The sequence below is a fragment of the Anastrepha obliqua genome, chromosome 1 (genome assembly GCF_027943255.1).
Source record: "Anastrepha obliqua isolate idAnaObli1 chromosome 1, idAnaObli1_1.0, whole genome shotgun sequence".
Classification (NCBI taxonomy): Eukaryota; Metazoa; Arthropoda; class Insecta; order Diptera; family Tephritidae; genus Anastrepha; species Anastrepha obliqua.
In genome coordinates, this window is record NC_072892.1 from 97,694,589 (window position 1) to 97,757,238 (window position 62,650).

General features: G+C 34.5%; 9 protein-coding genes across 11 annotated transcripts; 5 read left to right on the top strand and 4 right to left on the bottom strand.

Moving 5' to 3' along the window:
- Positions 1-9,838: 9,838 nt before the first annotated feature.
- Positions 9,839-19,085, bottom strand: LOC129253072 (metallothionein-1-like). 2 transcript variants are annotated; one of them, XM_054891315.1, is made up of 3 exons: positions 19,004-19,085; positions 10,149-10,226; positions 9,839-10,017 (listed from the first exon to the last, which is right to left on the bottom strand). In XM_054891315.1, the coding sequence occupies exons 1-3, from the start codon at positions 19,023-19,025 to the stop codon at positions 9,947-9,949; spliced, it is 171 nt and encodes a 56-aa protein (XP_054747290.1). In that variant the 5' UTR covers positions 19,026-19,085; the 3' UTR covers positions 9,839-9,946. The 2 variants fall into 2 exon arrangements, with proteins under 2 accessions (XP_054747290.1, XP_054747289.1); XM_054891314.1 differs by lacking the exon at positions 19,004-19,085 and adding an exon at positions 10,380-10,731.
- On the top strand, positions 12,145-12,851 carry LOC129253073 (metallothionein-1-like). Its single transcript, XM_054891316.1, has 3 exons — positions 12,145-12,258; positions 12,387-12,464; positions 12,564-12,851. Exons 1-3 carry the CDS (start codon positions 12,237-12,239, stop codon positions 12,632-12,634), a joined length of 171 nt encoding a protein of 56 aa, XP_054747291.1. The 5' UTR covers positions 12,145-12,236; the 3' UTR covers positions 12,635-12,851.
- Positions 12,156-23,049, top strand: LOC129253070 (metallothionein-1-like). 2 transcript variants are annotated; one of them, XM_054891312.1, is made up of 3 exons: positions 12,156-12,258; positions 22,599-22,676; positions 22,744-23,049. In XM_054891312.1, exons 1-3 carry the CDS (start codon positions 12,237-12,239, stop codon positions 22,812-22,814), a joined length of 171 nt encoding a protein of 56 aa, XP_054747287.1. In that variant the 5' UTR covers positions 12,156-12,236; the 3' UTR covers positions 22,815-23,049. The 2 variants fall into 2 exon arrangements, with proteins under 2 accessions (XP_054747287.1, XP_054747286.1); XM_054891311.1 differs by lacking the exon at positions 12,156-12,258 and adding an exon at positions 22,315-22,478.
- On the bottom strand, positions 18,487-19,117 carry LOC129253071 (metallothionein-1-like). The gene is made up of 3 exons (XM_054891313.1): positions 19,004-19,117; positions 18,805-18,882; positions 18,487-18,681 (listed from the first exon to the last, which is right to left on the bottom strand). Exons 1-3 carry the CDS (start codon positions 19,023-19,025, stop codon positions 18,611-18,613), a joined length of 171 nt encoding a protein of 56 aa, XP_054747288.1. The 5' UTR covers positions 19,026-19,117; the 3' UTR covers positions 18,487-18,610.
- Positions 23,050-29,363: 6,314 nt separating the features above from the next.
- LOC129253074 (metallothionein-1-like) lies at positions 29,364-30,275 on the bottom strand. Its single transcript, XM_054891317.1, has 3 exons — positions 29,907-30,275; positions 29,675-29,752; positions 29,364-29,558 (listed from the first exon to the last, which is right to left on the bottom strand). Exons 1-3 carry the CDS (start codon positions 29,926-29,928, stop codon positions 29,488-29,490), a joined length of 171 nt encoding a protein of 56 aa, XP_054747292.1. The 5' UTR covers positions 29,929-30,275; the 3' UTR covers positions 29,364-29,487.
- Positions 30,276-31,874: 1,599 nt separating this feature from the next.
- LOC129253075 (metallothionein-1-like) lies at positions 31,875-32,505 on the top strand. The gene is made up of 3 exons (XM_054891319.1): positions 31,875-32,024; positions 32,149-32,226; positions 32,294-32,505. The coding sequence occupies exons 1-3, from the start codon at positions 32,003-32,005 to the stop codon at positions 32,362-32,364; spliced, it is 171 nt and encodes a 56-aa protein (XP_054747294.1). The 5' UTR covers positions 31,875-32,002; the 3' UTR covers positions 32,365-32,505.
- Positions 32,506-40,460: 7,955 nt separating this feature from the next.
- On the bottom strand, positions 40,461-41,350 carry LOC129253076 (metallothionein-1-like). The gene is made up of 3 exons (XM_054891320.1): positions 41,004-41,350; positions 40,772-40,849; positions 40,461-40,655 (listed from the first exon to the last, which is right to left on the bottom strand). The coding sequence occupies exons 1-3, from the start codon at positions 41,023-41,025 to the stop codon at positions 40,585-40,587; spliced, it is 171 nt and encodes a 56-aa protein (XP_054747295.1). The 5' UTR covers positions 41,026-41,350; the 3' UTR covers positions 40,461-40,584.
- A 12,389-nt stretch (positions 41,351-53,739) lies between these two features.
- LOC129253077 (metallothionein-1-like) lies at positions 53,740-54,524 on the top strand. Its single transcript, XM_054891321.1, has 3 exons — positions 53,740-53,962; positions 54,071-54,148; positions 54,248-54,524. Exons 1-3 carry the CDS (start codon positions 53,941-53,943, stop codon positions 54,316-54,318), a joined length of 171 nt encoding a protein of 56 aa, XP_054747296.1. The 5' UTR covers positions 53,740-53,940; the 3' UTR covers positions 54,319-54,524.
- A 4,503-nt stretch (positions 54,525-59,027) lies between these two features.
- LOC129253078 (metallothionein-1-like) lies at positions 59,028-59,645 on the top strand. The gene is made up of 2 exons (XM_054891322.1): positions 59,028-59,161; positions 59,322-59,645. Exons 1-2 carry the CDS (start codon positions 59,140-59,142, stop codon positions 59,414-59,416), a joined length of 117 nt encoding a protein of 38 aa, XP_054747297.1. The 5' UTR covers positions 59,028-59,139; the 3' UTR covers positions 59,417-59,645.
- The last annotated feature ends 3,005 nt before the right edge of the window (positions 59,646-62,650 follow it).

Here is a 62,650-nt window from a genome sequence, read left to right on the forward strand (position 1 = left end):
CGACCAAGATTGTTTTCGGATGCAGATGAACGGTGGATAGTGCAACAAATTAAGAAAAATCCAAATTTGAGCACTCCTAAGCTTGCAACAGAAGTCGCCCAACACCTTAATATTACAGTGTTGCGAAAGAATAATTATAATGGAAGAGTTGCACGAAAAAAAAAACGTTTCATCAACGAGGTTAACCGACACAAGAGAATAAAATTCGCAATGCTTTATGGGGATAAGAATTTCGAGTTCTAGGAGCACGTTTTATTTGCAGGTGAAAGCAAGTTTAACATATTGAGGTCAGATGGGCAGTCATATGTGTGGAGAAGACCTAATGAAGAGTTGCTGGAAAAAAACTTGGGGGTGAGTCCGTACTGGTATGAGGTTGTATGTCCGCTGCTGGTACTAGAAATTTGTGCTTGATTAACGGCAATATGAACCACAAACAACATGTAACAATTATGAAAGAAAATTCGGTCCAAAGTTGTGGCAAGTTGGAAATTAAGGACAATTTCCAGTACTATCAAGACAACGATCCCAAGCATAAGACACTTGCTTGGCTTATGTACAACTGTCCTAAAGTACTTGAAGCAACTCCACAATCTCCAGACATTAATGTAATTGAACATCTGTGAGCTCATTTGGAAATCAAACTGAAAAAGCATGCGAAGAAAATGCTGCTAGATCTACCATTTCGACCACTGTGATAGGTCACCAATAGCAGGTGACTGTAAATATAGTTATGCTGTGGAATACTCGAGAAACAACGATTCCCCTAAGAAAACCAAGATCCCAGACTTTGATCTCTCAAAATTAAACTGAGTTAGTCTAACGCTAACCGAACAAGCAAAATACTTAGGAGTTATGCTAGATCCCAAACTCAGCTGGAGACCCAATGTAGCATATAGGGATGAGAAAGCTAATATAGCACTTTACACGTGTTAGAGAATTTGAGTAAAAAATGGAGTCTTCAACCAAAGTTATCCAATTGGTCCTACAAAGCCACTGTAAGCGCATTTGTTAGCGGCACTAGTCTGGGTTGGTAGAATTGATGTTGAAATCTACACTGACGGTTCTAAGATGAACTGTGGTGTGGGAGCTGGCCTCTGTTCGGAGCCGCTCAACTGATCCAAATCAATTCGACTTCCTGACTATGCCAGCACGTTCCGGGCAAAACTATTAACAATCAGCGAAGCTTGCAAATCACTGAAACATTACATAGAAATTGGGGCAAGAGTAACTATCTTTTCAGACAGTCAAGCAGCTATCAAGGCCTTAGACTCCAACTCCATTTCATCCAAACTAGTTTCTCAATGTAGAGAGGAACTAGTTAGAATTACTTGGTCATTGGCTTCAAATTACTCTGATATGGGTGCGCGGACACAGGAATATAGAGGGTTAATGAGAAACCAGACGAGCTAGCAAGAAAGGGTTCGACACTAGACATAACAGAGACGGTTGCAGTCGCTACCCCATTCAATAGAATCAATTGCGCCACAATACTATGCTTTAACCGAAAGAAGGTGGAATCAATTAACTGCATGTACTACATCAAGAAAATCATTTCACGTTCTACTGCAACCCTTCCAGGTCACTGGAAGGTAGAGGATCATGCAGCCAGACTCATTATTCCTTTTAATCTCATCTGCAGAAGGTGTCAGGCGGAGGGGGTGTAAGAAATACTTTTCTATTACTTATGTGAATGTCCAGGGCTAGGTAGGGCAAGACTTAGATCGTTCGGTAAACATTTCCTACAACAAATTAATGAAACCGCAGACATAGAGATACAAAATTTGCTGTTATATCTGGATCTCACGAAATGGATTTGACTTCAAAACAAAAAATATAAAAAAAAAAATAAAAAATAAAAAAAAATAAAAAAAAAACAAAAAAAGGGCATCACAAGAGAACAGTGGTAATAAAACGACGCTAGTCGCTAACTAACTAAGATTATTTAATACAAATACCAAACAACAAAAACTACAAAATATCATTAAGGTTTCGGTTAAGCGAGCGATATATGTACTAGACCGGGTCGATTTGTGGGGAGGCAAAAAAATCGCCCATTGCTCTGTGAAAATCATATTCTAGTGATCAAAATAAGAAACTTTGCCGAAGGAACCATACCTCTAAAACGAATTCTGAAGTCCTCCAATTTGGGTCAAACTTTTTAGTTTCTTTTCTATACCTCACTTAAATTAATTTTTTCATTTACATATGTATGTTCTGACTAAATAAATTTCTTAAGAGAAAAAATAGATATTATTATAAATATATAATAAATATTATTATAAATAAATAAAAATAAAGAAAAAACATAGCCATTTAGCTGATTTTTTCATGTAAAGGTCAAAAATGGTGATATTTTGAAATTGGGGGACATCAGAATTCGTTTTAGAGGTATGGTTCCTTCGGCAAAGTTTCTTATTTGGATCCCTAGAATACAATTTTCACAGAGCAATGAGCGATTTTTTAATCGACCCGCCCTAATATGTATATATGACACTATATCCTAAATGTTAGTTTAAGGGTCCGAATTTTTTCTGTTTTTTTTTTTCTTTAGAGGGTAAATTCATTTAATAAAAATAATCTATAAAATTTGAACCAATCCCTGTCTGTAAAAATGGCTGCTTGATAAAGTTTTGAACTTGCGATTTTTCACTACTTTCGTTCACATACTTTCTCATCAACAAAAAAACTTATTTTTACAAATTATTTTAAAAACTTAAATTTCCTTTTTAAATTATTAAATTAATTAAAAAAATATCTGTTTGAAACAAAAAATTGAAAATGTAAACTTTTCAATTATAATTCGTTATCGACAGGGGCGGCCCCTGTTTCTGATTGCAATTCTCATTTCTTTCGTTTGTCTAAATTATGCCTGGTACTAAACAGGTATAGTAGTGTTTGGAATCGCTGCTTCATTATGTTGAATCAGAGAATACTAATGGATTTATCATAATCATTAACATTCTCTGGTTGGACCACCTACTCAGTCTATTCAATTATGTATATTATTGTTAGAATATTTTTCCTTTCGGATTGCTAAAAAAACATATTAGTTTTTAAAATAATTTTCATAAATGTTTAGTGATGTGAATTATACTAAATTAATCAGAAGTTACGTGAATAATAAGACAGAAAAGATCTTTTAGGTCGAAGTATCGGCCATGGGCCACACTAATTGATACAAAGTTATTACAATTATTATGCTTTTAAGTATCTAGGAAACCTTTCCGGATAATCCTCAATACATGATTTATTAAACTGTTTTGGATATCCGACTTTTTCGATATTCATTTGCTGGTGTACCTACAGCTGATACATTGTAAGAAGCGTAATTTTTAAGTGAAGTCATAAGAATTCCATTTCATAATAGACAACGCATATAAAACTCGACATCAACTACCTAAAAAAATTGCAGAATCCATCTAAATCAAAATAACAAAATAAAATACAGAATAGCACCTTTTATAATTTTTATATTATATTTCAATTCTAAAGAAAAAATCTAAATTACTTCACATTGTTTCACTCTGTATCGCGAAACTTCACTTAGAGATGGCGCCCGTGCGCATCTCATACACAAACCACTTTAATGTTGCTATAATATGTTGATAAACATTTAGATAGGGATATTCAGACAGAGAATGTTGACAATGGGCAAATGTTACTGCTGAGTATTTTTAGTGCAATTGAGTGTTGAAAGTTTCTCTAGCAGGTAGATTTTAGACTACCACATTAGGTTTTGCACTAACTATCAATGAAAACAACGCATGAAAAATAATTACCTCAGAATTTTACCACATTAAGTTTTTAATGTTTGCTTATTTTAGATGTTTAATGATGGAACATAATTCATGAAATTTCTTAACAAAATTTCTTTGATTGCATTTAAACAAAAACAGCACCGTGAATTAATGTTGAGAAATACGTAAATGCACATACCTACACATATATAAGTATACATATGTACATACACATGAGCAGCGGAGTCGGTGCTGTGAAGCAAAGTTAAATCAGAGAAACAGAACAGGTCAAATGTACATACATTACTATTTCAAAAAAAAAAAAAAAATTGTAAAAAATTAAATTGAATTGAATGTTGAGGTGAGAGATGTGTAGTGTTTTTATTTTTTGTGTGGGCTAAACTCAATTGTACTAAAAATATTTAACAGTAACATTTGCGCCTTCTCACTCCATTAACATTCTCTGTTTAAACCACCACCAATCCTGTAAAATTCACAGTTTTAACTGTACAGCTTTTAGACAAGTTTACTGTTTTTAGTAGAAAGTACAATTTTTCCGAAATTTCATAAATTAAAATATCTTAAATATTTTTCTAGTTTTTTTAATTGAAATTTAAAAAATCGTTCGGTAACTCTGATATTCGATATGCTAGTTAGCTTGTCGTTTATTTGTTTACAAATGGTTTCTGCTGTCCTGTCCATTCCAGTCGCCACAGAAAATGTGAAAAAATCAATTTGAATAAGAAAAAAATAGAATAGAAATTTGAAATTCTTGCACTCTCTGGTATTTTAAGAACAAAAAATTACTTTAAAAAAGAGGTTGTCTGTAAATTCGGTTTACTGACGATAGTTTAACGTGACAACGTCATAAGAAAATATTGATGGAATGGTTGCAATTTTCAAAACAAAATTTTAATTTTATTTGTTTGATAGATATTTTGTATGGATATAGAGGAGGAGGTAAAAGGAATTGCAATGGAATAGGTCAAGTTACATTTACACAAGCGTGAAAAATTACGAAACATTTATCAAATTCATGAAAGATATCTTCAATTTCGATTGTGCATCAGACGTTAATAAGTCAACAACACTAAGAGGCACCATCATCGATTTGCCTTTTTCAAGACACTTTACACTCGAAACACTCCCTTTCATTTCCTACTTTTTCTATCATCGTCCTATTCTCAACAGAGAAATGGTTCATTACCATGCACACAGGAAGAAGGCATATGCAAATATAAGTATGTGAATTTATATACAAATGCGCATATATATACATATATATATATGCTCACTCAAGTAGGACAGAGTCAGATGTCGAACGTTGCCGAACGCGGGGGCCGATTGTGCTCTTTATCGTTCGTTCCGCGCTCTCGCTCACAGTTCAAGCACATTAGCTTACATTTGCTTGCGTACGGAATAGATTCGTATATTTGATATGTCCATATGATTTGTATGCATCTTTACATATAGATTTGTTCTTTTTGAAAATTTCGCGAAATTGTATATGTATATGCATGTTTATATACATACATATATTAGTATAAAACATATCTTATAAGGTATGTGGTAAACATTACCATACATTTTTTCCTTCATATATAATATAATAAAAAAATTAATAATAATAACATTAAAACAACAGGTATTATTAACAAACTTGGTTTTATTTTAAATTCTTCAAGTAAATCAAATTAATAATAATCAATAAGAAGGCATATGCAAATACAAATACGTGAATTTATATATGTACATATGCGCATATACATACATATATACGCTCACTTAAATAGAAGAGAGCAAGATGTCGAACGTTGCCTTTCGTTTGCTTTGTTTGCTTTGTCGTTCGTTCCGCGCTTTCGCTTGCAGTTCATTCAAGGTAACGACAAATGAGCAAGGTAACGCTAAATGAGCAAGGTAACGACACATTTTTTCGTGCGTGCAGCCTGTTAAATCGAATTATAAGACGTTATCACGTCAAAATGCTTCAGATTGAGTTATTGAATTTTCTTAAAACCAAGTTGGATTAAAATACACCTATTTAAATAGACTATTTTTGATTCATTAAACATGTTATTATTGAGCAACATTTTATCTTCGACTGTAGTCGAAAGTACTGATCGAACGAATTTTCATTTGGTATTATGGTGCTCATTCGCTGAAGAATAGGACTATTGTGAATTTCAATCGCTCGACGAATTTACAATAGACAATGTTTTCTGAGCTAATACAACAAATCAAAATAGAAGAAAAAACGATTGTATTGAAATTCTTTGTTAACAACATTTTTAAAAGTAAAAAAAGTATTTTTTGTAAAAATGAGTACAACGGGAAGTAATAGATGTCCTGGAAAATATATTTGCCAAAGATGGATACAATTTAGTAGTACAGACAGAGGCTGATCTGCAACAAACAAAAGCACTTTTTTATAGCAAATACTGGATTCCAGGAACAATTGTCTGTGATGGCGCCCATATTAAAATTGTCGCTCCCAGGAAAGAAGTTCAGCATTTGTATTACAACAGGAAGGGATTCTACAACATTAATGCTATGATTGTAAGTAGACATTTGCATATACTTATGTAAATATGAGTCATAAATTCTAAATGCGAATAATGTAAATTTTAAGTTTGTGATCATACAATGAAAATAACTTATATAAATGCGAAAAATTTAGGAGCTACTCATTCTATGGCTTTCAACATGTCGCCATTGAAAGCGCATTTATAGGAGCAACATCTCAATGGCCGTCGCAATACTTGGCTCCTCGGTATGTAATAAACACCAATTGAAATTCCGTTTTTAATAATTTTTGTCTGTCTCAGGTGATGCTGGATACGCTCTAAAACCATATTTAGTGACGCCGTTCAGAAACTCTGAGGAAGGGTCTCCACAAAGGGCATACAACAAACAACATGCTAAAGCGAGAAATATCATTGAGAGAACAATTGGAGTCTTGAATAACCGATTTAGATGTTTGTTGCAGGCAAGAGCTCTCCACTATGCTCCAAAAAAAGCAACACAAATTATTAATGTGTGTGCAGCTTTGCACAACAGTTGTCTGCTTTACAATGTTCAACTTCCGGATGAAGAGTTATCCGATGAGACCCTCAACGATGATGCTGGAGATATTGAAGTGGAGTCAAATAACGGAAAAGCAGAAAACATAAGAAATGAAATTCTTAGAATATTATATGTAGAAAAAACTAGAAAGTATTAAATAAAAACCTTTACGCCATAGTTTCTTTTTTTATTTTTGTTATAAATTTTCTAGTTATATTCAAATATTCGTCATTCATCAGCCCCTACCTGCCAAGGGAAAGGAAAAATGTATTTCTACAAACATCATAAAAAAAAAACATTATTAACCTTAATCCATTTTGCTGCCGTTCTGACTGGTGGTCGGAAACAACTCAGCTCCGTTGCAAACTCCTCCCATTTTTTTGCTGCTTGAACTTTTGTGCAAATCCCTTTCGCGAATTGTGAACTCTCTTCCATTAATGCAAGCAGCCTTTCTAATAGCTGTTTGGTACTCACGACTTTCGACCTGCATAAAATTAACAAAATTAGTATATGTTTATTATTTGGTTACTATAAAACAATAAATAATCGCAAACAACTAACATTTTAACAAATTTTCCCACAATACGCTACACAATCGAAAGCAAAATTGCATTCGACTGTAAATTCGGTATACAACGAAAATTCCGACAGGCATGCACCGCTCCTAATACTAAATTGACATTCGATTTTCGATCTTCGACAACCAGCGAATATCGAAGATCGAATCCAACTCATAATTGAGACCAATGTTATTTTATTTCAAATTAATTGTTTTCCGTTATTGATATCTAATAAGATTCAAAAGCCTCAATTTCTTTTTTGTTTGGAGGTTATCGTTTTGAAATCGAAAATACAGTATTTTTTCTCTTTTTTTTTGCAAATTTCTAATTAAAAAAACTGCAAACAATGATCACAACCTAAAACAGACCTACTGCAAGTAAGGTACGCCCAAGTATACTAACGCAGCTACGGAGCGTGCCTTTTTTTTATTAGTTTGAATAAATAAAAAGCGGTATTTTTTCGAAAATTATAAGTAAAATAATTGTGTAAATTCTAAAAATTCATGACAGCAATCATATATATTTACATATATATTTGATTGCACAAATTATTTTCAGGCTGATTACAACAAATAAGAGCAGTGAAGTTAAATGGCTAACGGATGTCTGTCTAATGAGTATTCTCCATTGTTCACCGAAGGGTCATTGATAACATCCAATCACGAAAGCTCGCAATGCAGCTGGAACCTAACAATTAAGGGCTAGAAGATACTATATAAGATTTACCTGTTTTTCAGTTCAAATCACTTGTATTCTGGAACTTGCAAGTAGACTTTCAAGCTGAGAAATTAATTCTTCAGCCGAGTCTGAGTTTTAACCAGAATAGTTTTTGAAACTCCCATGAAACCAAATGGAAAGTATTGTCCACATCTCGGGGCGAATGTCGATCTACTGTTCCAACTGGCTCACTGCCTCCAATCCACGCGATAAATCATAGGCCAAATAATTAATAACTTTTTAATAATGTAATTTCGCCATTTTAATTAACCCCTTTAATTTTTATTTTCTCAAATTTGTTGTCGTCTAGTTTGTGATAATCGCATTGTTAACCAAAACAGCTGATTTTGTCTTATCGATTTGTATTATGAGATGGGCTTCCGAATCGTTAAAATTGTGGTAAAGTAAAGGTAATAATGCGAATATCGTTAAAATATGTTGCATTCCACTACAGGTAATAAAAACGAATGTAGACAAACGATGAAGAAAAAGAAAAAACGCCTGCTTGGGGCTGTGTGGTGAATTGATTTCATCTGCTGCACATTTTATTATTTTCTCAGTTATTAGAGAAAGTGCACCAGTAGTTCGACACTTTTCGCTTTGTAATCTAAAATAAGAAAATTGTTATGTTTAAAAGGTCTTCGAAAATACTAGTAAATTCTGTTTAAAATTAAGTCGGGCATTTACGCAGCAGGGCCCAAAATTCATGAGCGAAAACTGAATTCAAATTTACTGCTGAATTCAATCAGCGGGTAATCTGTCCGAGAACTGAAAATCAGAAAACAACGAAAGTTTTAGTATATCTTTGGGAAATTCACAACAAAACCATGAGTATGAAAAAGGTTCCGACAACTTTGCCTTTTACACGTGACTGTTTTGCAAAAACAATAGCAATAAGTGCACACTTTTTTACTAATACTCGTACATATATTCTTAATTGTTTCATTGCCTTCGTCACTGCCCACGATTTTGCGAAGATAGTGAATTTTGCAAGTAATTTCACGTAACTGGCCAATTTGGCGACGTCTCGTTTTAATTCACGAAATAATCGAATTGTCTTTATAACTGTCCGAGCGTCTAGGTCATGCAAAAACAGTTTCTCCTTTTTGACAGCTAATATTTACCCCCAATTGTCTTCAGAGCATTATCTTGTGTAAATCCAAGGCTACATAGAATATGCCCAAGTCCACTTTATATAATCGAGTGTCAAGTTTAATTACGGATGATAAAAATAAAAGAGGTACTGAATCTTTTATGTATCCCGAAGACTTGATGAAGAGCATAGAATTAGAGAATAAACATGTGAAAATGTGGTTTTCCATTAAAGAGGGAAGATGATCAGAGATAGCGGAAAAGTAGCTCCGTTTAAAGATCATAGATTAGGAAAAACTTGGCTCAAGTGATTTTTCAGAAAAAATCTAATGAAAGAAGAGAATAAAGAAACCGAGCACAAATTATTAAAACCAGACCAGTCGTAACAGAGCATGCAATATGGGAAAGGTTTTCAGTTTAGTTTTTAGAACTTGAAGAAAACTCTCAAAAACATCGGTCAAGAAGATGTTAGTTAAGACCTGGTGCGTGTAAATATTGCATGTTACAAATAAATGCCCACCTTGTAATGAATGCCATTTTTGAATGATTTGACAACTGAAACATATCACGACAACCAAATAACATAGATCACCCAACATAGCATCTGATTTACAAAAAAAATGGAGCTGAATCTAAAACTTAATAGTGACACATATCAAGAAGCAGGTATTCAGTTCTTCAGATATTCAATTGTATTTATTTATGAACTTTATTCAAAAAGCTATATACGGAAATACACACAAACGTATTTAAGTACTTATGCACAGTCAAAATGCGTTATTTGCCACATTTGCAACCACTGCCGCAACCGCAGCTGCCACTTTGAGTTTGTGAACCACATTTGCAATCTGAAACCATCAAAATAAATAAATAAATAAATAAATAAAACGATAATTAATTAAAAGAACACATTTTGATTTCAAGCTGCTGAAGTAATACGTATGTTAAGTTTTATTAAGTTTTGTCAATAGAAACTCACCGCTTCCGCAAGGACAGCATTTGCAGGACGAGCCGCAGCCACAATTACCGGTATTTGGCTGACTGCCACATTTGCAACCTAAAAGCAGTAATTTAAAGTGAAAATAATGAATTATTTATTTTCTATCCAAAACAACAATAGATATAATAACAAATCACTCGAGAAAGAGTCCTGGCAAACCATTTATGGGAAAAATTATATATGTATATTGAATATTTTTGCATTACTTACCGCTTCCACATGGGCAAGGCATTTTGTTGTTTATGTTTAAGATACTTTTATGAGGAAAATCTGTTTATTTTTTTCTCTTAAGTGTGTTTTTTAAGTTTTAACACTAAACTCGAACTCTGTAATCTCAAACGTTGACTGTTGTTGTGGTTAACGCAAGTAACGGATTTTATAGCAAAAGGAATTTTAACATTAATTATAACGCAATTTCGATTTAGAGTCCAAAGACATGTACTTTGTTGGTGTTGTGTGCAAACAAATGCGTACGTGGATAGACATCAAGAAATTTCTTTGGTGCGGTGTGCAATTCGTTTGCTACGGCTTTTTACACGGCTTGACCCTAAGAATACCCTCTTCATTGTTTATCCATGTGTAGAGTGTATGTATGGATGCATTTACAATGTTTTTAGTGTTGCTTATCGCTAGCCCCATAGGAACTATAAATGCAATTGATAAGCTAAATGAGAGTGTATGAAGTACCCTGTAGGTGGAAGAGTATTAAGGGTTTATGGTTAACGATTAGTAACATTTCATCAAGTATGAACTAATTTTGGACAGACCATACATCAAATAACAAAATTAGAATTAAGTGAATATTCAAATCACATTTGTAAATATATTTCCAATCTATTGAACGGGAAAATAGGAAAAGGCGCCCAGCGAGATACCAAATAAATCATTGTCATACTCCTTTCTTGCGCCCTTCTTTATGGGTGTGCTTTCTAACGACTTCTAGAAGATGATATATTCACCGTAACCTCTCTAGCTTCTCTATTAACTTCTTTATTTCTCTGATATACATATGGTTCGGGTTCTAGAGGATCTGAATGTGATGAGTGACTAAAGTGAAAATGATCTCAAGAGTGTTACTTATGCGTCACAAGTAAAATTTTTGTATCACAATACAACTCTGAATGGTATGTGACCAGAATAGTGCTTGAAATAGTACAGGCGCTCACATGTTTCACTTTACAACTGCTCTAATAACATAGAATATTATAAATAGAACAAATATCAAAAAATTGGAAATATATAAAAAAATATTAATTTAATAAAACTTGTGAGCTCCCTAGGAATAAAATTCAATAAAATTCTTCCCTTGCCTGTATGGGCAAGTGATTTCATAATTTATGTATATATATTTTTAAGTATACCTTACGTATAAAAAGTTTATTTTTGATATATTTTTATTTACTTGTCAATTTTGTTTTTATGTTGATATTTACTTATATCATTTCAAAGCCAACTCACTTGCAGTAGCGACTCGCAATGTATATTGTATTAGTTACAAATGTATAGAATTTATGTGAACAGCAAAATCTCCTTCTTCATTTAATCATAATGCATACATATATTTCTATATACATCAAATTTCTAATTATTTTACTCAGCTTGAATAAGTTAATGTTAAGAAGCTTTCCCACTTTCGAAATGTCGATTTAATCTAAAAGCATACATTTAATTTTCCTACTGGGTTTTTAGTATGATGTTTAACTGATACAATTATTCTCCCACTTATGCCCATCACCCGGCATACAACCCATAAGCATACCAACAAACATGCTCGCATACTTACATACATACATTCGTATGTTTATGACCTAACTGTAAGTACACATATTGCACACCGCACTTCAGCTACCGACTTCGGGCCAGCTTTTGCACACTGCACCACACAACTTCAACTAACGAAACCCGATTCAAGTGTTTTGATGTGTATAAAACCGAGAGGAGCAGCAACGAAGAGATCAGTGTAACAACATTTGGCGTTTACAAAGATAAACTTGAGTGATCGAAAAACGATTTCTAGCGGATTTTTTCAAGTGTAAATAAAATAAGTAAACTTATTAAAAGAACAAAATGCCTTGCCCATGTGGAAGCGGTAAGTTAACATTAAAATTAGAGAGAAAATTTTACATTAGCAAAATGTCTCCCATTTTTAAAGCTTAAAGCCTTTTTTATTTAATTATTTTATTTAATTTTTATTTTTATTGTTCGTATGTACCTTAGGTTGCAAATGCGGTTCGGAACCTAAGACTAGTAATTGCGATTGCGGTTCGGCGTGCAAATGTTGTCCCTGTGGAAGTGGTAGGTGACCTATTGAAATTCATTAAAGCATTAGAAAATCTCTCAAATATCATTTATTTAATAAAATATTTATTTGTACATAATTTTTATTGTTTTTAGGTTGCAAATGCGGCTCACAAACACAAAGTGGCAGTTGCGGTTGCGGTTCCAGCTGTAAATGTGGCCAATAAAAATGCATCAAATAGTATTTGTGCAAATAACAGTAGTTTATTAAGTTTAAGCAAAATTTAATTTATTTCTATAATTTAATTGTATGGTGCTCACCATACATAAAAACAAATGAACATACACATAGTACAAGTATATTCGAAATGTACAAACACTTGTGCACAGCACTAAAATAAGCCTATAACATTTCTCTACCAATAAACAACAAAAAGAAATTAAGTCTTTGGCATTCCTCTCATTCGATAAGAGCACAGTTATTTTAAATCACTCATTTGTGATGTCGTCGGAGCAAATGAGAGTTGATAACGATTTGTTGTTAATATTTAGCATAGAATATATGATATGAAACTCTCTGAGAGAGTTTTTTTGTTAAATTTTCCAATAGTTTCACTCCGGTGAAAAATATAAGTATGAGCATTTAATGAGGAAATTTTATCACTTTCCATCTTATGAAAAATTCAATATTACAAACAAACTGTTTCTTATAATTTGTTGAAACTTTAAATATCGCCTATTGGTTAATTTTGTGAGATTAATTTCGTATATAACTATAACTCTTGGTACCTAAATTTTCGCATACCACCCATTCATTTAACTATTTATTGTTTATTGTCAGCCTAGAAACTAAGGGTTTTTTAATGAGAGGTGTTATTTTGATATTGAAAGAAAAATGCTATTTTTTAATATAAATGATTTGATGTTTATTTCATTATAGTCGAAAATAACATCAGGCAAATGACCACCACGACCACGCTTACAGGACAATATCCTTTTCATGAAATTTTCCATAACCGAATTGCAAAGTGTCCTCGATAGCCTCACGAATTCCATTTTTGTGGTCTTTAATCGACCCTGGGCTATTGGCGTAGACCTTCTCTTTCACCTGGCCCCAAAGAAAAAAGTCACAAGGTGTTAAATCACAAGATTTCGATGGACAATTGTGATCACCTCTTAGAGAGATAACACGGTCCGGAAACTTTTCCCGTAAAATATTAATGGTTTCGTTGTTTGTGTGGCACGTAGCGTCGTCTTGTTGAAAAAAAACGTTGTCCAGATCAATACCATCCAATTCCGGCCATAAAAAATCGTTAACCATCTCTCGATAGCACAATCCATTCACCATTCACAAAAATGAAAAAATTACCTCGGATTAATGTAAACAAGAGAGAATAAAAACAATGGTTCGTAAACTGAAATCTAGAATTACGTTAACTGAACCTAAGACTGGCAAGTGGTAGGTGACCATTGAAATTCATTAAAGCATCAGGAAATCTCCCAACTATTTTTATGATGATAACGCGCCATCGCGCCAAGCCCAAAATGTGCTGGATTATTTTACCAAACACAGAAGGAGCTGAAGGTCATCCCTTCTTCGGCCTACCAAGGGTGCATGGAGGACTGTGTGTTGCCTCAGACGGGTCATATTTTGAAGGAGATAAAATAAATTTGCCTGAAATTTAACTCTGTTTTGTTATATTTAAACATTCCCAGTACTTTCTGATCATACCAAGCTTTTGTAGCCGATTATGATTCGGTTTTTTTACTTTCTCTTCATAAGAAGATAAATACTTTTATTAAATTTTTTTTTTTAATTTAGAAGTTCTCAACTTAATTAAGGGTAAATATTGAATTAATATAATGTTAAAATAAACGTCTCATTTTTATAGGATATCTTAATGTATAAGCATAAACATCCAAGTTGGTTAAAAATAATAAATTTAGGCGAAATTTAAAAAAATAAATATTTTGAATATTCAATTTAAAGAGGAAACATAAAAATGGCGCATACATTTTGATTCCTCTACTGGTTTACACTGTAAACAAAAATGTTAGACCGATACCGGGTAAATCCATATACTTAGAATGGCCTTCCATTCAATATTAAATGAAAAACCTATCTTGAGGTAAAATACAAATTAAATTGCATTCCTCTTTCTTTATACGAATTATTTTTAATATTTACTTATGTAGGGAATTTTTAATAAGAAACTTCGGTTAACTCTGTCATCTCTATACAAACCCGCTTATTAAATAAAGCTTCAATATTAACAGATTTTTTCTTAGTACAGGATATTTTATTTTATATTTTCATTAAAATATCTTAAAAATTGATGACTTATAATATATCATTTCATTTGATGATGATTACAAACGTCTTACAGACTAGATGTTGCAAAAACATTTAATATTAGTTTCTTAAAGACTAAGTACAAAAAGCTGTTCCTTTGAATAATAGGAAATAATCCTAGCTGCAAACTGAGATCTTGGCATGGTAAAATCAATATCTAGTTTTCTATAGATTTTATTAATTTCCTTAACTCCCAACATGAAATGGGTTATGGAAACATAATGTTCTGCTTGGTACATTGAAACGAAACTGCTCAAGTAACGATGGACAGTCAATTAAACCACTAATAACAACAAAAATAATCATTAAATACTAATGTTTCGTCTACCCTTCGTTGGAGCTTGAAACGAGAGAACCTCCGTTGTACTCACTCAATTCTATTAGAGTGTGAGGAAAAAATGGATACCAGATAATAGAAGAATATTCCAACTTGGAACGTACAAAAGTATAAACAGCGATTTTCTATTATACGGATCCTTTAATTTCTCGCATGACGTTTTAAAAAAGCTAGATTGGAGTAAGTCATGGAAATAACACAATTTATATGGTTAACCAAAATAAAATCTGAGTCAAAAAAGACCCACAGATCCAAATATTTTTCAATAGTAGAAGGTTGGAAATTTAGGATTGCATTACGTTTTTGAGCTTTCGACAGGGACACATATGAAAACATATATTAATGACAAGCGATAACTTACAGCTGTTGACAGCTAATTAGAAACGACACTTATTTCAAAATAAATTTTCCATTTTCCTTTTAAACACGTATTTTCATAACTTTTTGCCAATTTTAGTTAAACATATGATAAACTTAAAAACTACTGGAAAACAATTTAATCCCAATTCTTTATTAAATATATATATATTTTTTTTTTAAAGCATGTGGAATGCACGATTTGGATAGGGCAAATAATTAGAAACAGTAATGTATTATCAGATAAACATAAATATTATGTTAGTATTTGGTTCCATAACCCTTTTGCTTCAACACTGCCTCACATCGATTGCGCATTGATGGAATGAGATTCTGACAGCGCGCCACAGGTATTGCTTGCCATGCCGTTTTTACTTCGGCAAAAAGGACACCCATATTTGGGATATTTTGGCACTCACGGCTTTTTTAACGTCACCCCAGAGCTGCTCTATTTTGTTTAAGTCCGGACTGGATGATGGCCATTCCAAAATTGCATTGATGGAATTTTCGTCGAAAAACTGTTTCGTCAACTTTGCCGTGTGCTTTGGATCATTATCCTGTTGAAACTTCCATATAACAGCAAAATTTTTCTCAGCCCACGGCAACATTACATTTTTTAGTATATCGACGTATTTCTCCTTATTTAAAATTCCATAAATGCTATGGATTGGACCAACCCCATTTCACCAGAAACATCCCCACACCATGATTGATCCTCCACAATGCTTCACTACCCGTGAAACGTAGCGAGGATTGAATTCTTGGTTGATTGGCCGTCGAACATACCTTTTACCATCTGGGCCTATGCGATTTATCTTGGTTTCATCGCTCCAAATGATATATTTCCATTGATTTGGAGTCCATGACCTATGGGATCTCGCAAAGACTACTCGCCGTCTCCTTTGTATCTTGGTTAGAAGGGCCTTCTTGCGTGCTGCTCTGCCGTGCAGTCCAGATTCGACCAGACGCCGAGCAATTGTCCTCTTGGATATTTCGAAATTATATTGATCCTGAATTTCCCGTTGGATGTCAGTGGAAGTCGTTTTTGGGTCTCTTTTGGAGATGATTGCTATCTTGCGGTTTTCTTTTCTTACGTAGAACATTGTCAACAGTCTTAAAAAGTTAGATATGCTTTAAGGCGTTAAAAACCATTTTTTTTTGAGCATTTGACTTGCTTAGAAATTTCAGTGTACGACTTTCCAGCCTTACGAAGGTCAAAAATGGAGCTGCGCAGGGCTGGTGTACAGCTGCTGTTTTTTCCCATTACACATCTTGAAGACGAATATTTTAGTTGCTTTTAAACAACCAATTTAAAATATATACATACAAAAAAGTCGATTATATTACTATTAAAATAGCACAACTTGCCGAATATGCTTCCATTGAACAACTGATTCTAATTACTTGTCTCAGTTTATTTACCTTGAACTAAGTAACCCATGCACTGCGTTGGATAATATTAACGGTACTTCAATTACACAACTACAAACCTAGGCGCATTGGGTAGTAAATAGAGTAACAAAAGCAATGCAAATGATATTAAGAGAAAAAATAAGGGTAAATTTAAACAGTTTAATATTATGCTCATCAAGCGTTTATCGAAAGGGAGCGTGATATCCACTCTTAAACACTGAGATGCAATACAGTCAACTTGGTAATCGTAGGGCAACCGCAAACAAATGATACCCATGCTGATTTAGTTCAATTATTTCTTTAACTGAAAATAATTATTTGTCTGAAACGAAAGTATGCTTGTCTTTTTCGAAAAGTATTGAAAAGGTAGTTAACTTAGATATTGGCGGTAATTTTTAATATTGCGGTAATTGTGACCAGATTTAAGAATCGGTGTAATTGAACCGAACTTCCGCCAATAAAAGCTTAGTTAGGGTCGATCTACATTTCTCAAAAATATAGGATAGCCCATCAAGGTCACTTTCTAAAGTTCATTGAATGGATTCATAAAGTTAATGTACTTCTCCTTAAAAATAATACTATTAGTGGGTTTGAATAAATTAAAACGTTCGTTTGTTTTATTTTTCAACCTATTCAGCCTTTTTGTATACCGTAACTTATGCAACCGAAGAGGAGCAAAACAAACTTCGAGCAATGAATAAAAAAGCTTCATTGCACTCAGAGACATTTTTCGATAAAAAACAGAATCCCAATCTACTTCAAAATTTGCGTCACTGAAATTAAAAGCTGACATTATGACAGATTTGACAAGGAAAATTATGCATATCAGACTTGCAGATAGGAAACTTGCATTCCTGTAATTGAAAATTCGTGTTCTCGTCAAGAAGCATGAAATCTAGAATATTACTGAGCTTATTAGACAACGAATTAGTTTTGGTTAGATGAATACTAAAAAACTCTCTACAAAATTAATATTAATATTCAAACGATCACTTCTTCCAATATTGATTCGATCAGATGAATCTTAAGACTTTTCTAAAAGAAAGAGAAATGTGTTTACTTGCTTTCAATCAAATATTAAATAAAAACAATGAAGCCTTGAAACAACTATTTTAGTTTTGATTTTATTTACTTAATATTGAAATTCTCCAAAAATTTTGAGTAATTGTTGCATAACTAAATATTGAAATCATCTATAATTTCAAGAATTCCTGCAGACCTGCTGTTTCAGTTAGCGTAGCTGTAGATACTCACAAATTTCTTCTAATTTATAAAATAACTAAGACTGAATATATTAAAAATTTGTTGGATTCCTTATGTTATCGAACCTCAAGAATGTATCTAGCTTTAATCATCTGTACGCAATCGACGTAAGGATAACTGCATACATCGTAAACTTATGTGCAATATTGCAAGCCACCCGAAGGTTTACCTATTAAAGCTACTATATTTTTGTAGAAAAGTGATTTGTGAGTCCTTTTCTTATAATACTCGCCAGATGGCAATGATTGTTAGTTCTGGAGTTGTTCTATTCATCGTTCGGCCGCCGTAGCCGAATGGGTTGGTGCGTAAAATTACTTGTCCTATCGTTCCTATAACAACGCTTACAAATAAACATATTTTCAGTGGTATATTAAAAAATTTTATTCAAAAAGCTGTATATGGTATATTCATACATATGTATACACTTATTTGTGGGGTATAATATTACAGAAGTCTATCGGACAAATCAAAACAAATGCGTTATTTGCCACATTTGCAACCACTGCCACAACCGCAGCTGCCACTTTGAGTTTGTGAACCACATTTGCAATCTGAAACCATCAAAAAAAAAAAATAAATAAAACGATAATTAATTAAAAGAACACATTTTGATTTCAATCTGCTAAAGTAATACGTATGTTAAGTTTTATTAAGTTTTGTCAATAGAAACTCACCGCTTCCGCAAGGACAGCATTTGCATGACGAGCCGCAGCCACAATTACCGGTCTTTGGCTGAGTGCCACATTTGCAACCTAAAAGCATTAATTTAAAACAAAAACAACAATAAATATAATAACAAATTACTGGGGAAAGAGTCCTGGCACACCATTTATGCGAAAAATTTTATATATTGAATAGTTTTGTATTACTTACCGCTTCCACATGGGCAAGGCATTTTGTTTTTTATGTTTAAGATAATTTTATGTGCAAAATCTGTTTATTTTTTTCTTTTAAGTGTGTTTTTTAAGTTTTAACAATAAACTCGAACTCTGTAACCTCAAACGTTGACTGTTGTTGTGGTTAACGCAAGTAACGGATTTTATAGCAAAAGGAATTTTAACATTAATTACAACGCAATTTCGATTTAGAGTCCAAAGACATGTACTTTGTTGGTGTTGTGTGCAAACAAATGCGTACGTGGCTAGGCACGAAGAAAATTCTTTGGTGCGGTGTGCAATTCGTTTGCTAAGAGCTTTTCACACGGCTTGACCTTAACAGTACCCTCTTCATTGTTTATGCATGTATGAGTGGATGTATGGATGCATTTATGGTGTGTTTTAGTGTTGCTTATCGTTACCTATTTCTTGTAAATAGACCAATAAGTCTAAATTATGGTGCAATTTTAGTAAGTACCTAGTAGGGAGAGCATTAACCTAGAGTGTTTTAGTTAACAAATCCAATAAAAGTAATCCAATAAAAGAAATCCATTATTTTATCAATTATTTTTATTTTGCGCAAATAGTTTAAAATTATTTTATGGTAGATGTTTAGCTCCTGGGCGATGCTACGACTACTAACATACCAGTCAACTTCGATTATTTCTGGGATTTTAACGACATTTTCGACATTTTCCTTAACATCAAAAATGTCTGAACGGAATCAACGAAACCAAAATTGCAAGTAATTATGTGTACACCAAACACCATTCACAATTTTAGCGGCCTGGCTTGCATTTTCGCCTTTATCAAAGGAAAACTGTAAAATGTACTTTGTTCACTTCCAGAAACAGAACAGAACAAACAGAAAGCAGCACACGAATTTTTTAGTGTGAAATGTCACCTTGACAACGAGCATAAACTTTAAATTGCTTGATCGATATTTTACCAGATAATGCACTTATTTTTGCCCAAATTATTATTGTATTTAACTATAGATAGTAATATTCAAATTAAAAGGCACTAGCGGAAAACGCTATTGGCCCAAATATAGTCAAAAATTATATTTGAGTTCTCTTTGTAAAGCGACTTGAGTCAGTCAACAATATTTATAGCCTGTGGACTTTGCAATATGCAGTGGTTCATATGAACCTATTTCACTTTTGAATAATTATCTAAGTTATTTATAATTTTGAGGTTATATTTATATATTATATATGTGTATATATATATATATGTATATAGGCATATAACCTTAATTATTTTTTATTCATTTATCTTTTTTTGTACAGTTTTATTTTTATGAATTTTCATACTTTAATTTTTAGTTTATGTTTATTGTATATATGTATGTTTACGTTTTTTCAGTGCAGGTGCAAAGCACCTGAAGCAAAATTATTATTATTATTATAATTTATAGGGGATTTATATAACTTAATTAGCACCCTAGCTATGAAACAAAATTAGTTTTAGGAAATTCTCTCATTTGTGACATGCGGATTTAATCCAAAAGTAATTTACATATAAAAAAAATACCAGTCTAACGGTTAGACGCGATAGAAGTGAAACCTTCCGTAAAACAAACTGAGAGAGAATGAGACGAAAGCAGCATTAAGGACGGGATAATTATAGGTTCATTATAATATTGCTATAAAGTTCATATTTTATTTTCTTCATTTTATTATTATTCATCCTCAATGTTTTCAATTTCAACAAATGATACGAGTGGCTTATGATAGCTAAAATATGATACAAATGCTTTGGTTTCGATGTTGTCAACATATCTTTGAAATACCGCGTCAAATGTTGTTTTTGATCGTGTTGTCAATTCAGTGTGATTGTTACACATTTTTAAATTGAATGTTGTATTGAGAAAGTCAATTGAAGGAACCGCTGTGTCCAATGCAAAATTTACGTTAAAATCGCCACTTAAAATCATTGGAACTTTATCGTAATCTTTTCTAAGTATCCGCGATACTTCTGGTGTATACTTTATTAAATTTTCGTGAATGAATTCCGTGATGCTATTATTGATTTTTTTTCTGTCGATATTCACGACACTTTTCTGCATTATTTTTCGGCATAATTGCGGTAAATATTTAAAAATGAAAATATTTACGAATATAAAAATACACACGTGGTTGCTATTATGAGCGTCCCCAGCAAAACCTGCGTGACCGAAACTCTAACACAATTACATTTTTTTGAATGTTACAAACACATATGCACGCAGGTTTTGCTGGGGCGTGACCGAAACTCTAACACAATTACACATATGCACTCGTATTTGTTTGAAAATCGACTTTTTTTTTTGGTTCTCCATCACCTTTGGAAAATGTGTAAACAGTAAGCAAACTTTATTCAAATATTTTCCCTCATTTTTGCATCAGTAAAATTAAACAAACGCCGTAGCCGAATGGGTTGGTGCGTGACTACTATTCAGAATTCACAGAGAGAACGTCAGTTCGAATCTCGGTGAAAACACCAAAATTAAGGAAAACTATTTTTCTAATAGCGCTCACCCCTCAGCAGGCAATGGCAAAACACCGAGTGTATTTCTGCCATGAAAAAAAGCTCCTCATAAACATATCATAAAATAAAATAAAATAACTGTATAAAAAAAAAATTTTTTCTTGTGATTCGAACCAAGGATTTTGGATCGGAAGCTCACATTGCTAGTCGCTCGGCTACCGCGCCATGCTGTCGGTGCTGGCCTAGAAATTATTTAGTTCGTCGCTACGTTTATATCAACATATAATATAACGCTTCGTAACTAAATAATTTTTAGGCCAGCGCCGACAACATGGCGCGGTAGCCGAGCGACTAGCAATGTGAGCTTCCGATCCAAAATCCGTGGTTCGAATCACAAGAAAAAATAAAAGTTATTTTTATTTAGTTCGTCGCTACGTTTATATCAACATATAATACATATAACGCTTCGTAGCCAAGAGGGTCGCTTTTTCGTTTCACTTTTCCTCAAATCACTCCCAACGATTCTAAAGAAGTTTTCACTTCAAAAATTATTTTTCATTATAACAATTTATATCTCGCTAAAAATTCCTACTGGGTTTTTAGTCCCCCGTTTAGCTGATACAATTACTCTCCCACTTATGCCCATCACCCGGCATTCAACCCACAAGCATACCAACAAACATGCTCGCATACTTACATACATACAAACGCCTGTTTATGACCAAACTGTAAGTACACATATTGCACACCGCACTTCAGCTACCGACTTCGGGCCAGCTTTTGCACACTGCACCACACAACTTCAACTAACGAAACCCGATTCAAGTGTTTTGATGTGTATAAAACCGAGAGGAGCAGCAACGAAGAGATCAGTGTAACAACATTTGGCGTTTACAAAGCTAAACTTGAGTGATCGAAAAACGTTTTTAGCGGATTTTTTTCAAGTGTAAGAAAATAAGTAAACTTATTAAACAACAAAATGCCTTGCCCATGTGGAAACGGTAAGTTAACATTAAAATTGGAAAGAAAATTTTACATTAGCAAAATGTCTCTTTTTATGTCATTTTTAAAGCTTAATGCCTTTTTGTACTTAATTATTTTATTGTTTGTATGTATCTTAGGTTGCAAATGCGGATCGGAACCTAAGACTGGCAATTGCGGTTGCGGTTCGGCGTGCAAATGCTGTCCCTGTGGAAGTGGTAGATGTCCTATTGATTTATTTATTTTTTAAAATACTTATTTTTACATAATTTTTATTGTTTTTAGGTTGCAAATGCGGCTCACAAACACAAAGTGGCAGTTGCGGTTGCGGTTCCAGCTGTAAATGTGGTCAATAAAAATGCATCAAATAGTATTTGTGCAAATGACAGTACCTTATTAAGTTTAAGCATAATGTAATTTATTTCTATAATTTAATTTTATGGTGTTCACTACACGTACATACATAAAAACCAATAAACATACACATAGTACAAGTATGTACGAGTATATTAGAAAAGTATAAACGCTTGTACGCAGCACTAAAGTAAGCCTATCACATTTCTCTACAAATAAATAACAAAAAGAAATTAAGTCTTTGGCATTCCTCTCATTCGATCAGAGCACAGTTATTTTAAATCACTCATTTGTGATGTCGTCGGAGCAAATGAGAGTTGATAACGATTTGTTGTTAATATTTAGCATAGAATATATGATATGAAACTCTCTGAGAGAGTTTTTTTGTTAAATTTTCCAATGGTTTCACTCTGGTGAAAAATATAAGTATGAGCATTTATTGAGGAAATTTTGTCACTTTCCGTCTTATGAAAAATTCAATATTACAAACAAACTGTTTCTTATAATTTGTTGAAACTTTAAATATCGCCTGTAACACCCTCCCAGTTCCCAAAATGAAACACTTCTTTAATCGTAATCGTGGTGCACGTTTATTCATGTACGTCTCACCCAGCTCACAGTACTCTCCTAACTGCCCTCAGGCTCAGCTCTCCACATCCCTTCCTTTTTCTGGAGTTTTAAACGAAGTTTTGGTTGACCAGGTGTTTCGTTACTGCTGATGTTTGGTCCCGACTAAGGAGTTCGCGTCAGGACTGGATCCGTTTGACGATTTGATAAAGATGACGGCGTGACGTTGGTATGGGCGTATGTCGGGGTATTAGTGGAGTTGGGTGTTGTACGCGTTGGCATCGATAAGCTAATTGTTTATCTGTCTTCTGTAATGTCTTAGATTCCAGGTATTTTATCGCGAATGACGCGGTTGAACATTAGCTCAGTCAGTGGTGTACCGGTGGTACCATGAGGAGTCACATTGTACATTAGAAGGAAGTTTTGGATCTCTTTTACGTAGTCTCGCCGGTTGTTATGGGCGATTTTTAAGCGCTTTACCAATGACCGGTTCATGTTTTCCACCTCTCCATTGGCTTGTGGCCAATATGGTGGAGTTGTTATCAATGTGATATTATGGTCGTCACAGAATTTCCTAAACTCGCCACTGACAAATTGCCTGCCATTGTCCGCTCTAATGGATTTGGGTATGCCCAATCGACAAAATATTTCATTCAAAACAGTTATAATTGTTTCCGAAGTAATTCTCCTCAAGAATTTGACTTCCTGATAACGAGAATAGTAATCAATAAGTACGAATACATAGTCACTATTTGGCAGCGGGCCTAGTAGATCTGCGGCCACACACTGCCAAGGGCCATCTGGGAAGGCATGTCTTTTCATGGGCTCAGGATTGTTCGGTTGTGAGACTAACAAACAGTCCCAGCAAGTCTTTACGTACGCCTCTACTTCTCTATCGACCCGTGGCCACCAAACTTTGGCCCTTATCTTCCTTTTCATTGCTGATTCGCCGGGATGTCCTTCGTGTGCAACTTGGGTCGGAGAGCTTTTGGCATGACAATGCGGGATCCTCGAAGAATCATGCCACCTACGGCTAATAGTTCATGTCGGAACGGATAGAAAATACTTGACTAATTACTTGGCCAAGAATCAGTTTTGATGTATTCAAGAGCTAGCGATATCTCTTCATCTTGGGCACATTTTTCCGCGATTTCAGAGATTGTAAGGGAAGATGGCGTTGAATGCGACATTATTTGGAAGATATTTTGTTCCACATTTTCATCAAAGCTGGGTGTGTCTTTAATTTGGCAAAGTCTTGAAACGGAGTCGGCGATGTTTTCTTTTCCCGGACGATATACTACCTTAAACTTATAGGACTGTAATCTTAATAGCCATCTTTCTATCCTTGCAGGTGGCTTAGATATGGGCTTAAAAATTGCCTCCAGGGGCTTATGGTCGGTCACCAATTCCAATTCTAAACCCGCCAAATAATAAAAGAATCTCTCTACTGCCCACACTAGGGCTAAGCTTTCTTTTTCTGTTTGGGAATACCTCTTTTCCACATCTGAGAGACTCTTGCTAGCGAAAGAAATTATTTTTGGTTCACCGATCGGATCAAATTGAACTAAAACTGCGCCCAATGCTACAGGACTCGCGTCTGCTATTAGTTGGGTTTTGTGCTTGGGGTTGAAATATGACAGTTTTTGTATATTCGACAGAAGTTTTTTTAGTTTTTGGAAAGAGTTACGTTGTTCTGGACCCCATGTAAACTTCGAGTTAAGTTTCAACATTCCTCTCAAGGGTTCAGTCACATCCGCCAAGTCTGGAATAAATTTACCGACATAAGTTACAAGGCCAAGAAAACTTCTTATCTCTTCTTTGTTTTCCGGTGCCCGGAAATTTTTAATCGTTTCAATCTTATTGCGGTCTGGATATATTCGCTCTTCGGACAAGGTATGTCCCAGAAACGTTAAACTTTTGGCCCACCAGATACACTTGTCGTAATTTAATAAGACATTATTACAATTGAACACTTCAAGCACTTTACTCATGGCCTCATCATGTTCCTTTTCTGTGCTACCAAAGATCATAACATCATCGATGTAGTTTAAACAGTTTTTGCATGGTGCTAACATTTTTTCCAGTACCCGTTGGAAAATTTCCGGTGCTGAATTTATGCCAAACATTAGCCTCTTGTAACAGAAAAGCCCCTTATGTGTAATAAATGTGGTAATCTCTCTACTTGCTTCGTCCAGTTCAAGCTGGTGGTAAGCCCACTTCAAATCAAGCCTTGAAAATATTTTGGCTTCTCTCAATGTTGTCATGAAGCTCTCAAAAGTGGGGAGCGGATAATTTTCCCTAAGCACTGCACGGTTCGCTCTGCGCATATCAACACACAATCTCATTTCGCCATTCCCCTTAAAGACGGGTACAATAGGCGAGATCCCTGAACTTGATCCAACTACCGGTTCGATAATATCTTGTGCAAGCGCCTCGTTTATCTTACGCTCAACTTTTTCCTCAAGTGCAATAGGTATCCGTCGCAGAGGCTGCTGAATCGGTTTTATAGAAAAATCTAACGATAATGTAACCATTATGTTTTTAATTTTTTGAAATGGCTTTTCAATTTCAACGCTATTTATATCTACGCCTAGTTTCAAAACTTGAAGCTGGGTTGCCGTCTCACGGCCCAAGAGAGATTGGTCTGCGTTTTCAATTACGTAAAATGTGGCTATTATTTCTTTACTATTACCCACGGCTATTAGAACATCAAACACTGAAATAACTTTTAAACATTGCGTTGCTGCGTAAGCCTTGAACTGCTTTTCTGACTGTGCGCGGATATTAAATAAAACTGCCTTATTGTTTTGTAATTCAACATATTTGCTTTGGACAAGAAGGTTAAAACGAGACCCCGAATCGATAACCATCGAGATGTTATACCCACCTAGCCGACAATCTATTATCTCATCTCCCAACCCGTTACAATTTACTTTGAAATAATTATGATTGCAATACTTATCTTCGATTTGATTTTCTTCTTCGATGTGCCTAATGTTGGAAGATTGAAAACGTCGCTTTTTAGGACTGCCCCGGTCGCGTTCAACCGCTTTTCGTTTTTGAGCCTTTGTTTTGCACTTTCTGGCGAAATGACCAATAAAGCCACACTTATTGCATTTAGACTTTCGCGCCGGACAATTTACATCAGATTGCATGTGCCCGTATTTACCACATCTTCCACATTCATTAACATTTCCCCTGACTGGCTGATGTTTCGCGGTGATTTTATTCACAATTTCGCTGTTAGTCTTCGCAGTCATACTTTGCGATTGTTTATTAATTTGCTCGTGTATCTGACAAGCTGATATAACTTCATCACGACTTTGCTCTTTTTCAAGAAGCGTTTGCTTAAGATCGATGGACGCCCAAGAATCAATTAGCTTATCTTTCAAACAGTTGCTTTCGATTTCTGCCATTGTTGACCCATACTCGCATTTGGAAGCCTGATGCCGAAGACGAAGCAAAAATGTATTAAAATCTTCTCCTTCCAAAGGCGAGAGATTCCTAAATAAGTGTCTCTCAAACGTAGAGTTACGTTTAGGTGAAAAGAATTCGTTTAATTTTCCCACTAAAATATTGTAGACGTCGTTTTTATTTATTTTATCAACATCCACAACAGCGCCGGGAATGTTAAATATGACCTCTTGTAATTGGGGCCCACCTAAATGCAATAATTTGTTTCTTCGTTTAACAGCGTCGTTTATATCTTCGCACTGAAGGTATAAGGACAAAGAACGGAACCATTTTTCCCACTCGCTGCGCAATAGAGACTTGTCTATATTGTTGCACAGGAATGGTTTGAACTCACTCATTTTATTTTGGATTTATTAATTACGAACTAAATCGTTACGCAACCTTGTCACCTCGATGTACGGTCTGTCGTCCACCTTTTTGCCTAATTTAATGGTCTGTAACAAATGTAATTTGTCAGGACGAAATTCAGAAATCCTAACATTTATTTACATTTACCAATTTAATGGTTTGACAAAGCCAATTTAATGCGCCGCCTCAGCAACGTCGATGTACACGCTGTGGTGAGTACACCTTTTGCTCCAATTGAATGGCCTGAAACAAATATAGTTTGTGAGGACGCAGTTCATAAATCACTCCAAATCCAAATATCTTTCAATAGTAGAAGGTTGGAAATTTAGAATCCCATTACGTTTTTGAGCTTTCGACAGGGACACATATGAAAACATATAGTAATGTCAAGCGATAACTTATGTATATTTGATTCTGCACTCATTAGATTGCTCAAATGACATATGCAGTAAAATAACATCTGATTCTGATCAGTAATTCCACTATGAAGCTCCAAATCATCCACAAAAAGTACGAATTTAGAACGATTAAAACTAGGTCCGATGGTATACTACCATGAGGCATTCCCGGCGTGACCACAAAAGCGTAGAGTTTATGATTTCACTTTCTACAAGGGAACATTTTGAATGGAATTTCAAGCATTCAAGCTTTTACAGTAGAATCCTATGTGAGACTGTATCAAACGCCTTCGAGAAAGCAGTATAAATGGTGTCTACCTGATATCCACTCTTAAACACTGAGATGCAATACTCATAGAAAACAGTCAAGTTGGTAATCGTAGGGCAACCGCAAACAAATGATGCCCATGCTGATTTAGTTCAATTATTTCTTTAACTGAAAATAATTATTTGTCTGTAACGAAAGTATGCTTGCCCTTTTCGAAAAGTATTGAAAAGGTAGTTAACTTAGATATTGGCGGTGATTTTTAATATTGCGGTAATTTTTGTGACCAGATTTAAGAATCGGTGTAATTGAACCGAACTTCCGCCAATAAAAGCTTAGTTAGGGTCGATCTACATTTCTCAAAAATATAGGATAGCCCATCAAGGTCACTTTCTAAAGTTCATTGAATGGATTCATAAAGTTAATGCACTTCTCCTTAAAAATAATACTATTAGTGGGTTTGAATAAATTAAAACGTTCGTTTGTTTTATTTTTCAACCTATTCAGCCTTTTTGTATACCGTAACTTATGCAACCGAAGAGGAGCAAAACAAACTTCGAGCAATGAATAAAAAAGCTTCATTGCACTCAGAGACATTTTTCGATAAAAAAACAGAATCCCAATTCACTTCAAAATTTGCGTCACTGAAATTAAAAGCTGACATTATGATAGATTTGACGAGGAAAATTATGCATATCAGATAGGAAACTTGCATTCCTGTAATTGAAAATTCGTGTTCTCGTCAAAAACATGAAATCTAGAATATTACCGAGCTTATTAGAGAACGAATTAGTTTTGGTTAGATTAATACTAAAAAACTCTCTACAAAATTAATATTAATATTCAAACGATCACTTCTTCCAATATTGATTCGATCAGATGAATCTTAAGACTTTTCTAAAAGAAAGAGAAATGTGTTTACTTGCTTTCAATCAAATATTAAATAAAAAGCAATGAAACCTTGAAACAACTATTTTAGTTTTGATTTTATTTACTTAATATTGAAATTATCCAAAAATGTTGAGTAATTGTTGCATAACTAAATATTGAAATCATCTATAATTTCAAGAATTCCTGCAGACCTGCTGTTTCAGTTAGCGTAGCTGTAGATACTCACAAATTTCTTCTAATTTATAAAATAACTAAGACTGAATATATTAAAAAAAATTATGGATTCCTCATGTTATCGAACCTCAAGAATGTATCTAGCTTTAATCATCTGTACGCAATCGACGTAAGGATATCTGCATAAATCGTAAACTTATGTGCAATATTGCAAGCCACCCGAGGGTTTACCTATTAAAACTATTATATTTTTGTAGAAAAGTGATTTGTGAGTCCTTTTCTTATAATACTCGCAATCGTAAAGTGGGGCCAGATGGCAATGATTGTTAGTTCTGGAGTTGTTCTATTCATCGTTCGGCCGCCGTAGCCGAATGGGTTGGTGCGTAAAATTACTTGTCCTATCGTTCCTATAACAACGCTTACAAATAAACATATTTTAAGTGGTATATTAAAAAATTTTATTCAAAAAGCTGTATATGGTATATTCATACATATGTATACACTTATTTGTGGGGTATAATATTACAGAAGTCTATCGGACAAATCAAAACAAATACGTTATATGCCACACTGGCAACCACTGCCACAACCGCAGCTGCCACTTTGAGTTTGTGAACCACATTTGCAATCTGAAACCGTGAAAATAAATGAAACAATAATTAATTAAAAGAACACATTTTGATTTCAAGCTGCTGAAGTAATACGTATGATTAAGTTTTATTAAGTTTTGTCAATAGAAACTCACCGCTTCCGCAAGGACAGCATTTGCATGACGAGCCGCAGCCACAATTACCGGTCTTTGGCTGACTGCCACATTTGCAACCTAAAAGCATGAATTTAAAACAAAAACAATGAACTATTTATTTTTTATCCAAAACAACAATAAATATTTACCAAAGCTCTCGGGAAAGAGTCCTGGCAAACCATTTATGGGAAAAATTGTATACGAGTATATTGAATATTTTTGCATTACTTACCGCTTCCACATGGGCAAGGCATTTTGTTGTTTATGTTTAAGATAATTTTATGTGGAAAATCTGTTTAATTTTTTCTTTTAACTGTGTTTTTTAAGGTTTAACACTAAACTCGAACTCTGTAACTTCAAACGTTGACTGCTGTTGTGGTTAACGCAAGTAACGGAATTTATAGCAAAAGGAATTTTAACATTAATTATAACGTAATTTCGATTTAGAGTCCAAAGACATGTACTTTGTTGGTGCTGTGTGCAAACAAATGCGTACGTGGATAGACACGAAGAAAATTCCTTGGTGCGGTGTGCAATTCGTTTGCTAAGGGCTTTTCACACGGCTTGACCTTAACAGTACCCTCTTCATTGTTTATGCATGTATGAGTGGATGTATGGATGCATTTATGGTGTTTTTTAGTGTTGCTTATCGTTACCTATTTCTTGTAAATAGACCAATAAGTCTAAATGATGGTGCAATTTTAGTAAGTAGCCTGTAGGGAGAGCATTAACCTAGAGTGTTAGAGTTAGTTAACAAAATTCAATAACAGTAATCCAATAAAAGAAATCCATTATTTTATCAATTATTTTTATTTTGCGCAAATAGTTTAAAATTATTTTATGGTAGATGTTTAGCTCCTGGCCGATGCTACGACTATTAACATACCGGTCCACTTCGATTATTTCTGGGATTTTAACGACATTTTCGACATTTTCCTTAACATCAAAAATGTCTGAACGGAATCAACGAAACCAAAATTGCAAGTAATTATCTGTTAGAGTATAGACACCGTAAACACCATTCACAATTTTAGCGGCCTGGCTTGCATTTTCGCCTTTATCAAAGGAAAACTGTAAAATGTACTTTGTTCACTTCCATTGTCAACATCCTGTAACTCACAACTGAATGGAACAAACAGAAAGCAGCACACGAATATTTTAGTGTGAAATATCACCTTGACAACGAGCATAAACTTTAAATTGTTTTATCGATACTTTACCAGATACCATCTTCGGAGAAAATAATGCACTTATTTTTGCCCAAACTATTATTGTATTTAACTATAAATAGTAATATTCAAATTAAAAGGCACTAGCGGAAAACGCTATTGGCCCAAATATAGTCAAAAATTATATTTGAGTTCTCTTTGTAAAGTGACTTGAGTCAGTCAACAATATTTATAGCCTGTGGACTTTTCAATCTACAATGGCTCATATGAACCTATTTCACTTTTGAATGATTATCTAAGTTATTTGTAATTTTGAGGTTATATTTATATATTATATATGTGTACACATACTTTATATATATGTATATAGGCATATAACCTTAATTATTTTTTATTCATTTATCTTTTTTTGTACAGTTTTATTTTTATGAATTTTCATATCTTAATTTTTAGTTTATGTTTATTGTATATATGTATGTATTAATGTAAACAGCAACATCTACATATCCTAAAGCAAGTTTTTAACAAATGTACTACAGGTTTGCGTTTTTTCAGTGCACTACTGCTTAAAATCGCAAAGCACCTGAAGCAAAATTATTATTATTATTATTATTTGTAGGGGATTTATATAACTTAATTAGCACCCTAGCTATGAAACAAAATTAGTTTTAGGAAATTCTCTTATTTGCGACATGCGGATTTAATCCAAAAGTAATTTACATATAAAAAATTATTTTTCATTATCACAATTTATATCTCGCTAAAAATTCCTACTGGGTTTTTAGTCCCCCGTTTAGCTGATACAATTACTCTCCCACTTATGCCCATCACCCGGCATACAACCCACAAGCATACCAACAAACATGCTCGCATACTTACATACATACGCCTGTTTATGACCAAACTGTAAGTAAACATATTGCACACCGCACTTCAGCTATCGACTTCGGGCCAGCTTTTGCACACTGCACCACACAACTTCAACTAACGAAACCCGATTCAAGTGTTTTGATGTGTATAAAACCGAGAGGAGCAGCAACGAAGATATCAGTGTAACAACATTTGGCGTTTACAAAGTTAAACTTGAGTGATCGAAAAACGATTTCTTGCGAATTTTTTTCAAGTGTAAGAAAATAAGTAAACTTATTAAAACAACAAAATGCCTTGCCCATGTGGAAGCGGTAAGTTAGCATTAAAATTGGAAAAAAAAATTTATATTAACAAAATGTCTCTTTTTATGTCATTTTTAAAGCTTAATGCCTTTTTTTATTTAATTATTTTATTGTTTTTATGTATGTACCTTAGGTTGCAAATGCGGATCGGAACCTAAGACTGGCAATTGCGGTTGCGGTTCGGCGTGCAAATGCTGTCCCTGTGGAAGTGGTAGGTGTCCTATTGATTTATTTATTTTTTTAAATAATTATTTTTACATAATTTTTATTGTTTTTAGGTTGCAAATGCGGCTCACAAACACAAAGTGGCAGTTGCGGTTGCGGTTCCAGCTGTAAATGTGGTCAATAAAAATGCATCAAATAGTATTTGTGCAAATGACAGTACCTTATTAAGTTTAAGCATAATGTAATTTATTTCTATAATTTAATTTTATGGTGTTCACTACACGTACATACATAAAAACCAATAAACATACACATAGTACAAGTATGTACGAGTATATTAGAAAAGTATAAACGCTTGTACGCAGCACTAAAGTAAACCTATCACATTTCTCTACAAATAAATAACAAAAAGAAATTAAGTCTTTGGCATTCCTCTCTTTCGACAAGAGCACCGTTTTTTGTGGGGTGAGAAACACTAATACTAATACCATATCGCTCATTTGCTGGAAAAACGCTTTACCTCAAATAATCAAAAATTCAAGAATAACTCTGCAATTCACAAGCCAATCTGAGTCGAAAAAAGTTGTTTTTGCATATGTGTCTACATTATGGTAAAAAAAATAAATATATGTACATATATAAATTCAAAAGAGGATTATAAAATAGCAAAATACATGCTCCAATTTTTTCATGTTATAGAAAAAGCCGTAATTCAATTATAGATGGTCAGGTAAGTAATGACAAAGGAATTTCGGCACTTCCTTATATTGGGTGGATTTTACGAAGGATTGAGAAAGAGGGAAAAAAGTTTTCCCTTCTTGCCTAAAGGTAGTAAAAAAGTACGCAAAGTAGCAATTGGTAATGTAATAAAAAATGAAAGAAAAACTGACCAATATAGATTCAATCGACATTAGAACAAAACAACAACAAAAATGATGGTTTTCTTTTAATAAAAATTTATTTTAATATTTTAATAAAATTTTATTTTAACATTTACTTAATTTTTTTGACAGGAGGATTAAATCAAATTAACTTTTTTGATAAATCGATCCCGATTATTTTATGATTAATGTTCTGAAATTTTACATGCTAATCACAGCTTTATAACTATTGTTAATGAAACTTTATATATCTGTTAATTATTTTATTAAATGAATTACCAACATACTAAATACATCATTAGAAGGCTGAACGCAAGTATTGGTCTCTTGAACCATCTCAGTAAATTAGCACATGTTTGTAGTGATAAATTTTATTAATACAAATTTAGTTAAACGTTTAATATTAGTTTGCCAACTAAAATTATTAAATGTCTAATATAACCCCCCTCTCTCGACGAACAAAACTAACACTCTACAAGACTCTCATCATGCTCGTCCTAACGTATGGCGCAGAAGCGTGGACGATGGCAACATCCGATGAAGCGACGCTTGGAATGTTTGAGAGAAAGATTATGCGTAAGATTTTTGGACCCTTGCACGTTGGCAACGGCGAATATCGCAAGCGATGAGCTGTATGAGCTTTACGACGACATAGACATAGCGCAGCGAATAAAGATCCAGCGGCTACGTTGGCTGGGTCATGTCGTCCGAATGGATACAAACGCTCCGGCTTTGAAAGTATTCGATTGGTGGTAGTAGAGGGAGAGGAAGGCCTCTGCGTTGGAAAGATCACGTGGAGAAGGACTTGGCTTCACTTGGCGTGTCCAATTGGCGCCGGTTAGCACGAGAAAGAAACGACTTTGTTGAACTCGGCCAAAATCGCGTAAGCGGTTATCGCGCCAATTAAGAAGAAGAATATAGCCCCTCTTGATTAAGGTTATTTATTATTTTTTCTGTTTCATTTAAATTATTTGGAATAATAAATTATTACTCTGTGATTCCTCAATCTCCTAAATCTGATCCAAATAAAATCTCCACTAAATCCTTAAATTGAAAGTGATATTATATTTATTCTTAGATTTCGATCCAACTTCAAGAATTTTCAATTGACCGTTAAAAAAAAAGAACTCTTTTAGAATTAATAGTAATTCCTTCAACATATTGTTTAATACTTACACGAAATCGTATCTTTTGAGATTGAAGAAAAAGCCATTTAACATTAACTGTAGCCTTAATCTACAGCAGGAATTAAACCATTTAGCTTTATTTACTATTAATATAACGTGAGCACAACACAGATTAATAGAATGTAATCACTACTAAGTTACACAAGGATTATCTTTTACAGTAACTAGGAATTTATTTTATTATTTAACTAGCTTATGGATAAAGTAATTACAATTGCCGACTCAATTTATGGATCTACGTTTTTCAGTGCACAATTTGTTAGTATAGGTACATATAAGGTTGTCAAAAAAATCTTGCGGTATTTTTATTGAATTTTCAATTATTCATAAAATTGGTTATAATAATGCGATTTAAGTCAAATATGCGCCGTTTTGTTCGATAACGAGTTCCCAACGAGATGCTAACTTCATAATGCCCCTCTTATAGAAGCTCCCTTCCCTATTGTCAAAAAACTCGGAGAGCCAATTTTCACAGGACTCTCTTGTGGACAACTTCCGACTACCAAGCTCGTTCGCCATGGACAGAAATTGGTGGTAATCACTTGGTGCGAGATACGGACTATACGGTGGATGCAAAAGAACCTCTCATCCGAGCTCCCGGAGCTTCTGGCGCGTCACCAAAGATGTGTGTGGCCTGGCGTTGTCCTGATGGAAGACAATTCGGCCTTTGTGGATCAAAGATGGCCTCTTCTGCATGAGTGCTGCATTCAAGCGGTCCAGTTGTTGGCAGTACAGGTCCAAATTGAGCGTTTGGCCATAGGGGAGCAGCTCATAGTGCATGATTCCCTGCCAATCCCACCAAACACACAGAAGAACCTTCCTGGCCGTCAATCCAGGCTTGGCCACCGTCTGGGCAGCTTCACCGCTTTTCGACCACGACCGTTTGCGCTTCACGTTGTCGTAAGTGACCCACTTTTCATCGCTAGTCACCATCCGCTTCAAAAACGGGTCGATTTTGTTGCGATTCGGAAGCGATTCGCATACATCCATACGGGCAAAAATGTTTTTTTGCGTCAAGTCGTGTGGCACGTACATCGAGCTTCTTTTTGAATCCAAGCTTCTTCAAATGGTTTATAACGGTTTGATGACTCATGCCCAGCTCTTGGCCGATGCTACGGCTGCTACTATGCCGGTCTCTTTCGATCAATTCAGCGATTTTATCGCAATTTTTCACGACAGGCCTTCCAGACCGTGGCGCATCTTCGATCACCTCTGCACCAGAACGAAAACGTTGAAACCATCGTTGTGCGGTGGAAATGGAAACTGTATCGGGTCCATAAACTGCACAAATTTTATTGGCAGCATGAGATGCATTTTTGCCTTTATCGTAGTAGTACTGTAAAATATGCCGTATTTTCTCTTTATTTTGCTCCATGTTTGCGACGCTATAACTCACGAGCGACTAAAAGCAAACAACAATTAATCAAACACGTGTTAGCACGTGAAAAGAGCTTTCCAAAAAGCTCTAGCGTGAACCGATGCGACGAATACAACTAGAACTACGCGCTTGCAAAGACAAGCTTGCGGAAATACCGCAAGACTTTTTGGCCAACCTTATATATTGTGATTGCTGCTAAAGTATAAAATACCCTTTTATACTAAATGATACACTGTTGCTCTGAAATATATCTATTAGGGAGTACCACCTGGCACTCTGATGCTAGGATACACCCGTTGCATTTGAATGCTACATTTTTATTTTTATTTTTTTTATTGTATCGCAGCAATGTCCCAAACAGTCCATATTGGTCCACGATTCCTAAAGTCTCTGAAGCTCAAGCAGGTGGACCATCGCATTAGTATAGCGAATAAGGCTCTTAGGGCTGAACTCGATAGGACCACCTTCATGAAGATTGTCTTACCGAAGCATAATTGTTCAAAGGAATGGATCGTGTGATTATATTAACAATAGCCCCAAATGCCTCCTAGTTTAAATTCCACTTCAGCTTCACGGATCTAGAGAGCAACTGTTAAAACAGTTCGTCAATAATAAAAAGAAATTTGAAGATAGACCAAACGTCTAGGAACATTTTAGACTGCCGAAGGTTTTGAAACTATGACAGTAGTCATAATGCTTATGTTGCCTAAGTTGATTGATCAACGCCTTGTGCGTGACTGAGCTACACCCTACTTCCGGCTGCGGACCAATGAATTTCTCCACCAAAGTAGTTCTTTTAAATATTTCTGTATTTTTTTCGTTCTTTCATGGCACCTACATAATTGTAATATTGGGCTCGTTCAGTCTGTATATGACCTCACACGTTATCTTGAAGTTTCCCCATATATCCAAGGTGACCTTGATAACTGCTTGTCTATCCGACTATTTCAGAAGCACGACCACGGTCGACCTAAATATTTAAAATCGTTATTAATTTGATTTTTTTTTTTTTTTTGAAAATTGGAAAAGTAATGAATTACAATCACAATGAATTAAAAAGCATTAGCGACTAGGCCATCAGCTTAACGTAACATAAGTATTTATATAATAATATTCGTGTATAATTTAGATTTCAAAATACAAATTAATTTTGTAAATAAAGTGTATAAAACTTTTAATGTTTTCTGCGTTAACTTCGGACAGAAGTTCTTCTATTGTGTGGCTTGATATTGATTGTCTTATTGAATGTAATGCGTCACAATTTGTAACGATGTGTTGGATAGAAAGTGTGTCTTCGTTGCAGAATTGACAAATGTGGTTTTGTGGGTTGTTGTTTTGAAAGAGGTTACTGTGGGTCAGGCGTGTATGTCCAAGCCGAAAACGGGTATAAATAATCGTGTTTCGCCTTGTGGTTGTTGCTGGGAAGATTGGAGGGTTGAAGCTTGGATTAATGCATTTATAATAATGGTTTATGTTTTGCCATCGTTGTAACATTTGTTGTCGATTTGCTTTGTTAGTTGCGTTTTTTAGGTCGACCTTGTTAAAACTGTGTATTGTGTGTAACGGCGACTTAGTGGCAAGTTTTGCTGCTGCGTCTGCTAAGGTGTTTCCACATATTCCAATATGGCTAGGGATTCAAAACAACTTTATTTTTTCAGGGTTTGATATTAGCGTATCTCTGATTTGAGATATCAATATATCGTTGTTGTTTATATTTTTTATTGAAGTCAAAGTTGATAGTGAGTCACTGCAGATAAGCCATTTTCCTCCGTTTTTTTCTGCTATTTTACAGGCGCTAAAGATGGCAGTTGCTTCGGCTGTGAAAACGGATGCATAATATGGTAATAAGGCGGAAGATAGTGTTGCATTTTCCTTAACAATGCTGAAGGCGAGTACATCTTCATTTTTCGAGCCGTCAGTATACATATAGTGTGGACCAATTATGGTAATTGTTGCGTATGCGTGGAAAGTTTTGCAGAAATACGGACACCGGAGTTATTTCTTTTTTATATTGTGTTAACTGTAGTAGAATGCTGTTCGTCGGTAGTGTCCATGGGGGATTCTTTATGTTGGAGGTGATATTGTTTTCCAACGGCATATCAAGGTGTTTCGCTATCTCTATTAGGTGACCTTGATAACTGCTTGTCTATCCGACTATTTCAGAAGCACAACCACGGTCGACCTAAATATTTAAAATCGTTATTAATTTGAAAATTAATTTGATTTTATAATATTATACTACTTACTCAAATGTTTACAGTTTGAATGTTTACGATTTTCAACGAATAATAATAAGGCAAAGCGACAAATAGGAAACGGTGTTGCCGACAAAATAATTTGCACCAAAAGTTAAAATTTTACTACAATTTAAAGTTTTTTTATAAAACATGTACGTATACTTGTAAAGAAGCAACATGTTTTCAAATAAGGGAGCCGATTTCTCAAGAGGAAGCGAGAAATGAATCACGAGAAAAAGCATAGTACGGTAAAAAAACTTGTCAAAAATCAATGGAGTTTTGTGGTCACTTAAAACTTGTACTTTGTTATTTTAAAATTGAATTGAAAATTGAATGGACTATTGCATACTTCGAAAAGTTCTAAAACTTCTGGTTAAAAAGCTGAATGTTTTGAAACAGTTTTTTGCAGAATTTTAAACTTTGCGTTAAATGATTTTTGTTGTAGTATGAATTATATTTTTACAAAAAAATAGTGGTGTGCTTATAATTTTGCAACGGGGGTATATGAGGAGAAATCGTAGGGTACGAACTAATAGTTAGAGAAAGTATTAAGATGGTCAAAAAAACAGTTTTGTTTTTTGCTCGATGCTCTTCGTAAAGTTTTTCTATGGTCAAAAAATGAGACTCCATTTTTTTATTTCTTTATTTAATAAAAATGCTTTGGAAATTAACACGTTTTTGGATCGATATTATGATACTAAATTTCTTCTTTTTATTTCTCTTAACAAGAAGATACATTTTTTTTTTTAATTTAGGGGGTCTCAGTTTAAATAAGGCAGCGGATTAAATACTGTCAACCTGTTAATATTTTTTACTAAATTTACGGAACAGTGCATTTTTCCCGGTGGGAATTTTCAAAGCGTCGGCAACGGGGTAAATATTAAATTAAAAAATTATTTTTATTGGCCATCCTAATGTACACCTACATAGGTTTTTGGAAATTAGGTAAGCAAGAATAATGTAAAGCGAAAATTTAAAATAACTATTTTGTATTTGGCCGATCTCCTCCTCCTATTTGTGGTGTGCGTCTTGATGTTGTTCCACAAATGGAGGGGCCTACAATTTGAAGCCGACTCCGAACGGCAGATATTTTTATGAGGAGCTTTTTCATGGCAGAAATACACTCGGAGGCTTGCCATTGCCTGCCGAGGGGCGACCGCTTTTAGAAAAATGTTTTTCTTAATTTTGGTGTTTCGCCGAGATTCGAACCTACGTTCTCTCTGTGAATTCCGAATGGTAGTCACGCACCAACCCATTCGTCTGCGGCGGCGCCAATTTTGTATGTTCAATTTAAATATGAAACATGAAAATGGGAAATCCATATACTTATGCTGTCCTTCTGTTCAATAATGAATAAAAAGCCTCTTGTACCAGCTGATGTGAATCCAGCCGATCTGATTTTCCTTATAAATAAAAGTCAGCTTCCGTGTATTCAACTAAGGTTTTTATATTATTATTTTGAACTCTCCTTACTACACGACCCTCTCCTTTGGCTCTTCAATCGCTAATGACTCATCTCACTCGAACATCCTCCGGTATTGAAACTCGATACTCTCGAGCCTTAACTCCTCTCCAAGGAACAAAGGCGAGAAAAAAATTTCGCAGTACAACTTAAAATGCATTCGTTCAGTAATAATACTTAATATCAGATTTTAACAATATTAGTTTTTCAATGAATAGTCACAAAGAACATATTTATAATACAAAACAAAGATGTGATTCGAATTTGAGAGAGGATACTTAGTAGACTCTTTCATCTTCACATTTCTTGAAATCATTGCTATTTGTGTCCAATATTGTTTCAATTACAGAATTTTCGCTTACGGTCTTTAATTGGATTGATGGCTTGGTGCTCTTGTTTGAATTCCGAATGTCCGAATTAGGTTGCCGATGGCGTAGGCACGGTGAATCTCCCATTAGTCAACTGTGTCATGTCATCATTTGGCACTTTGGTCGATTTTCATTTCTTTCTAAAAATCCATTCAACTCTGAACCCAACTTCAAAAGTTTACTTACTTTTAATCAAATATTAAATAAAAAGCAATGAAGCCTTTAAATAACTATTTTAGTTTTGATTTTATTTACTTAATATTGAAATTTTCCAAATATTTTGAATTATTGTTGTATAATTAAATATTGAAATCATCTATAATTTCAAAAATTCCTGTAGTTGCTGTTTCAGCCAGCGTAGCTTTGGATACTCACAAATTTCTTCTAATTTATGGTATAAAATAACCAAGACTGTATGTATTAAGAAATTCATGGATTCATTTTGTTATCGAACATCGAGAAAGTATGTAAGCTAAATTTGATTATCTGAATACCACCGACGTAAGGATATCTGCATAAATCGTAAACTTATGTGCAATATTGCAAGCGACCCGAAGGTTTATCTACTAAAACTACTATATTTTTGTAGAAAAGTGATTTGTGAGTCCTTTTCTTTAATACTCGGAATCGTAAAGTGGGACCAGATAGCAACGACAGTTAGTTCTGTCAGTTTTTCTATTCAGCGTTCGTCCGCCGTAGCCGAATGGGTTGGTGCGTAAAATTTGCTGGTCCTATCGTTCCTATAACAACGCTTACAAATAAACATATTTTCAGTGGTATATTAAAGAATTTTATTTAAAAAGCTGTATATGGTATATTCATACATATGTATACACTTATTTGTGGGGTATAATATTACAGAAGTCTATCGGACAAATCAAAACAAATACGTTATTTGCCACACTGGCAACCACTGCCGCAACCGCAGCTGCCACTTTGAGTCTGTGAACCACATTTGCAATCTGAAACCGTGAACATAAATGAAACGATAATTAATTAAAAGAACACATTTTGATTTCAAGCTGCTGAAGTAATACGTATGATTAAGTTTTATTAAGTTTTGTCAATAGAAACTCACCGCTTCCGCAAGGACAGCATTTGCATGACGAGCCGCAGCCACAATTACCGGTCTTTGGCTGACTGCCACATTTGCAACCTAAAAGCATGAATTTAAAACAAAAACAATGAACTATTTATTTTTTATCCAAAACAACAATAAATATTTACCAAAGCTCTCGGGAAAGAGTCCTGGCAAACCATTTATGGGAAAAATTGTATACGAGTATATTGAATATTTTTGCATTACTTACCGCTTCCACATGGGCAAGGCATTTTGTTGTTTATGTTTAAGATAATTTTATGTGGAAAATCTGTTTAATTTTTTCTTTTAACTGTGTTTTTTAAGGTTTAACACTAAACTCGAACTCTGTAACTTCAAACGTTGACTGCTGTTGTGGTTAACGCAAGTAACGGAATTTATAGCAAAAGGAATTTTAACATTAATTATAACGTAATTTCGATTTAGAGTCCAAAGACATGTACTTTGTTGGTGCTGTGTGCAAACAAATGCGTACGTGGATAGACACGAAGAAAATTCCTTGGTGCGGTGTGCAATTCGTTTGCTAAGGGCTTTTCACACGGCTTGACCTTAACAGTACCCTCTTCATTGTTTATGCATGTATGAGTGGATGTATGGATGCATTTATGGTGTTTTTTAGTGTTGCTTACGTTACCTATTTCTTGTAAATAGACCAATAAGTCTAAATGATGGTGCAATTTTAGCAAGTACCCAGTAGGGAGAGCATTAACCTAGAGTGTTTTAGTTAACAAAATTCAATAACAGTAATCCAATAAAAGAAATCCATTATTTTATCAATTATTTTTATTTTGCGCAAATAGTTTAAAATTATTTTATGGTAGATGTTTAGCTCCTGGGCGATCGTAGACTACTAACATACCAGTCAACTTCGTTTAATTCTGAGATTTTAACGACATTTTCCTTAACATCGAAAATATCTGAACGGAATCGACGAAACCAAAATTGCAAGTAATTACCTGTTAGAGTATAGACACCGTAAACACCATTCACAATTTTAGCGGCCTGGCTTACATTTTCGCCTTTATCAAAGGAAAACTGTAAAATGTACTTTGTTCACTTCCATTGTTAACATCCTGTAACTCACAACTGTATGGAACAAACAGAAAGCAGCACACGAATTTTTTAGTGTGAAATATCACCTTGACAACGAGCATAAACTTTAAATTGCTTGATCGATACTTTACCAGATACCATCTTCGGAGAAAATAATGCACTTATTTTTGCCCAAACTATTATTGTATTTAACTATAAATAGTAATATTCAAATTAAAAGGCACTAGCGGAAAACGCTATTGGCCCAAATATCGTGAAAAATTATATTTGAGTTCTCTTTGTAAAGTGACTTGAGTCAGTCAACAATATTTATAGCCTGTGGACTTTTCAATCTACAATGGCTCATATGAACCTATTTCACTTTTGAATTATTATCTAAGTTATTTGTAATTTTGAGGTTATATTTATATATTATATATGTGTACACATACTTTATATATATGTATATAGGCATATAACCTTAATTATTTTTTATTCATTTATCTTTTTTTGTACAGTTTTATTTTTATGAATTTTCATATCTTAATTTTTAGTTTATGTTTATCTATACTAATAACTATTATAAAGAGGAAAACTTTGTTTGTTTGTTTGTTTGTTTGTTTGTAATGAATAGGCTCAAAAACTATTGGACCGATTTTAAAAATTCTTTCACCATTCGAAAGCTACATTATCCACGAGTAACATGGATTATATTTTATTTTGGAAATAGGGCTCGAGATATAGGTCAAAACGTGGACCCGGGTAACCTTCGGTATGTACAATATGGGTATCAAATGGAAGCTGTTGATAAGTGCTTTAATACGGGGTAATTTTCATACCTATTGATGACTAGGGTCACGAAATATATGCCAAAACGTGGACCCGCCGTGTCTTTAAACCGGGGTATTTTAGAAGGGTGTTTTTATTAAAAATCAATTTCGTGAATAAAATATGGCATTATTCGCGCTGCATGTCGTGACTAGCCGATGAAAAAACTAATAGCTCTAGATATCTTGTAAAAAAAATTCTAAAAATAGTAAAGGACTTTGATTCAAAATTACAAGAATAATTGGCGGTTTTTATACATCGTGGGAAACCTTCATAAATAATTACGCCTATTTAAGATACAATATATTATAACATGTGTTGGAGCCAACTTGCAATTCAACCATGTATAGTTTAAGTACGAAAAAAATATCAACCCTGTTTGTAACTTCTTTACTTCTTCTTCTTGTATTAATGCTTACTGTGACTCAATTCACTCCAATAAAGTTCTTCAAACGAAACGGTCGTGTTTATATATAATATTATATATTTAATTGCGCTTTTCTCTAACAACATGTGTTCATCAGTCATTTTTAATTTTAAAAAACTAACATCAGATTCGTAATCAGCGACACCAATGTCGAGCATACATAGTTTTTTAAGCAACTGTTGCGCCATTAAAGAGGGCGTTAAGAAAATGAATTTGCATGTCTAAAAGTCTTAAATTCAAAATAGTATAACTTTTTTTTCATTCATCCTAGAAGTCTTTTAAAAAATGGATTTTAAAGCTACAGAGTATTACTTTGCGATTCCGTTGCGGAAAATAAAAAAAAAAATTTACCTTACTCAAAAAAAATTCATAAAGATGTCCAAAATCGGCATTTCTTGACTATTTAACCACAAATTGCCAAAAGTCCTGACGTGCTGGAGCATTTGCAAGATCAAATTCGTTTTCAGCACAAAAAAAACTTCAAGAGACACTCGTAGCCGTTTTAGAAATTGGACAAAAATGAAATTACGCAGGCCTGTGTAATTATTCAAAATTTTGAATTGCGTCCGTCGTATTATAATTGTTTTTATTATAAAATAAATTAAAACTGGAAGAAAAATCTAATAAACTGCTAATGCATATAAAAAAATATTGTTTTTTTTAACTTGACTCATACAGAATTGAAACATAAAATTTTAGAGCATGATTCCAATGGGGGGGTCCGGACCCGAAACCCCCCTCCCCCCCCCGTGGATCCGCCACTGGTGCATATATAAATTCAAAAGAAGATTATAAAATAGCAAAATACATGCTCCAATTTTTTCATGTTATAGAAAAAGCCGTAATTCAATTATAGATGGTCAGGTAAGTAATGACAAAGGAATTTTGACACTTCCTTATATTGGGTGGATTTTACGAAGGATTGAGAAAGAGGGAAAAAAGTTTTCCCTTCTTGCCTAAAGGTAGTAAAAAAGTACGCAAAGTAGCAATTGGTAATGTAATAAAAAATGAAAGAAAAACTGACCAATATAGATTCAATCGACATTAGAACAAAACAACAACAAAAATGATGGTTTTCTTTTAAAAAAAATTTATTTTAATATTTTAATAAAATTTTATTTTAACATTTACTTAATTTTTTTGACAGAAGAATTAAATCAAATTAACTTTTTTGATAAATCGATCCCGATTATTTTATGATTAATGTTCTGAAATTTTAAATGCTAATCACAGCTTTATAACTATTGTTAATGAAACTCTATATCTCTGTTAATTATTTTATTAAATGAATTACCAGCATAGTAAATAAAGAGTGGTTGTTTTAGAGGTTAGGTTTTCAAGATGAAATAAAACGTATATACTGTAATGTTATGGCCAAGAATTTAGCTTTATTATAAAGATAAGGGTTTGCCATTATGTTTTAAAAATGATTTCGGGCAAGTGGCCGCCGCGGCCGGCTCGAATAAATCCCAGCCGAGAAGCCAAATTTTCGACCACTTTTTGCAGCAATTGGGGTATGTCAGCAATAACGCGCCGAATATTCTCTTCCAAGACGTCAATCGTCTCGGGCTTCTCTGCGTAGACAAGCGACTTCACATAGCCCCACAAGAAATAGTCCAGCGGGGTTATATCGCACGATCTTGGAGGCCACGCCACAGGTCCACGGCGCGAGATAATGCGCTCACCAAAAGTTTCCTTCAATAAATCGATTGTTGCGTTGGCTGTATGGCATGTTGCGCCGTCTTGTTGGAACCGTCGTCCTGGTCGTCCACATCAACATCGTCCAATTCAGGCACGAAAAAGTCATTAATCATGGCTCTATAGCGCTCTCCATTGACTGTAACATTATGGCCGGCTTCATTTTTAAAGAAATATGGACCAATGATTCCCTCTGCCCATAGAGCACACCAAACAGTGACTTTTTGAGGATGTAACGGCGTCTCAGCAATGGCTTGTGGATTATGTTCACTCCAAATGCGACAATTTTGCTTATTGACATACCCATTCAACCAAAAGTGAGCTTCATCGCTGAACAAAATTTTCTTCGATGCGTCGCGCGAACCGAACCATTATTTTCGTAATAAATTTGCACGATTTGCAAACGTTGTTCAGGTGTAAGTCTATTCATTATGAAATGGAAAACCAAACTGAGCATAAATCAAGTGACAGCTGTCAAAAAGACCGTCTACGAAAAAAGTAGTGCCAACTTGATTACAAGGCTGAAAGCAAGTATCTTGAACCATCTCAGTAAATTAGCACATGTTTGTAGTGATAAATTTTATTAATACAAAATTAGTTAAACGTTTAATATTAGTTTGCCAACTAAAATTATTAAATGTCTAATATAACCCCCCTCTCTCGACGAACAAAACTAACACTCTACAAGACTCACATCATGCCCGTCCTAACGTATGGCGCAGAAGCGTGGACGATGGCAACATCCGATGAAGCGACGCTTGGAATGTTTCAGAGAAAGATTCTGCGTAAGATTTTTGGACCCTTGCACGTTGGCAACGGCGAATATCGCAGGCGATGAGCTGTATGAGCTTACGACGACATAGAAAATCCATATATTTATGCTGTCCTTCTGTTCAATAATGAATAAAAAGCCTCTTGTACCTGCTGATGTGAATCCAGCCGATCTGATTTTCCTTATAAATAAAAGTCAGCTTCCGTGTATTCAACTAAGGTTTTTATATTATTATTTTGAACTCTCCTTACAACACGACCCTCTCCTTTGGCTCTTCAATCGCTAATGACTCATCTCACTCGAACATCCTCCGGTATTGAAACTCGATCCTCTCGAGCCTTAACACCTCTCCAAGCTACAAGACGAGAAAAGAATTTACAGAATTTTCGCTTACGATCTTTATTTGTATTGATGACTTGGGGCTGTTATCTGAATTCCGAATGTCCGAATTGGGTTACCGATGGCGTAGGCACGGTGAATCCCCCATTAATCGACAGAGTCACGTCATCGTTTAGCCCTTGTGGTCGACTTTCATTTCTGCAGGGCGCTTTCTAAAAGGTGATTCAATTCCGAACCTAAGGGTTTTTGTCCAACTTCAAAAGTTTAATTACTTCCAGTTAAATATTAAATAAAAAACAATGAAGCCTTCAAATAACTATTTTAGTTTTGATTTTATTTACTTAATATGCGAATTTTCGAAAAAATTAAATATGTAAATCATCCATTATTTCAAGAATTGCGTTGCTATTTCAGCTAGCGTAGCTGTAGATACCCACAAATTTCTTCTTATTTATAAGATAACTAAGACTGAATGTATTAAGAAATTCATGCATTCATTTTGTTATCGAACATCAAGAAATTAAGCTAAAGTTGATTATCTGAATACCACCGACGTTTGGATATCTTCATAAATCGTAAACTTATGTGCAATATTGCAAGCCACCCGAAGGTTTACCTATTAAAACTACTATATTTTTGTAGAAAAGTGATTTGTGAGTCCTTTTCTTATAATACTCGCAATCGTAAAGTGGGGCCAGATGGCTATGATTGTTAGTTCTGGAGTTGTTCTATTCATCGTTCGGCCGCCGTAGCCGAATGGGTTGGTGCGTGAAATTACTTGTCCTATCGTTCCTATAACAACGCTTACAAATAAACATATTTTCAGTGATATATTAAAAAATTTTATTCAAAAAGCTGTATATGGTATATTCATACATATGTATACACTTATTTGTGGGGTATAATATTACAGAAGTCTATCGGACAAATCAAAACAAATGCGCTATTTGCCACACTGGCAACCACTGCCGCAACCGCAGCTGCCACTTTGAGTTTGTGAACCACATTTGCAATCTGAAACCATCAAAATAAATAAATAAAACGATAATTAATTAAAAGAACACATTTTGATTTCAAGCTGCTGAAGTAATACGTATGATTAAGTTTTATTAAGTTTTGTCAATAGAAACTCACCGCTTCCGCAAGGACAGCATTTGCATGACGAGCCGCAGCCACAATTACCGGTCTTTGGCTGAGTGCCACATTTGCAACCTAAAAGCAGTAATTTAAAGTGAAAATAATGAATTATTTATTTTCTATCCAAAACAACAATAAATATTTACCAAATCTCTCGGGAAAGAGTCCTGGCAAACCATTTATGGGAAAAATTGTATATATTGAATATTTTTTCATTACTTACCACTTCCATATGGGCAAGGCATTTTGTTTTTTATGTTTAAAATAATTTTATGTAGAATATCTGTTTAATTTTTCACTTTAACTACGTGTTTTAAGGTTTAACAATAAACTCGAACTCTGTAACCTCAAACGTTGACTGTTGTTGTGGTTAACGCAAGTAACGGATTTTATAGCAAAAGGAATTGTAACATTAATTATAACGCAATTTCGATTTAGAGTCCAAAGACATGTACTTTGTTGGTGTTGTGTGCAAACACATGCGTACGTGGATAGGCACGAAGAAAATTCTTTGGTGCGGTGTGCAATTCGTTTGCTAAGAGCTTTTCACACGGCTTGACCTTAACAGTATCCTCTTCATTGTTTATACATGTTTGAGTGAATGTATGGATGCATTTATGGGGTTTTAGTGTTACTTATCGTTACATTTTTCTTGTAACTATCCCCATAACAACTATAAATGCAATTGATAAGCTAAATGATAGTGTATATTTAGTAAGTACCCAGTAGGGAAAACTTCAACGAAGAATAGAGCCTTTTGTTTAACAATTAGTAACAAAAGTAATCTATTCTGGTAGATACTAAATTTCCAACAATAAAATTAAAATTAATTTAATACTCAAACACAGACATATGTAATTATATTTCAAATCTGTTGAACAGAATTCATTCATTATTAATTCATTACGACATCTAACGAAATACCATAGAAATTGTTGTCATACCTCATTTTTGGGTCAACCATTGTTCCACATGACCTAGAAAACTCCCCTTTGCAGTTCCAGAACCTCTGTAAAAAATGTATGCTCAGCATTTACCATGGTGTTCAATCTGGCAATATTATTTCAGAACTCCAATAACAGTGAAACTGAACTCAAAAAGTACATATCATATGTACAATGTACAACGAAGAGACTGCTAACAAATTTTCATCCATCTGATTTTTATAGAGAGTGTACCCCACTTTCGGCGGCCGCCGTGGCCGAATGGGTTGGTGCGCGACTACCATTCGGAATTCACAGAGAGAACGTAGGTTCGAATCTCGATGAAACGCAAAAATTAAGAAAAACATTTTTCTAATAGCGGTCGCCCCTCGGCAGGCAATGGCAAATCTCCGAGTGTATTTCTGCCATGAAAAAGCTCCTCATAAAAATATCTGCCGTTCGGAGTCGGCTTGAAACTGTAGGTCCCTCCATTTGAGGAACAACATCAAGACGCACACCACAAATAGGAGGAGAAGCTCGGCCAAACACCCAAAAAAGGGTGTACGCGCCAATTATATATACATATGTATATGTATGTACCCTATTTTCTAAACAGTGAGTATTAAAGAAAACAAAGCACAGGGATTATTTCACCGGCAGCATTCCCCGTACAACATCGTTTCTTTATGGACTTATAGTGTGACCAAAGCCAGAATCTAAGAAAACATTCTCTCAACGTTGAATGAAAAATACCACATAACTGTAGATTTCTCCAGTACAGTCTAGCAATCTGCAGTGTTTCATATGATAACTATTTCACCTTTGAGTAGTTATCTAAGTTGTTAAAAAATTTTGAGGTTATTTATCTATACTAATATTATAAAGAGGAAAACTTTGTTTGTTTGTTTGTTTGTTTGTTTGTTTGTAACGAATAGGCTCAAAAACTACTGGACCGATTTTAAAAATTCTTTCACCATTCGAAAACTACATTATCTACGAGTAACATGGATTACATTTTATTTTGGAAAAAAATAGGGTTCCGTAAGATATTTGGATTTTTCGGACACAAACTGAAAAAAATCTTATATATAAAATAAAGTCAACTTTTTGTGTGTGTTCGCTAACCGGCCGTGTCTGCACCGAATTAAACCAAACTTTGCTAAGAAGGTATTGAAGATAGTTTCCGTATAGTTTGGATACCTATTGGTGGATAGGGCTCGAGATATAGGTCAAAACGTGGACCCGGGTAATCTTCGGATGTGTATGTACAATATGGGTATCAAATTGAAGCTGTTGGTGAATGCTTTAGTACAGAGTATTTTTCATGCCGCTCCGTGACTGGGGTCTCGGGATATAGGTCAAAACGTGGACCCGGGTAACCTTTGGTTGTGTATGTACAATATGGCTATCAAATGAAAGCTGTTGATAAGTGCTTTAATACGGGGTAATTTTCATACCTATTGATGACTAGGGTCTCGAAATATATGCCAAAACGTGGACCCGCCGTGTCTTTGCACCGAATTAAACCAAACTTACACACATTGTTAAGGAGGTATTGAAGATGGTTTCCGTATAGTTTGGATACCTATTGGTAGATAGGGTCTCGACATATAGGTCAAAACGTGGACCCGGGTAACCTTCGGATGTGTATGTACAATATGGGTATCAAATTGAAGCTGTTGGTGAATGCTTTAGTACAGAGTATTTTTCATGCCGCTCCGTGACGGGGGTCTCGAGATATAGGTCAAAACGTGGACCCGGGTAACCTTTGGTTGTGTATGTACAATATGGGTATCAAATGAAAGCTGTTGATAAGTGCTTTAATACGGGGTAATTTTCATACCTATTGATGACTAGGGTCTCGAAATATATGCCAAAACGTGGACCCGCCGTGTCTTTGCACCGAATTAAACCAAACTTACACACATTGTTAAGGAGGTATTGAAGATGGTTTCCGTATAGTTTGGATACCTATTGGTAGATAGGGTCTCGAGATATAGGTCAAAACGTGGACCCCGGTAACCTTCGGATGTGTATGTACAATATGGGTATAAAATGGAAGCTGTTGGTGAATGCTTTAGTTCAGAGTATTTCCATCCGCTCCGTGACTAGGGTCTCGAGATAGAGACCAAAACGTGGACCCTAGAATGTGTTTGTACAATATGGATATCAAATGAAAGCTGTTGATAAGTGCTTTAATACGGGGTAATTTTCATACCTATTGATGACTAGGGTCTCGAAATATATGCCAAAACGTGGACCCGCCGTGTCTTTGAACCGAATTAAACCAAACTTACACACATTGTTAAGTAGGTATTGAAGATGATTTCCATATAGTTTGAGTACGTATTGGTAGATAGGGTCTCGAGATATAGGTCAAAACGTGGACCCGGGTAACCTTCGGACGTGTATGTACAATATGGGTATCAAATGGAAGCTGTTGGTGAATGCTTTAGTTCATGCCGCTCCGTGACTAGGGTCTCGAGATAGAGACCAAAACGTGGAGCCTAGAATGTGTTTGTACAATATGGATATCAAATTGAAGCTGTTGGTGAATGCCTTAGTACAGAGTATTTTTCATGCCGCTACGTGACTGGGGTCTCGAGATATAGGTCAAAACGTGGACCCTAGAATGTGTTTGTACAATATGGATATCAAATGAAAGCTGTTGATAAGTGCTTTAATACGGGGTAATTTTCATACCTATTGATGACTAGGGTCTCGAAATATATGCCAAAACGTGGATCCGCCGTGTCTTTGCACCGAATTAAACCAAACTTATGCACATTGTTAAGTAAGTATTGAAAATGGGTTTCGTAAAGTTTGGTTGTAATTCGGAGCAGTGGCAACGGGTACAGCGTTCTTTTGAGCCAGCCATAATGCCGCTTCCTCTTTTAACGCTTGGGGCGGAACTGAACTGTCAAATTGACAGTGTGAGTTACAATGTGTCAATATTTCTTTCTGATTTGGATGCCATAAGGAAAAAACGTAAGTGCAACATGTAAAAATTGTTTGTGAATTTTTTTGGAGTGGATTTTGGAACAGTGAATAATTTCTTACGAAATTTAAGAATTTAATGTGAAATCCGAATGAAATTATGTGTTCGTGGAAAAAACAATTTTTTTGGTTTTTTTTTTTTTGAAAAATATAAATGGATAATGGTTAAAAAAGCTCCAATGCTTAATAAAACATATAAATTGAAACGAAAAATTCATGGATGATCAGGAAAAAAGACGATTGTTTCTTAGTTATTCATATGCGTTGATTTGAAATTTAAAAACAATCTTCTTTTTTCCTGATTTTCAATTTATATTTTATATTTACTCAAAAACAAATAGAAAAACAAAAAATATTGTTAATGCCAAAGCGCTTGAATAAAGAATAGAGAAATAAATAATATGAAAACCATATATTTTCTGTTCTAAACCATATCTATTCTATTTTAGTGTGCCCAGCGAAGGGGGCCGGGTTTGCTAGTTGTATATACAGCTGCTGTCAGCTAATTAGAAACGCTCTCTTTTGATAAACGCTTGATGAGCATAATATTAAACTGTTTAAATTTACCCTTATTTTTTCTCTTAAAATCATTTGCATTGCTTTTGTTATTATATTTACTACCCAATGCGCCTAGTTTTGTAGTTGTGTAATTGAAGTACCGTTAATATTATCCAACGCAGTGCATGGGTTACTTAGTTCAAGGTAAATATGTAAACTGAGACGAGTAATTAGAAACAGTTGTTCAATGGAAGCATATTCGGCAAGTTGTGTTATTTTAATAGTAATACCATATAATCAACTTTTTGGTAATATATGTATTATATATATTTTAAATTGGTTGTTTAAAAGCAACTAAAATATTCGTCCTCAAGATGTGTAATGGGAAAAAGCAGCAGCTGTACACCTGCCCTGCGCAGCTCCACATTTGACCTTCGTAAAGCTGGAAAGTCGTACAGTGAAATTTCTAAGCAAGTCAAATGCTCAAAAAAACGGTTTTTAACGCTTTAAAGCATATCCAACTTTTTAAGACTGTTGACAATGTTCCACGTAAGAAAAGCCCACGGAAAACTTCAGCAGAAATTGACCGCAAGATAGCAAACATCTCCAAAAGAGACCCAAAAAAGACTTCCACTGACATCCAACGGGAAATTCAGGATTAATATAATTTTGAAATATCCAAGAGGACAATTGCTCGGCGTCTGGTCGAATCTGGACTGCATGGCAGAGCAGCACGCAAGAAGCCCCTTATAACCAAGATACAAAGGAGACGGCGAGTAGTCTTTGCGAGATCTCATTGGTCATGGACTCCAAATCAATGGAAATATATCGTTTGGAGCGATGAAACCAAGATAAATCGCATAGGCCCAGATGGTAGAAGGTATGTTCGACGGCCAATCAAACAAGAATTCAATCCTCGCTACGTTTCACGGGTAGTGAAGCATTGTGGAGGATCAATCATGGTGTGGGGATGTTTCTGGTGGAATGGTGTTGGCCCAATCCATAGGATTGATGGAATTTTAAATAAGGAGAAATACGTCGATATACTAAAAAATGTAATGTTGCCGTGTGTTGAGGAAAATTTGCCTGTTATATGGAAGTTTCAACAGGATAATGATCCAAAGCACACGGCAAAGTTGAGGAAACAGTTTTTCGACGAAAATTCCATCAATGTTTTGGAATGGCCATCATCCAGTCCGGACTTAAACCCAATAGAGCATCTCTGAGGTGACGTTAAAAAAGCCGTGAGTGCCAAAAATATCCCAAATATGGATGTCCTTTTTGCCAAAGTAAAAACGGCATGGCAAGCAATACCTGTGGCGCGCTGTCAGAATCTCATTCCATCAATGCGCAATCGATGTGAGGCAGTGTTGAAGCAAAAGGGTTATGGAACCAAATACTAACATAATCTTTATGTTGATCTGATAATACATTACTGTTTCTAATTAGTTGCCCTATCCAAATCGTGCATTTCACATGCTTTAAAAAAATATATATATATTATATTTAATAAAGAATTGGGATTAAATTGTTTTCCACTAGTTTTTAAGTTTATCATATGTTTAACTAAAATCGGCAAAAAGTTATGAAAATACGTTTTTAAAAGGAAAATGGAAAATTTATTTTGAAATGAGTGTCGTTTCTAATTAGCTGTCAACAGCTGTATGTACATACAAAAACTACACTAAATATTTTTCTGAAGCTGAAGAACTAAATATGCTTGTGATGTAATTATTTTCTAAGTTTTCGAAACATAAATAATTAATATATATATATAACAATAATATATATATGTACATATATAAGTATATGTTTTAGTTATATATGCCTATATACCTTAAATATTTTTGATTCATTCATATTTTATGCAATTTTACTTTTATTTCCATATTTTATAAAATCGTCTCTACTAAGGCAAGTTTCTAACAAATGTACTACAGGCTCGGGTTTTTTGAGAGCAAAATTGTTTAATATCGTAAAGCACCTGAAACAAAATAATTTTTAAGCAATTCTCCCACTTTTGCATATACATATCACATACATATATATATTATATATTATCAGAATACATATCTCACAAAAAATTCCTACTGAGTTTTGCGTTCGACTTTTCACTTATATCTGTACTCTCCTACTTACGCGCAACACACGGCCAAGTTAATGACCCACACGAATAACCCACAAGCATACCATCAACCATGCTCGCATACTTACATACATACATTCGTATGTTTATGACCAAACTGTAAGTACACATATTGCACACCGCACTTCAGCTACCGACTTCGGGCTAGCTTTTGCACACTGCACCACACAATTTCAACTAACGAAACCCGATTCAAGTGTTTTGATGTGTATAAAACCGAGAGGAGCACCAACGAAGAGATCAGTGTAACAACATTTGGCGTTTACAAAGCTAAACTTGAGTGATCGAAAAACGATTTCTAGCGAATTTTTTCAAGTGTAAGAAAATAAATAAACTTATTAAAACAACAAAATGCCTTGCCCATGTGGAAGCGGTAAGTTAACATTAAAATTGGAAAGAAAATTTTACATTAGCAAAATGTCTCCCATTTTTAAAGCTTAATGACTTTTTGTACTTAATTATTTTATTGTTTGTACCTTAGGTTGCAAATGCGGATCGGAACCTAAGACTGGCAATTGCGGTTGCGGTTCGGCGTGCAAATGCTGTCCCTGTGGAAGTGGTAGGTGACCTATTGAAATTCATTAAAGCATAAGAAATTCTCTCAAATATCATTAATTTAATTAAATATTTATTTTTACATAATTTTTATTGCTTTTAGGTTGTAAATGCGGCTCACAAACACAAAGTGGCAGTTGCGGTTGCGGTTCCAGCTGTAAATGTGGCCAATAAAAATGCATCAAATAGTATTTGTGCAAATAACAGTACTTTATTAAGTTTAAGCAAAATTTAATTTATTTATATAATTTAATTGTATGATGCTCATTATACATAAATCATGTGAAAATACATATAGTACAAGTATTTATATTAGAAAAGTACAAACACTTGTGCACGCCATCACATTTCGCTACAAATAAAAAACAAAAAGAAATTAAGTCTTTAGCATTCCTCTCATTCGACAAGAGCACAGTTATTTTAAATCACTCATTCGTGATGTCGTCGGAGCAAATAAGAGTTGATAACGATTTGTTGTTAATGTTTAGCATAGAATATATGATATGAAACTCTATGAGAGAGCTATCTGTTAGTTTTTTCGTTAAATTCCAATGTTTTCATAATAATATGCCATTTGAAAGCCATTGAAGGTAATACGTATGCGATCAAGTACGCTCAGATCCTTCAAAATGTAATTCTAACTTATACGGAAGAGAATTTACCGGTTATTTGGAAATTTCAACACCACAATGATCCGAACACACTTCTCATGTTGCAAAAAAGTTTTTCGAAGACAATTCGATCACTGTTTTAGATTGGATATTTCGAGTGCCGACTTATTTCTGATAGAACATCTGTGAAACGACGCATAATCTGCATTCAGTACGCAGAATATCACAAATTTGGATCAGTTATTTGAAAAAGTCAAGGCAGCATGGGAATACATCCCTGTAGAACGTTGGAGAGGTTTAACAATGTCAATGCAAGGCGCCATGCAGCAGTAATAAAACAAAAAGGATTTTCAACAATATAGATAAATACGTAAGGGGTCTATGGATAAGTTCGTGCGGTTTTACAACAGATGGCGTAACTTGATTATTATTCCATCGATCCACATTTCCAAACATTCATTGGAGAGCTACTGTCGTAAGGCACAAACGTCAGTATAAGTTTTTTATTTGAAGCGTAAACAACAATATTTTTACCACACTTGAAAATGTCGAATTTCGTGCCAAATAATGTGTTTTTGCGGGGAATTCTTTAATATGAAGAAAAAAGCAGCCGAAAGTCATCGTACCTTGGTGGAAGTTTATGGTGAGCATGCTCTAGCTGAGCGAACGTGCCAAAAGTGCAGTTTTCTCTTTCGCCTGCATTTTTTATCATTTAACTACTATTTTGATTCGTTCATAAGAATTTTTCTCGAAGGATTTTCGAATTATATTGACTTTTGTAAAGTAAAAGAATTTTTTTTCTTAAATATATAAAAAGGTTGAAAAGATTTTAAATTTATAAAATAAAACCTAATTTGCAAAACGTTTAAGTGATTTTATTCAAAAATGTCTCAAATGGAAAAATCTAGCAATATCCAAATAAAATTTTCATGGTACCAATTTAGAAGTCAATTGCCGAATTTTTGGCAGTTAGAACGCTATGCTTTTGCCAAAATGGAACGATTTATGTTTTTCCAACTAGAATTATTTTCTTCAAGGAAGCTTAAAGAAATAACGAACGTAGGTTGGCAGATCTAAAATATTGAATGTTCAACTAACTAAGCTTTGTACGAGTCGAGTGTAGCTGTAAATCTGAATGTAGAGGTTATTCCAAGATTTCCATAGACGAGTCTACATACACTTATGCTTATCTTTTTCCAACATTCGTAACATTTTTCATTCTAAATTTTTCCCCTAATTTTTTTCTTTGTATAACAAAAATCGCATAAAACAAAGTTACAAACATTGTAAGAAATTCACAAAAAATTAAAAATAAAAATTTACCAACAACAAATTTTCAACTTTTTATTCAAAATCTTTATAAAACTTCTAGGTATGTAGTTTTATAGGCTGTACAATTCTAGTGTATCTCAAACATAGCGTTAGTTTTTCTAAATTCTATTTCATAGTATGTTTAGAATTTCCTTCCACATAAAGCAAATGTTCGGAAGTCTTTTAATAATTAACAAATTCATAATTTGTGATGAACTTCTATTTTAGTGGTCACAGCTGTACTCGTATGTACTGTACTATACATTAAATTTCTTGACTTCAACCCATTCTCAGAGTGGACGATGTGCATATGTATGTATGTAGGTACATGCGGCTGGCTCCTCAAGCAAATGTACTACCAAGGAGAAGTAATTGTCATCTTAAACGAAGGCAGCAACAACAAATGCATTCAAACAATTAGCTTATGCATCGAGAAAATAATCTTACGAGCACAACGTCAACTCTGTGAATTTATCTGTATAAATAGTTAAGAAGAAACGAAGAAAATAAATTCCATTGACCTCTAAGGCGAAATGTAAATGGGCTAAATTGAAAAAAAGTTCTTTCAATTAAATCTCAACCAACAAAAGTGCATAGTTTATCTTACTTGCACATTTAGATATGCATGTATGCAGTTATACATACGTATGCAGTTATACATACATTTTAGCATACTTATAAAGAGACTCTTAAAAATCGGATATCTCTCAACGCACGTATACCGTAGTCATACCGTAGTAATAGTGTGGCACCACTTGACAAAATGATCTACGAAATCTATGCTCAATTGAAGAGAGACATTTTTAAGCAGTGATTCCAAAACTTTTACTTAAGGACATATGTAAATGGAGAAAACCATGAGCGTATTTTTGTTTAGCAAATTATTGATGCATTGTCACAAAAACCAGTGTCTAAAATGCCTTGTTTGTTGTACAGTGTAATATTTCAACCTACCCACTTTAACTGCTGTTTCTGTTTCTCTTTTAGTAATATATGTATATACTTCTTTCTTATTCTTCTACTACATATTTATAAGTAATTGGCAGTTGCTCCATAAATGGAGAAACCTACAGTTTAAGATGACAGATACCCGTAAAATTACGAAAAAAAAAATTATTTTTTTCATAAAATGTTAATATTCTCCTTTAAGAACATGTCAAAAAATTTTTAAAAATTTAAATATTTCTTATCGTCAACCGTGACGAATCTTTTCTTTACGTTCGAGCGCTGGGAGAGGTATAGTTACGTTGCCGACTTTAGACGCGTTTTTCTGAAAACTATATTTTTCGAATTGGCGTACACGATAACTCGAAAAGTTATTGACCGATCTGCCTGAAATTTTGCACACATCTTTTTTATGATATTACTTTCTATGTGAATTTACAATTCGAAAATTTTTCGAAAAAATAATGTTTTCGAAGCAAAAATAGTAGGAAAATTTGCCCTAAAATTTATTTTTTTTTTTTTAAGCATTTTATTCCGCTAATTTTTTCCCCCCATTTTTGCTTAATTCATATAGAAATTATGACATTAATAAACAAAAAAAAATTAGTTTTTTTCGATTGAGAAGCCCCGCTGCGACCTTCCTGGAAGAATTAAGTGTGCATCCGTCATTTTCATTGATTAAAATAAAAAAAAAGTTTATTTTATTTTAATGTATAAATTAACTATATGCCAATTTTGAAAAAATATATTGACTTCTTCATTTTAAATAATTTTAATGAAAATCAGGGAAAATATGGTCTTTTACAGATATTTGTCCCCTTAAGTCAACTCCAAACGTCGGATGATGTTTTATGAAGAGATTTTTAATGGCAGAAATACACTCGTAGATTTCTCATTGTTTCATGCCCGGAGATTCGAACCTCTTCCGAGTGGTAGTCATGCACCAACGTATTCGACTACGGCAGCCTGATACAGGCAGCCTCCAGCAAGTGAAGGTACCCCGCACGACACTAACCACCTCTTCACATGCCCCCTAAAACCGACTCATCTAACACCCCTCTCTCTCTGGACCCAACCTGTCGAACCAGCATGTTTCCTGGACCTACCCCTAGATGAGCTAGACGAAGACGACCGGTAATATGCCCTACACTGACAGGGCTATCATTACTGTTAAAACAACAACAACAGCTACGGCAGCCCCTCTAAATAGCTTAATAGGAGGATTTTTTTTTCAGGCGGTGCTTCGTAGAAAAGTCTCGTCGGTTTTCCATTATCAGTTGAACCTGACAACTATTTGAAAACTGAGAAAAAAAATTTCGATTAAGTAGCATGATTATATTTTCTCTTTAAGTAATATATATAGTGTGATAGTCTTTCACCAAAATGATTTCCAGCTGAACTCCAAAGTCGAAAGAAATTTTACTTATAATAAATAGTTAGGTACTTGGCTGACGCCTGTGAAGTTTTTCCTTTCAACGAATAAGTTATTAACTTGTGCTGTGTGCCAAAAATATAAAATCTTTTTCATATTTTTTTACTATGAAATTTCTAAACAGTTAATATCTCCGCATTGGTTAGCAAGCGAGAAAAATTCTAGAGCTTTCACGTAGTTTGAGAACATTATTGCTTTATTAGATAAACAATATTAATTATAAACTCCTTGTAGATTTCACAAATAGTTAATTTTAAACACGACTGCATTTATACATATGTATATATTCATTTATGTACATACATATTTAAGAAACGCTGACTCAACCACCATCAAGTAATTACTCAATTTAAAGAACATATTTCAATTAACGACGACGTCACAAACCTATAAGCCACACTGAGCCGATCGCCATACATGCTCGTAAGCAATTTTTACTTTGCACACTGCACTACTGAATGCATGCACACATACGCATCAAGAAAACGAAAAGACGTGGAAGTGGAAATGAGAACTATCCCGAACAAACCAGAAGAGTAAGTTTTGAGAAGGTAAGAAATAAGAGCCTATATAAAAGCACAACACAATCGGCTTTGATGAACAGTGAACGTTTGCATTAGACAAAGTATAACACGTTCTCTTATCGCTACGTTTCTTTAACTGAAAAAAAACTAAAGTAAAACAAATTCAGTGAAAATGCCGTGCCCCTGTGGAACTGGTAAGTTTTGTATTTAAAGAATAAAAAATGTGTACAATTCAGAGGAATTTAAATATGTGTATTACCTAAATCAGAAGCTTTTTCTAGCCCAATAAAATAAAAACCGAAATCGAATTTCATTCTTTTCACAAAATTATTGTATATATTGTTTTCTTTTTAGGTTGCAAATGTGGCACTCAAGGCCAAGGAAATTGTGGTTGCGGTAACGGAGGAACCTGCCAATGTGGCAGTGGCAAAGGTTGCTGCGGTAAATGAAATGACAGAGCGACATTGAATCCCATTAGCACTACGCGTAGTATGTAGCAAACACAAAGGCTACAAATAACCATGAATTATCGAATCCATATCAATTTACTACAAATTTTTAAGCGTTAAAAATTAGAGCACACTAATGTATTTAAATCATAGGAATATTAGATATTTGAATTATTAGCATATGTGTAATGCGTATTATGTGGCAATACAGGCACATTTTAGAGACAAATACCGTGTTTTACTGTTTTCATTTTCGTGTAATATATTTATATGTGTATAAGCATATACATATATCACTTATACTTGTATTATATATTCCCGTAGGTGCATCATGAGCAAACTGCGAACTGCAATACATAAATTACCCATTATGAGTGCCTTGTATTTGTAATTGGGTTTGAGAAAAAACATGGTGAGACTAGCTTTACACTAGCTTTGTTTACATTTGAAGTGATTTTGTATGCTTTGATAGTAACAAAATGAAATAAAAAAATAGATAACTCCAAAAACAATAACAAATGAAATATATAACTTTATTTTCCACGATGTGCAAATCTGATGCTGCCTCATTATGTTTTCTACTTTACATTCTTTGGTTACTTTTTGCTTCAGTTGACATTTAAAACAAAGCGTCCTATAATAAACGAATATTCTTTTTTTGCTGCTCGCCCCCTCCAGTTATCCGTATTTGTGTTATCTGCCAGGGTGTGAAGCGGCCGGCTGTCCCTCCGCGCCAGCAGGTCAAAATAATTGTCTTCTCGCAATCATCCGGCATTCAACAGAGCGTCGCTAACGTCATAACCCTATTACACCAACAACTTATCATTAGCATTTTAGCAAATTATCGCAGTTACGCAAAGTGATGTGTTTCCCAAACTTGATAAGGGGAAGTCACTCAATCAAGTATTGAAAAATATTGCCGCAAGATTTTAAATGCTAAGCCAAAAAGATCTGAAGATCTTAGCGGATAAGTAATCAAAATTTGTTAGCATTTCGTTTCACCAACAATTTTTTTTTATCACTTAGCACGTCTCATTTTACTAATTTTAGCGTTGTTTTGCTAAAAATAATTTTACTAGGTTGGTTGGTTGGTTTAAGGGTGACCCCGCATCGGATTCCACATAGACCGCAAGTTGGGTCCGTTGTGTTGCCCTAGAGCTCATTATGTTATATGATTTCCCCACCTAACCGAGATTTTTATTATAGATTTTGGTCAAAGATATTAATTCGTTTCGAGAATTTGATGAGAGATTCGATTTTCAGGTTCGAGGGTACTGAAAGATTGTCAATTGTTGGAGAGCCAAGAAGAGCGAGTCGACTTCTGGCTAGACCGGGACAACTGCACAGCAAATGTCTGCTCGATACTTCCTCATCTTCGTCCTCGCAGTATCTGCACAGGTCGTTTTGAGGAACCCCGAGCCGACGTGCGTGAGTGCCCAAAAGGCAGTGGCCGGTGATAAGAGATATTATATGCCTTAGTTCGTGTTTCGAAAGACTTATAAGGGTTTTTGTCTGTTTCAGATTGTAGGATGGCCAGATTTGTCTGGTCGTAACGCAAGTAGTTTCCACTCGCCACCTCCGATCAGCAATGCTGTGAAATTCTCGATCAATGAGCAATTTACATGTTGAGAGCGGAATGTGGATTGCTGGTAAGTTACTAACATTTGATTGCGCAGCTCCAGCTCTTGCGAGCTCATCAGCTTTGCAGTTACCTTCGAATCCACTGTGACCCGGTATCCAGATAACTTGGACAGAATTCTGAACACTTATCTCGTTAAGAGATAAGAGACAGGATCGAACCACATCTGAGTGGGTATAAGAGGAGCTGAGTGCTCGAACGGCCGCTTGACTGTCGGTGAAAAAGCGGATATCCTCTAGTGATATTCTATTTTCTAAGAGAGTTTTCGCAGCATACCAGATAGCGCATACTTCCGCTTGGAATACGCTACAGTAGTCGAGTAATCTAAATGATAGATTGATGTGAGGGGAATTGGAAAAGATTCCAAATCCCACTTTGCCGTCTTGTTTTGAACCATCTGTATATATAATCAGAGGGCCATCGATTTCGGTTAGATTTGTCTTCCATTCTTCCCTAGTTGGGAGTGAACAGGAGAATAGCAAAGGTGGTGATGGAAGACTTACATGATAGTCTATTTCGGAAGAGATAACAGTGTTCCTGTTCAGTATGGCCGAATGGCCAAGATACTTATTCCATTTCGATATAGCATTCATGCGTGTCGCTGCTTTCGCTGCAATCGCTTTGCCAGCCAGATCGATAGGGAACAAGTGAAGCAACGTATTTAGAGCCTTAGTAGGTGTTGTACTTAAGCATCCTGTTATCAGGAAGCAGGCTGTTCTTTGGACTCGATCAATTGTGGCTACTCTACACCGTTTTTCGAGTGCTGTCCACCATACAACCACACCGTAGAAGAGTATCGGTTTGATGATCGAGGTATATATCCAATAAATGATCCGAGGTGAAAAACCCCAGGTTTTGCCTATAGCTTTCTTACAAGTATAAAGAACTATGAAAGCTTTTTTACATCTGTTTTCGATGTACAATTTCCAACTCAACTTCCTATCTAGAATAACTCCTAGATATTTAGCTGAATCAGATAGGAGTAATGATTCCCCTTTTAAAGTTATTGTTTGCAGTGGAGAAGATTTTACTAGGTTACTCAATAAGTTTTGCGTTCGATAAGAAAAACACAATTTTATGGTTTCAAATACACTTAATTCTTCAGTATAGTCTCCCTTAACGTCAATAACTTGTTCCAAGTTATTTTGACCTCATCATTTGATAAGAAACTCTTTTCATGCATGAATTTGTTTAGGACGGAAAATATGTAGGTGGAAGTCACTAGGGGCCAAATCTGGTGAATATAGTGGATGATCCAAAAAAATCAAACTTTAATTTAAGGATTTTGGCTATTGTCAAAATGCTCTTTATAAAAAAAATTTTTTTTTCTTTTGCAAACTGGGTCCTTTTTTACGAATTCTTTCCTTCAGCAGGTTACAATAATATCATATTCAGTAATATATATAATATTATTGCCAATTTGCAAGTAATCCACAAGCAAAATTCCTTTCGTATCCCAAAAAACTGATGCTAACAACTTCTTGGTCGATTTCTGGTCACGAACTCGTTTCGAAGCCCAAAAACCAGGTTTACATTTTGCTTAGTTTTGATTTAGAATCATAGTGATAGACCCAAGCCTCATCGATGGCACAAAA

Coding starts and splice junctions, on each gene's coding strand:
- LOC129253070 (XM_054891312.1), top strand. CDS start 12,237: ATGCCTTGCCCATGTGGAAGCG. Junction 12,259..22,598: donor GCCTTGCCCATGTGGAAGCG/GTAAGTTAACAT, acceptor TATGTATCTTAG/GTTGCAAATGCGGATCGGAA. Junction 22,677..22,743: donor ATGCTGTCCCTGTGGAAGTG/GTAGATGTCCTA, acceptor TATTGTTTTTAG/GTTGCAAATGCGGCTCACAA.
- LOC129253073 (XM_054891316.1), top strand. CDS start 12,237: ATGCCTTGCCCATGTGGAAGCG. Junction 12,259..12,386: donor GCCTTGCCCATGTGGAAGCG/GTAAGTTAACAT, acceptor TATGTACCTTAG/GTTGCAAATGCGGTTCGGAA. Junction 12,465..12,563: donor ATGTTGTCCCTGTGGAAGTG/GTAGGTGACCTA, acceptor TATTGTTTTTAG/GTTGCAAATGCGGCTCACAA.
- LOC129253071 (XM_054891313.1), bottom strand. CDS start 19,025: ATGCCTTGCCCATGTGGAAGCG. Junction 18,883..19,003: donor GCCTTGCCCATGTGGAAGCG/GTAAGTAATACA, acceptor TAATGCTTTTAG/GTTGCAAATGTGGCACTCAG. Junction 18,682..18,804: donor ATGCTGTCCTTGCGGAAGCG/GTGAGTTTCTAT, acceptor TGATGGTTTCAG/ATTGCAAATGTGGTTCACAA.
- LOC129253072 (XM_054891315.1), bottom strand. CDS start 19,025: ATGCCTTGCCCATGTGGAAGCG. Junction 10,227..19,003: donor GCCTTGCCCATGTGGAAGCG/GTAAGTAATACA, acceptor TACTGCTTTTAG/GTTGCAAATGTGGCAGTCAG. Junction 10,018..10,148: donor ATGCTGTCCTTGCGGAAGCG/GTGAGTTTCTAT, acceptor TGATGGTTTCAG/ATTGCAAATGTGGTTCACAA.
- LOC129253074 (XM_054891317.1), bottom strand. CDS start 29,928: ATGCCTTGCCCATGTGGAAGCG. Junction 29,753..29,906: donor GCCTTGCCCATGTGGAAGCG/GTAAGTAATGCA, acceptor TCATGCTTTTAG/GTTGCAAATGTGGCAGTCAG. Junction 29,559..29,674: donor ATGCTGTCCTTGCGGAAGCG/GTGAGTTTCTAT, acceptor TCACGGTTTCAG/ATTGCAAATGTGGTTCACAA.
- LOC129253075 (XM_054891319.1), top strand. CDS start 32,003: ATGCCTTGCCCATGTGGAAGCG. Junction 32,025..32,148: donor GCCTTGCCCATGTGGAAGCG/GTAAGTTAGCAT, acceptor TATGTACCTTAG/GTTGCAAATGCGGATCGGAA. Junction 32,227..32,293: donor ATGCTGTCCCTGTGGAAGTG/GTAGGTGTCCTA, acceptor TATTGTTTTTAG/GTTGCAAATGCGGCTCACAA.
- LOC129253076 (XM_054891320.1), bottom strand. CDS start 41,025: ATGCCTTGCCCATGTGGAAGCG. Junction 40,850..41,003: donor GCCTTGCCCATGTGGAAGCG/GTAAGTAATGCA, acceptor TCATGCTTTTAG/GTTGCAAATGTGGCAGTCAG. Junction 40,656..40,771: donor ATGCTGTCCTTGCGGAAGCG/GTGAGTTTCTAT, acceptor TCACGGTTTCAG/ATTGCAAATGTGGTTCACAG.
- LOC129253077 (XM_054891321.1), top strand. CDS start 53,941: ATGCCTTGCCCATGTGGAAGCG. Junction 53,963..54,070: donor GCCTTGCCCATGTGGAAGCG/GTAAGTTAACAT, acceptor TTTGTACCTTAG/GTTGCAAATGCGGATCGGAA. Junction 54,149..54,247: donor ATGCTGTCCCTGTGGAAGTG/GTAGGTGACCTA, acceptor TATTGCTTTTAG/GTTGTAAATGCGGCTCACAA.
- LOC129253078 (XM_054891322.1), top strand. CDS start 59,140: ATGCCGTGCCCCTGTGGAACTG. Junction 59,162..59,321: donor GCCGTGCCCCTGTGGAACTG/GTAAGTTTTGTA, acceptor TTTTCTTTTTAG/GTTGCAAATGTGGCACTCAA.